At 42.5% G+C, this 72,089-nt stretch overlaps 3 protein-coding genes across 6 annotated transcripts; all 3 read right to left on the reverse strand.

Moving 5' to 3' along the window:
- Window positions 1-538: 538 nt before the first annotated feature.
- arpp19a (cAMP-regulated phosphoprotein 19a) lies at window positions 539-3,836 on the reverse strand. Of its 4 annotated transcripts, none has more exons than XM_029497917.1 (3): window positions 3,666-3,836; window positions 2,756-2,878; window positions 539-2,049 (listed from the first exon to the last, which is right to left on the reverse strand). In XM_029497917.1, exons 1-3 carry the CDS (start codon window positions 3,720-3,722, stop codon window positions 1,879-1,881), a joined length of 351 nt encoding a protein of 116 aa, XP_029353777.1. In that variant the 5' UTR covers window positions 3,723-3,836; the 3' UTR covers window positions 539-1,878. The 4 variants fall into 4 exon arrangements, with proteins under 4 accessions (XP_029353777.1, XP_029353776.1, XP_029353775.1 ...); XM_029497916.1 differs by having other exon boundaries at window positions 2,756-2,875; window positions 3,660-3,836; XM_029497915.1 differs by having other exon boundaries at window positions 3,660-3,829.
- A 2,189-nt stretch (window positions 3,837-6,025) lies between these two features.
- On the reverse strand, window positions 6,026-33,012 carry atosa (atos homolog A). The gene is made up of 12 exons (XM_029498974.1): window positions 32,894-33,012; window positions 14,387-14,571; window positions 13,419-13,615; window positions 12,508-12,633; window positions 10,308-12,240; window positions 9,758-9,883; window positions 8,949-9,037; window positions 7,838-7,934; window positions 7,363-7,521; window positions 7,199-7,267; window positions 6,662-6,861; window positions 6,026-6,562 (listed from the first exon to the last, which is right to left on the reverse strand). Exons 1-12 carry the CDS (start codon window positions 32,922-32,924, stop codon window positions 6,409-6,411), a joined length of 3,366 nt encoding a protein of 1,121 aa, XP_029354834.1. The 5' UTR covers window positions 32,925-33,012; the 3' UTR covers window positions 6,026-6,408.
- Window positions 33,013-43,022: 10,010 nt separating this feature from the next.
- On the reverse strand, window positions 43,023-47,700 carry onecut1 (one cut homeobox 1). The gene is made up of 2 exons (XM_029498816.1): window positions 46,644-47,700; window positions 43,023-43,312 (listed from the first exon to the last, which is right to left on the reverse strand). The coding sequence occupies exons 1-2, from the start codon at window positions 47,698-47,700 to the stop codon at window positions 43,023-43,025; spliced, it is 1,347 nt and encodes a 448-aa protein (XP_029354676.1).
- Between the last annotated feature and the right edge of the window lie 24,389 nt (window positions 47,701-72,089).

Consider the following 72,089-nt stretch of genomic DNA (forward strand, 5'->3'; position numbering starts at 1 on the left):
ACGTGCCTCAGAGTAGTTGTAGATGTGACTGTTTACATGAATAACGTGTGAAATTCTGTGCTAAGTATTTTATTGCACAAGGTCACAACAACCTTCATCATTTACAACCAAACCCTGATCAGTTCATACTTTGCACCAAGGGGACAAATCCTTTAACGAGTTACTGGGCAGTCACATTCACAGGACCAAAACTTTTGTTGTGTGTCTGTTTTGTGAGGTCACTATGAGTTTAATGTTTCTACCGGCGGCTGGCTGGACAGAGAGCTCAGCCTGTCACAGGCAGAGGCACGAAAAAGACACAGATGAAGATGAGCAGGTACTGTCAGACCTTTTCTGAGACATTTTCACCTTAAACACGCAATTTTTCAACACAACCGGTAAACATTTGTGCAAAACTATTTTATTTACAAAACAAAATGGCACAAAGTGACAGCAGGGCAGCCACATACATGCACAGCTCAGACAGATGTAGTGCTAGCTTAGATTTACCACATTGCAGGTAAACTTCATCCAGTCAGCAAGGACCCTGCAAAAGCACTACACAGGGCCAAGGACAATTTAAAGATAAAACTACTTTAACTTATGAGTATAGTTTTTTTTTTCCAGATCTGAACACGATTCATTACACTCTTTGTTCCCAGTGTCAACTTCTGCTCCAAGTACATTTTGAACAATAGCTTTCTACTCACACAGCACAAAGAATGGTCCCTTCTGACAAGTTAAGCTTTCAGGTCCCACATACTCCACCACGCTCTTCCTGCATGGTAATACTTCATTCATGACAACTTGGAACTAGAAGTTTTGACCAAGGGAAAGGACTGTAACGTCCCTGGAGGCTGAAACGAATGGCACACCATAAAAACAATGCAAACTTAACACCACACTTCAGAACAAGGGCAACGGTGTCCCCACTGTTCCTCACTTCAAGGAAGTTCTTTGTTTCAAGATGTCTTCAATAAACGATCTAACATTTTCAAACCAGAGCTTTCTTTTTTTTTTTTTTGCAGATGATGTTTTCAGCATCTGTTTGGATGTTGGTTCAGTTCACCTTAATTTATTCAAATGGAACTCAGTGAGGTTTGCCTTGGGAAGCCCTGCGTCACACATGCAGTTCCTTATCTCACTATAGGCTTAAATGTGTGGTCCTTTAGTATGGCTTCCCCTCGTGTTTCCACGTTTCACAATCAAAGCATTAAGAAAACTGAGCATGGCCTCTGGATTACTATATTCAGTCCATTACTCAAGCATATTGACAGCAAAATTTAGAATAAGGACATACAGTGAATTATACAAATCAGCTGTTTAACTTTCTAAAAGGTTGATGTCTGCCCCTGTGCCGAACAAAAGCATGCGTATTACACACATACACCCACACACACACATACACACAAAAGGTGGTATCCTGATGTCTTTACCAAAGCCCTTCAACTACAGAAGACGCAGCTCTAGCCTCTTGCCAGTAAACACTGTGGTATCCATCGTCCATCCGTCATACAGAGGACAGTCCGCTCATCAAACTCACATTAGATGTCCTGTCTTTCAGTGTATCTTACATTGAAGTAATGAGAAAATAGAGGAAACGTGAAAAGGTAAGGGGACAGTGACAGAAGGAACATAAACAAGGACAAGAGGCAGTAGAAATGGTACCAAGTTGGGTGAAACTAAAACGAAAATGACTTGAAGGTATCAGCTAGCCAGTTCACTGAGGGCTAGGTGGAGGTTCTTGCTCGGTGGGGTCCAGGCTGTTGGGGAGGGGGCAGAAACTGGGGACAGGTGGTACTGTACGGGGGGATGGGAGAGGTTAAGTTACAGCTCTGAGACTTGAGTGGAGAGGGTTAGGGCTGGGAAGTGCTGCAGAGGATATAGAGGCTGTGTCCATCAGCCTGCCAGTTTACTGGCCACCAGAGAGGGTTTCCTCTGGGGCAGGTCCTGGGGGGTGGGGATGTGGTCCCCTGTGATCTCGGTCTTCTCTGGTGCTGCTGTTGGCAACTGTTTGTTCTTGATCTTCGCTTTAGCCATGTTGTAGTCACCTGAGTCAAAGTACTTTTGCTGTAGAGAGACGTGACATTTGAAGTTTAAACAATGACAAATGCACCTCTGAGCAATGGATTTGGAACAGTCATATTCTAATAACTTTGTACATAGAAATAGTAATAATTGTATCTTCAATAAGAAAAATACATTCTTCTGGCTAACTGTGCTCTGAAAGAAAGTTTTTATGAGTGGCCCTTGTTTTTTTTGCATCATGTGCAAACACATGGACACAGACAATGTGCTTCACCAGTTTCCCACCAGAGTTAGCAGATTTTCACAGATGTGAATAAAAACCAACTGTTCAAATACCCTTTAAAAGTATAAATGTGTTTATGACACCTCACTTGAGGCAAAACGCTTCACATAGACATCTGTTTGTTCACATTCGATTGTTTGTTGATTGTCTACTAATCTTCGAGCAATGTACTGCTCATTCCAGCGTCAGCTCACTCTTGGTTGCACACTGAGATAAACCTCTAGCAATTTAAAGCCATGCACATGAAATGAATAAATGTTGTCCTGATGGTGTGCAATGCGATTTATCGAAAGGCATTTCCAAAAACATAGTCTCTTATCGATTAAAGTGAAAAAGTCAAGTAATCGTACATTAAATCGTTTAATCAGACAGCTTCAGTTTATTCATACATAGCCACCACAGAGACGGGAGCGATCCTCATGTGATGTCTGACTGACTAGCAGACAAACAGAAAAGATAACTCACCCCCTTTTGGAGGCGTTTGCGAAGCAGATCAGAGCCTCCGGGTTTATTTCCTAAATTTGGATATCTGGCCTTAAGCTTGGCCTCCTCTGCCTTCTCAGGACTGATCACCTTGTCCTGAACCTCCTGAGAGAAAGAAAAAATAAGAAGAAAAGCAGAAGCATGACAGTGAGATTACAGTGAGACCCTCTTGCTCAAAAAGCAATGCTGCTTGCACAACAACAGACTGTATAAACCAGATGCCTCCAGGCCCACAGTGAAATATCAGCCAGCAGCGTCAAAACTTATTATCTACCTATAAAATGTGGTTGGCATTTCTGAAAATATGGCTACAGTGATTTCCTGTCAGTGTTTATGAGAGCCGGTCAGAACAACACGGGTGTTTAAATATGCAGCCAGCAGCCAGCAGCCTCAGATTACCGGGCAGGGCATCCGGTCCGGATTAACGCACATTAACCGTCGCTGTTAGCCGTGGATGTGTTGAACATGTCGGATGCTGAACCCCCCCACAGCCGCTCGGTGTCAGTCGGAGATAATATCGGATGTCATTTGTCTTCAGGGAATAAGACGGCTGTGCTAACGTTAGCAGCGCAGCTAACTGTTGCCGCTGAGTGAATGTCATGACAGTTAGCTGCTAACCTTAGCATCCGACATTCACACACACAAAAAAAACAAAAACAGCCGATGGGTTTCGTTTTGTTAGCAGCTTTAACCCTCAGAAGGGCAGCTGGTAACGCGATATCGTGCCACAATTTGACAAATAAGCACAGACTTTGTGCTCGTTTTGGGTGGATGTGTCAACAATAAGCGCGGGGGGCCACGGAGCTAACGCTAAGTAGGTTAGCTATGACAAAGTCAGCGTCGCTTCCTCTGCGGCCAAAAACAACACAAAAAAAACAAAACACACAGGTGCCTTCTCGTCCAACGTGGTCTCATCCGCCGTCTGCGTGTCTTCGTTGTCCCCCGACATGTCTGGATGATCGCGGTGCTGGCCCCGGAGAACAGCTCTCTTGTCGGACTGATCCTCGGCTCCTCCGCTCCGGCTCTCCGCTCCCACACGACGCCGCCGCGCAGCGCTCGCTCCCGCACCAGAAGTACGACGTCACATGCGGAGACACCGCGCGCGCTCACGTGCGGGAGCTACTCCCGTTCTCGTGCACTCGCAGTTGGGGGGGCTTTTTTTTGGGGGGGGGGGGTCGGATTTAGGTTGCGTAATGCACCGATCAGCTGTTAGATCCATGTGCTGCAACACAAATCCAGCTTCCTGCTGAATAATCCTCAGATCTGCACGCAGGCGGATGTTTGCGCTGATTAAGTTCTTTCCTCGTTGTTTTTTTATTTTTATTTTTTTTATAAACGTGTTTCTTCGTGCAGTCTTCTGAACACTGCGGTTGGTTTCTTTGCTCTCGCTGTGCCAAATGAAAGGGAAGGAGCATCAGAGCCTCATGATGCATACGAACGGGCCGCAGGCTGCTCAGAGAGGACCAACACTTATTTTCAGTGTTGTGAGTTGCTGTGCGGTTGCCTGTTGCAGGTGTTACACCCTGTAGCTGCTGTCAAACTGCACCGCCCAGCATCAAGAGCCGGAGAACAAGTCAGAGCGTTTCTGTGTGAGCTCACAAATTCATGACTGATTGTTCGTGCAGTTTTTCCACATAACTTAATGCTTTATCACATTTGGGATTAGTATCTGTAGCAGTCATACCATGACATTATTAATCTAAGGAAAATATGTTTGAGAAATAAAATTGTCCGAGAGTCAAATGTTTGGGCTTTCCCCACTATTTATCCTCTGTAGTGTAAACGACAGCAATAAAAACAAAACTACTCTAAACCATTACGTTTTATTTGAAATAGGACTAGAGGTTAAATTATTATTGCTGCTTTCATAAAACGCTCAGTGAATTATATTCGTCATTATCGTTTCCTCAGTCAAACCAGAATGATTCAAGTTTATTTAGGTTTGGCCATCGTTTTGTACCATCTTTCAGTTTCCTACTGTACCAGTCTTTGAGATGTTAAAGAAACAGAAATCTGACAGATTAATCCCCTCTTTTCAAAACTGGGCAAACTTTTTGGGGCAGTTTTTGTTTAAATGGTGTGCACTTTTTATTTCCTTTTATAATTAAAACACATAATAGATAGTTTCTTTAACAGTCTACTTGTAGTTTTTGATCACATTGTGCTTGATTTGTATAAAAACACCTGAAACAGTGAATAGACCTGAATGTCTGCATGCACTCATGGTGGACCAGTATACAGTTAGAGACAACAGACCAGCTCGTTTATAAACAAAACCATTCCTCGTTTGCACTTCTGACTTTTTTAACTGAGCTTAAAATCAGGGGACACTTTTGTTTTCACAGAGTGGGTGTGACATTTAGATGTTTAATTTCTGAATAACAGCAGAAGTCCCTTGTGTTCTGTTCTCCTCACCCCACCCTACAGTATTTCTCCCCAACCCAGGGTCTTTCTGTACGGAGATGAAGTGGTAGAACATGAAGCATGCTGGGAAAAAAAATAAAACAGAGACAGAGAAGAACTCAAGTTTGCTTTAGAAGATATATAGATATATTTTTTTCCAGATTTGAATATTAATGTCAAAAATACATACTATGATATACAGTTTGCACTACATCATCTTAGCATGACAGACGTCACAAGTAGTAACTGAAATATTAATTTAAATATTAAATAAACTGATGATAAGTAAACTGAAAGTGAATGTGTAAACACTAACTAAATTATTTTTTCTATTGCGACACTTCCAATAAAGTGGTTCTGTAACAGTACAAAAGTATTAGAATATTACTATTTTCTGTTTCATTTCCAGTTACAATGAGAAAAAAAATCCACAGTGCACTTCTGATGTTCTGCTGTGATGCTTTCAGTTGAATCGAGCTTGATTGCTTGTTCGACTTTGTTAGTGGTCCATGCTATGTGTTTTTCTTTTGGACAGGGGAACGATGTTGTAGCACAGCCTGCTACCCCAGTTCACCCTCTGCTCCAGGCTCAGGAAACACAGGGTCAAAGCTGAGTTCACCGTCAGTTCGATCAATCTAACATTTAAAGATTTAAAACAAAACCTTTTACCGTTAAAAGGGTCTTGTATTTATATAGAAATTAATTTAGCTATTCAAATGTTCAATGAGTCGAGTAAAAGTCCAATCAACATTTGGTTCGAGTAAACTTTTTTTTTTTTTTTTTTTAGATAAATTAGCAGTATAACTGCTTCTGTAAAAAAAAAAAACAAAAAAAAAAAAAAAAAAAAACTGTTCTCTAAACTCTCCTGTTGCACACAACACGGGGAACAATAATCTGACAAGAGAACAGGATCTGAAGTATTCCTCATAAATATCACCTTTGACCCCTATCTGATCAAAAACCGTGCACTTAAAGAACAATGTTTCATTTCCGACCAGGCCCCCCAGGCTGCTAATGTCCCTTTATCAGCTCTGTGCGACAGAAGGGATGAAACTGAAGATTTTGGGCACATGCCAGGTGACTCTTCTTGGATGCTCTCCCAAAATCTCTTCTCTTTTCAAATTCTAGCCACAGCCTAATAGGCTGAGTAAGAGTCTACCGCTGGCATTGAGGTGATTGAAGCTTCGGTAGTGTGCCTGCCTGGAGGAAAGGAGGAGGGAAGGAGTCCGGCCTCAGCAGCGGGGAGAGAACGGAGGGTCGATTGGGGACTCTGTGAAGGACTGGAGCTCATAGGCAGCACCACTGTCCACCTCCATGGACTTCCTGGAAAACAGCAGACGGATGTCCCTATGGAGGTAGATCTTCCCAGACTTAGAGCTCTGGAACCTTTGTTGGAATAGAAGGCAGAGACAAAAAAAGACGATGAATAAGGGGACATGGGGATTGTCTATGTTGATGGATAGAAACAAAATGACAAAATGAAACCTCAGATGTACGAGGTAGCGCAAGGTCCGTCCCTGGCCCAGGGTGAGGGGCTTCCTGCTGGTCTGATTGTTGGTGTCACGGCGGACGGGAACAGAGAAGGTCCTCTGGCGTAAGAAGGTCTGGTGTCCAGCTGGCATGGCTCGTAGGTCGTACATCACAACAAACATCTTTACCACCGTCTTGTTGGGGTTGAATAAGGTCTGGGTGATACATGACAGGTATAACAAAAAACAAAACAAAACATGACATCAGTTTAGATATGTGAAATGAACATCACACTGTATGTAAGATCTGAATGACGTTATTAAAGTATATGAAGGAAAGCACCGATGAAATTCATATGTATAATCACAACAAAAACATTCAAGACTGCAACACAATCAAGCTTCTCTGTAGAACTGTAAGCATCCCTCTATAACCACTAGGGGTCTCTCAGTCTTTTGGCCACTGGGGGTAATCTACTCTTTGTTCTCAGTCTTTTGTTCACCATAATCCAAATAGTCTATCGCAATTCAACATAAAAAGAAGTTTCCTCACCACTTGAATGGTTCCTGATGGAGGTACACGGTAGCCCCTTTTCCCCAGGGACTCCAGGTTGATCACACCCTGTGAGAAAACGTATAACCAGTTAAATGATGTGTTGGCTAGAAAAAGAACGAGATAGAGCAGGTAAAAAAAAAAACAACAAAAAAACATCTCACCATATATGGTGATGGAGCATTGTCATCGGAGACGCTGTAGAATGACACGTCCACAGGTAAGGTCAGGTGACTGGGGCAGAAGGACCCACTGGCTCCCACCTCCGCTGTGAAACCTTCCACTGTCCCTAAAGGCTCCAGGCGGTAATTCAGCACACACTCCTGAAGAAACAGGGTTCAGTTTTACACAGAAATCCTTTTTATTCCTCTCTCAGACAACACATTTATGATTTTTACATTGACCTCTGATTTATCTCCATCAAGGACAATTGATGAAAATGGCAGAAACTCAGTTTTTATTCTATGAGCAAAGCTCTTAGGTAAGACGGTAAAAAAAAAATTAATAAATAAATAAAGCTTTCTGTTTTCCACTTTAATGAAGAAGGGCGGACAGCTTCTTCGCTTTGTGAGTACTATGTCTGTTTAGTGAGCTAAGATGGAAAAAGACTAAGGTTGTCAGGGTGTTTGCTCATTTTACCTCAAAGTTTCCCAGCAGACTGAGACTGGCAGGTGGAGCGCTGGCACTGAACAGCTGCTGTGACTCATCTTGGTACCCCTCTCTCTTTGGACACACCCTGAAGCGATAAATGACACAGACCTGATCAGCTTGCTCTCAGGATGGGGTGTGCACCAGCATCCTGAGGTGATTGCCTGACAAAGATTCCTAGTATGTCGGTAAAGGCCGGTGCCCTGGGTGAGACTGAAGTTTATGTCTAAACAAAAGCGTCATCAGCCATCTTAAGGGTTTATAATCCTGACATCTTTCAGATTAAATAGATAACAAAAGTGAAAACCATGTTTGGAAGCTTTAGAGAAAAATGACCAGAATTCGTTCTGTGGTTGAAATGAAACTTTGAACCCTGAATGTTAAACTTAGATAAACATCTGCTTTTTCAAAAGCAGCACTGAGCTGCCACCCACATCTGCTTGGTGTAGGCAGACCCATGGAGCTCTGTGGATGTACAGCCAGCTCACTCATGTCTGCCATTTTAAGCTGAAAGCGTGTGATTCTGAATGCAGTCATGGTACAGCAGAGCTTCAGCAGGTGGCAGCGTGAGAAGAACAGGAGTGACCTAACATTACCACACAGAACAACACTCCTATTGTCTGATCTTTGCACACACAAACAGTTCTTCTACATTCTATTGTTCTGTATCCTATTGCATGTAACTGCCTCAAAAGTTCTGTCTAATAAAGATCTCTGATAATTCTGGCAGTTAAGTAAAAAAAAAAACTCTTATGGTAATGCTTTATCTTGAAACGTGATAGAACACTATCAAGTATTTATGTTAGATGAGTTTCCCTTGCTTTCAGTTGCATATAGTAACAGCTGAAATGTTGCAAAGTGAGAAGAACAAGCAGGTTTTAAAATGGCGTTGAACAGTATGAGTAACTTGATCCAGATGGTACGATACTCAACAGATGATGTGGGAGGTAAGTGAAGAAGAAAAAAATCTTTTGTCCTTTAACAGTGATTAAATAAAACTGTATTTAACCTGTCAAACTGCTCTGACCTCCTTCTTGTGGACAAACTGAGCAGCACTCTGTGTAACTACAGTAACAGATATCCCAAGTGAGGAAATGCGTACCTTTTCCCAGAGGCCCAGGGCAAACCTTTACAGCCAGCCAGAGAGGTGTTCAGGTCAAAGTAGCCTGTTTGAGCTTTCCTCTGAGGAACCTGCACCACACACACAATACATGATAAACTAACCAAGAAAAAACTGAATCACTATCACAGACTAAATCAGGAACTTTGTTTTTTTTTCTGTCAGAATGTCAAATTGAGAGGATTATGACCACATGACAGACATTTAAAAGCAGAAGCTGTGCAAATAGTTTTCAATGAATGGAGAAACACGTTTAAAATATCAAATTCATTCATAGTATCAACATGTGATCATATTCTACGTGAATGTGAACTTGTGTGCTAGTGAGAAACCACAGAGTTTCCATGAGTGTGTGAACACATGTTAGTGTTTTCATATGTGAGTGAGACAGATCAGAGGACAGGAAACTGTAAGATTACTTCACGTCTTGATCAACACAAAGTCAGTACAACAACTTTCTTTGGCCAATGAGGCACAGATGAGTCACTTGCCTTTGCCTGTCTGTGTTGGTGTGTGTGTTTCTGTGTGGACATTAACCTCTGCAAATACTCAGTAGCACAGCAGCAATAAAAGCTGCTGCCAGATATTCTGAGTGTTTCACAAGCCTGATGAAAGTATTGTGTGAGTAATGCTTCATATGGCAAGAAATAAAGGGTTGTGAGCGTGGTGTTATGACGAACAAAACCGCATGGACACTGACCATTAATCATGACTGAGTGTGTATTTAAGCCTGTATCTCAATATAAGAATGTGGTAATGAGTGTGAGGTTGTGTGTGTCCTTGTGTCTTACAGGGCTGGAGAGCAGTGGCAGGCCGGTGCAGGGATGGAAGGCCTTGGTTGCTGTGGCGTCTAGTGAGTGGCGATTTTGTTTCTTCCAGCTGTTGCAGGGACGCAGAGGGGAGGGGCTGTGTGCACGCTGGGGCACAAAGACGGAGAGAGACTGAGCCACAAGTAAATCATCTGTATTTATTACATCATATTCTGTTGGATCATATGCCCTTTTTATGATCACTGCAGCACCACATATAACTGTTTCATTTAAAAAAAGGTCTACCAATTAAATTAAGAAGTAGTTTGATACTCATGTCTGTTTTTAAATGAACTCACTATTAACAAATCATATTTTGTTTGTTTAACCCATCAAAAAAAATTGTGGAAGTAACAACTTGCAGATTTTTAAGAAGTTACAGACATTTCTTGGGATCACTTGATTATGTAGTTAAAACAAATATCCTCTTGGGAGTGACAAAGCATGGCAACTGGGATAGGTGTAGACTTTATTGGTGACCACTTAAAACCATATGGATGATCAATACCTGCTAAGATGAGAAGTCCCTTACCAGTACAGCAGGAGGCGGGGTCATGTCGGGACTGGAGGTACGGGAACATCCAGACTCCGAAGGTGCCTGGTTCTCATCCTGGAGCGATGAGGCCTGGGCTTGCAAGCAGTTTTGCATCTGCATCTGGGACTGAGGGTGAGGGTGAGGCTGAGGCTGAGGCTTGCTGTGGTTGTGGCTAAAGTTACAGTTCATGGCTGGGCTGGCATCATTGCCAATCCAACTAAAAATCTGGGCATTCCTTGGGCTATTTTCGAGGATGGGGGAGGCAGAGGGAATTTCATGGCTGCTGGATGTCCTGACTCCTAGCGTTTCCTGTGGGGGAGTTCGTAAACGCTGACCAGCCTGTGTGTAGGACTGGCCTTTGAATGAGGATTCATCAAGTGTGAAGTGAGCACCATTTTGGGCCCGGGGAGAATGGCATTCGGTCCCCAGATCGGCTCGGGGTTTGTCTGTGCAAACAGGCGCATGCGGGGCAGCAGTGTGTGTGCTGCCTCTGTGAGGTTCGTGGCTGGGTATATGGCCATTCGTATAGCCGTTGGTGGCAGTGTGTGAGGCTTGGGGGATGTGTGTAGTGTGCGAGTATGTGCGGACCGTGTGTGTGACTGTTGTTGTGTGTGTATGGTGCAGAGGGCTGCTGCTTCTACTGTGCCTGGGGGACAAGGATGGGACAGACAGTCTCTCCTGGATGAGTCTAGTGATGTCTTGTACTGCTTGGGCGATGAGGGAGCTGTCTCTCTCCCTCTCCCTCTCCCTGTCTCTCTCTCTCTCCCTCTCCCTGTCTCTCTCCCTCTCCCTGTCTCTCTCCTTCTCTCTCTCCCTCTCCTTCTCTCCATTCCTCTCCTCCTCTCTGTCTCTTGTTTCAGTCATTTTCAGCTTCCTGCAGGCAGCAGGTTTAGGAGAGGTGCTCTCCCGTTTGCTGAAAGACGTGTCAGTCACAGGTGTGTTGAAGGGACTAGGCCATACACGCCCCACAGACTCATAGGGCGGTCCCTCGGGCTCTTTGGTCTTATTGGCAGTTATGTCATCGTGGTTACTGCCCCACATGGCTTTGGGAGGGTTGTCAGAAGCAAAAAGGCCAGGAGGGATTGGCGGTGCTGTGGGGTCGCAGAAGTTGAGCCTCTGTGCGATGCGGGCAATAACTTCCTGCCTCTCCTGCAGCAGGGATCCAATCAGGGGGTTTGTTTCATTTACATTCGGCCTTGGGGAAGGGCAGCAGGGTGGCTCAGCCAAGGAAAAATTCTTAAAGGCTCTCAGTGGCTCAGGGATTGGTCCCTTTGACCGCTCATTGCTGTTAGTGCCAGAACCATAGTCCTCCACTTGCATGGGATCGGGTGAACCGTTGAGAGCAGAGTAAAGCCACTTCCCTGTTTTACTTGTGGGAAGGGGAGAGGGGGAACGAGACGGTGTGGGGGAGTGGGAGGATTTGTGGAACAGTGGTGAACCTTGACGTTGGGGGATGTTGACCGGAGGAAGCTCTCCGTTCTGATACGCATGGTTTTCACTGGACTCCTGGCTCTTCTTGCTGTAGGGAGGTGGCACAGCTGTGTGAGGAAGGCTATTAATGGGGATATTGTTAATGGGAAGATTGGGAATGGGCAATCCATTGAGCAGAAGGCCAGACATGGAGTTGGAGCTCTTGCTGTATATGTTAGAGTTGTGAAGGAGGTTGTCCTTGCTGGGGTCCTGGTTCTTTTTTAGGGTGGGCAGGCCACCATGGCTGTTGAGGTTTGGGCTGAGGCTGTGGGTCTTGCTGTAAAGTGGAGGCAGACCAGTATGGATGCTGCAGGCTAGGGTGGGGTAGGTTGGTTGTCGTGGGAGTGACTGGACACGAACTTGCAGTGCAACACTCTGGGATACATTGGGGACGGGGAAAATGTGCTCTGAAGGCGGCTGGGAGAATTGCCACACCAAGTCCTCATCAGCAGCACTGATCCTGTTTGAAAAAGAGAAATTGAATAAACAGAAAATTGTTTCATCTTAATCTTAAAATATCAAGGCATTATCAGAGTCCCTGGATATTCAGCTTCTCTTCCTGTAATTCAGTTATTAAACCACATTGCACATATATTTACACCTACCTCTAAAACTTTAAAATAACCAAACTTTAGATCAAGTTTCCTGCAGTTTTAATAATCTGTTCCAACAGCCTGAATAAAAAGCCTTCCACCCACCAGTGTCTTGAGTGAGTGCTATGTCTGACCTGTACAGGATGTTTCTGGGGACAATGCCATGGGAGGCGCTGAGCCAGGCGCTGAGCTGGGAAAAGAAGACGTAGGAGCGAACAGCCAACAGCAGGGTCTTCTCTTCAATGAAACGATCACCGCTTCTATTAAAAACACGGTTAAAAGAGGTGGAAATGTGCCAGTATGTTAGTTTAATGAGAACACAGTTCAGGAATATCTGTGTGTGTGTGTGTGTGTGTGTGTTTTTCTCAAGCAGTCTTCCCTGTTGCTACACATGTGAGTAGGAAACTGGGCCAAAATCAGGCTAATTAACCCTCCGAGTGCCAAGTCTATTGTTTCGCTTTTTCAGTTTAATTTCCTCATGGTTCTTCCAAATAGTTTTTTTAGGCTTGATCTTATTGTATGCTTTGTAAACATTTCTGTTTATTAATGATCTGAATTTTGCACCTTTGTAACAATAAAAGCATGTATCAACTATCAATTATGGTGCATGCTCAGACCTGCTGGTGGAACCTGTACCAGATTGTACATTTGCTCATCTCCACACTGTTTAAGCACGATTTTAGCTTTTACTCATGCAACCCATCCGTGCCTTGATGTGGCATTGGTGTCTCTTCTGTTTTAGAAACTTGGTACCCCCTTCCCTTTCCAGAATTTTTTGTTGAATGAGGTAACTATGAAAGAATCTAAATGTACTGATGGTCTTTATCTGTACTTGACAATGAGACCCAGGCTGTCTGTTTTTAATAACACATTGAAAACGTAAACTGAAGACAGTAATGGATGAATGGAAGCTGCAGCAGCTTGAAACACTGTGCAACATACTGTATTTCTTATAAACTTCAAACTTTAAACAATATGTTGGCCAGAATAGAATTTTGTATAAATATGAAATGTCACCATGATTGAAATAACGAGTGTGTCTTACTGTCTTGGAACTGGCTGCAGGATCCATCTCTCTAATAGCAGAGCATCTTGTTTAATGACTGGGTCACTGATGGGGTCACTTGGGGGGCACTCATCGCCATAGCAACAGTCTGGCAGGAGCATGACCTCGATCATGATGGGGATGCTGTTCCTCCAAAGCAGGATCACCTCTGAACGGGTTCGCCTTGCCTGCCGACACTGGACACACACCAGCAGACAAAGGTGGAAGGTTAGCGGTCCTTAGCAAACACAACATCTTGAAATTTTGGGGAAGAGCAGATGGGACTAAATTGACCCTCACATCAGCCCAATGTAAGGATTACTCATAAGCTCAAAACGATAAAGTTAGCCTTCGATATAACTTGACAAATAGCTAGTGAATGAATTAGTCTTCCCTCAGTCATTAACAACCACACACATACGATGTTAACAGGCGTGTGTGCTCGCCAAAATTATTATACATTGAATGATTGAGCACATGCCCCTTCTCTTCTTCCAGTTTTATACTAACTACATGTTGGATGGAGTCAGGCACTGCCAAAATGGAGAGGGTGGAGCAGCCAACACCAAATTTCAAAACTCTTTTTTAGAGATGTGCGGGTGACATCATTGAGGCTTCATCCATCTTTATTCTAGTGTATGGTTAAAAAGTTTAAGTGATGTGGATTCAACTTTTTGGTCTTTTCAGAAGCTGTAGTGTTGCTGAATTGCATTTTACACAGTGAGGGGTGGACACTTTGTTCAAGCTGAGTAAGTAATACTGAAAAAATGCCATCACTAAAAAAAAATATTACCAATTTGTACTGTTTGGTATGTAAGCCCCAGTTCATGAGTTGAATGACTCAAATGAAAGAGCAACAACCTCAAGTAAAATGAACAGAACTGACTGGCTTTTTTAAAAATTTTTTACATTTACAGAGGAAAAGACAATAAGGAATGTGTAAACAAATGTGTGTTCACATGTGCTACCTGAGGCAGTTTGTCACTGCATTCGTGCTTGTGAAGAGGTGGCATGGCCGACTGGGCTGGTGGACAGTGCAGCCCCTCAGTCCTGCCCTTCACAGAATATTCTGGTGTCCTTCCCTCTGTGATGAGTAAGGTCAGGAACACCAGGAACTCCTCTGCATCGTATTCGAAAAACTCCTCCGTTGCATCTGGGGAAGGCAAACAAATAGAAGTCCAGTGTCTGCTTTTTGCTTTTCACTTAAAGAAGTGACAAACTAGACTAAAAGTATTTAAACTGCTATTTTTTTTTCTGTGCTGTGAACATTGATGGGGAAATAAAACTTGTGTTGTGTGTGGTAATCCTTATGTTTGTGCTTGACGTGGATGCTGCTATTAACTTTGGCTAGAAAAGCCTGTTTGGAGAAGGGGTGTGGGGGAAGGCAGTGGATGACACAAATTTTCTAGTTTGACTGCTTCAAAGGAATATATTTAGACCTTGCCCATCAGCTGATCTCAGGGGTGAAGCCACACACAGTCTGCTCTCTCTTAAACCACTCTAACAAAAACACATTCCGATATTAACATCATTCATACTGACTCACAGAGTATTCATAAACAAAAACTCATCTAGATATGAGGACAATACAGGACAGAAATAGGGAAGCTTTGTTGCACCACCCAGTGCTCAAACAGTTTGTGTTAGGGTGGGGCTGAACTGGGTATCAGGACAGAGTCAGGTTGAATCAAACATTGACCCCTGAAAAACAGACTATACCATAATGAGATTTACAGTTATATTGAAGTGGAAAGACGCATTTGAACTACAGTTCATACTCAACCACTGTCTTTCAATATTATTCACTAGGCAAATGTTCCTCAGCTGTAGTTGTGACTTATCAGTATGTCTCCTATCTCAGCAACATTAACCAACCCTGCTCTGTTTGTGTCATAATTGATGCTAAGAACAAAAGTGGGGTATTTTTAGCAGAAGGCTGAGGAGCCTGTCTTGGCTGTCTATCTCCTGTGCTCCTCCAGAGAAAACTCCCAAAATCCCGTAGGAGGTCAGCTGATACACAGCAGCACTGACAATTGTAGCTTTCTTTTTTGACAGGCCACAAGCAAAAAATTCAGCTGTACTGAAGATAAGTGAATTACAATGGAAGGCTCACCCCGCCTGCCTTCATCTAGATAGGAGTCACAACTATGTGCATTTTTTTAACGTTTTGATCTTTTGATGCTGTCAGGTCCTCAGGTCCCTAAACACACACAGAGACACACTGTCCTCCTCCCTTCAGGGCAGGCCTGGCAAGAACAAAGTCCCTCTAAGCTGGCTCTGCAGAAGTGTGAGCTGTGTGTGTGTGTGTGTGTGTGTGTACGTATTGCTGCCAGCCAGCCAGTCACGCACATTCCTCTCAGGGAACTCCTCCTACATGCCTTTGAGCTGCTGCTGCACGTGGAGAAAGGTGCACTCCAACACAAAACATGACGAAGGAGGGAGGGGAAGAAGGAGGTCTGTTAGCCAGCTGTAGGCTGAATACGTTCAGAGTCAAAGAGATGGAGAGGGAAGCTATATTAAGGGACAACCTCCTTTTCTTTGTGGGCTTGAATCAGAAACAAAGGGAGAAAAAGACCAACAGCAAGAGAGCATTAGGGGCCTGAGGGAGGGAGTAATATATGACAAAGGTCAAGATTCAAGGTCATAAGGTTTAATTCCTGAGCCTTTGAATGTAGTGGACATACAGCTGTGAGCTGTGGTTAAGGAATACACCCTGACGACTGGGGTAACTGGGAAAGGATGATGCCCTCAGGGGACTTGGACGGAAGGTACACATTGTGAAGGAGGCAAGAAGCAGGGATAGGTGAAGGGAGGGAAGCAAAACTGTGATTAATGGAGCAAGGGGAAAAGAGCCTCGGAGAAAGGCTGTTCTACCCACACCCCCTCCAGAGACACACACGCAGAGCCCCAATCATGTGAACACAGAGGGTGTCACATTGCTGCTTTCTAGGAAAACCAACTCCAGGAATACTTACGTTTAAAAGGAAACACTATACATAACTAAAACACAAAGGAACACAAAAAAACAAGAGCTATGATAAACAAATTCACCATCCACAAAATATACAAAGCCACTGAAAACATACAAAGCACACAGACACACACAGGAACATATACGCACATGTGCAGTGCAGAACAAAGGACTAGTGATGGCCGATTTAGTCAAGGGGCCCACCTCGTGTACATATAGATGAGAGCTGTCATTCTTTAGGCTGCCATATTAGAAAAGGACATTCCTATAAAGCCTGCAAGTGCGCGCACGCACATACACACTTTCACACGCATACAAATCAAAGAAATATAGCCTAAATGGAAGTTTGAAGGAGACCAGAATGCAGTAGAACTGATAAAAGCCAGAAAAGGATGTAACCTTCACACAGATATAAGGCAAGGCAAGTTTATTTATATAGTGGACATCATGCACTAAACCACTTCAACGTGCTTTATATACAAGCAGAGAATATACAGAGAAAAGTAAGAACAGTAACACGCATAAAATCTGTCATAAAATCCTAAAAATTAAATTAAAATGATTGAATATGCTGCAGTTTGGATATGTTAAGAGAAGTACAGTTCAGGTTTCCTGCATAAGCACATGAGAAAAGAAATATTCTTAACCTGGATTTAAAAGTATCAACATTTGGTGCTGATTCAACCTCAACTGGCAGTTTGTGCCACTTATTTGCAGCATTAAAGCTAAATGCTGCTTCTCCATGTTCAGTCAGTCCATGGATCTAAGAGTCCTGCCAGGTTTATATTCTCTAAACATATCAAAAATGGATTCTGGTCGCAAACTGTTCTGTGATTTGTAAACTAGCAGCAGGGTTTTAAAATCTTTTAAAATCTATTCTGTGAGTGACTGGCAGCCAGTGTAAAGATTTTAAAACTGGGGTTTTGTGCTCTGATCTCTTTGTCCTGGTTAAAACTCTAGCAGCAACGTTCTGGATGAACTGCAGCTGTAGCTCCTTATGGGAAGTCCGGTCAGAAAACCATCACAGTAATCAAATCTACTGGAGATGAACGCATGGATGAACTTCGCCTGTACTATTGGGATGATAAAACTTTTAATTCTGTTGATGTTCTTGAGTTGGTAAAATGCTGTCCTCAAAAGGAGCGAACTCTACCATGTAAATGTCAATGATAACACAAAATGATACTAAAGAAGAAAAAAAAAAAAAAGAAAGAGGAGTTGCCGTTTCAGATAGGGAAAAATCATTAAATGCAGATCACCACCCTCTAATCCTGCCTTTGGTACAAATTTGTGAATTTCTGTAACAATCCACTTTGTTTGCCAATCATTAAGCCTTACAAGCGGGGTTCAATGTTCAACCCCCACCCCCACCTCCCACTGGACCGTTACTGATTCATTTCTGCCCCTCCGCCCTTTAAAATGTGAAATCCATCTCCCAACAATTTATATTTGCGTGACTGAATTAATTTAGGTTTGTCACTTCCTTGCTTGCCTTCTTCTCTCCTTGTCCGATTGCATTCACAGCTTAAGAAACACAAAAAGAAAACATTACAATCAAGGAAAGCATAATCAGGTTTAAGTCCAGTTTGGAAATAAGAGGCTTTGGTGATGCAATCTCCACTTCACAGATCCAAACCTAAAAACATGACATATAATGGAGCACTGGTCTTTCTCTTTTCAACATGCGTGTGACCCCTCCTCCATCCCCCAATAATGTGCGATGTGAATTATGTAACAGGTCGGATTTGGATTCAGGCGTCTTATTATTAGACCTGTGACCGCCTGCCACCGGGTGCAGCTGGATTCACGCCTACAGATCAGCTGGTTCGGCCTGTATGTGAGCGCGCACACAAAAACACACACACACACACCTCTCAGCTGTCTTCGTGTCCTCTGGCCAACAGATCAGTATAGAATCATGTGGGATGGAAAAAGTCCCCCAGGACAGCAGTAGAGGGGTCAGCCTTGATAGCTAAAATTGTGTTACACACTGACACACAGCATAGTGTGATTCATCATTACCTAAAATCTATCAGAGAGGCAAATGAACAGTTTTGTGCCGCTTATCTGATGCTTTTCTACGTTTTGAGTAACACAAAGCCACACTTTTGTGTGGTAGCAGTAACATTGCTGAAGCCTGTAATGCCAGTATGCGTTTCTGGGATCAATGCTTCTATTGTGTATGCAGTGGTTTGTTTTAACAACAAAGGTGCAAAGACAGACAGAGGGAGAGGGAGAAAAAGAGAGACAAGCACACATACAGAAAAGATGACCAATTAATCCAGGAACTGCAGCCTCACAATCCCTGCATGACTGACTCTGTCCCTGTAGCAGAAGCTGTGTTGCTCTCTTCAAATACACATTTAAACACGCGCGCACACACACACACACACATAAACTCACAGTTAATTTGAATGCTGTGGAAGTAGCCAAAGTGGCAAAAACCACTCCCATCCTCTTTGGCTCAGATGGTGCTGCACTCCACATGTGTCATTTGTTTGTGGCCAAATGAAGTAAAGAGCCCTGCTAGAGTCTTTCTAGCCCTTCCTCATACCTCAGTCATGTGTCTGTGTTGGGGAGATAATACTGCAGCGTAACAGCCAGGGAGACATGAGACATAATTCAAAGAGGGAGAGACGGTGAGATGGTCTACAGGCAGATTTTTGATGAAACAACAGCGTATTAAAAAGGGAAGTCATTGTAACAGTGTTTCCAGTTGACATGGATTTCTTGGAAATCTTTGAAATCTTGCAGGAAAAAACAAACAAACAGGCAAATTAAATGAGATCTGCATCAGCTGATTGTCATTTTTAGAATTTCTGCTTCTGCTTTTTTGGGGGGGCAGGAGAAGTTTCACAGTCAGCAGAGAGCAAAGGGAAAAGCAGGGACAGATATCGGATGAGAAACAGAAACAGGTCCCAGAGAAGTCTGACTGAGATAGCTACAGTTAACATTGTACTTTTTAATGTGTTGCATCATCTGAGTTGAAGTTCAACAAAATACACCTATCTGTCAATTTATTATCTATACAGCTTATCTGTTTGGGTGTTAAGTGGGCTGAAACCAATCCCAGTTGACATTCATGATGGGGTTCACCCTGGTCAGGTCACCAGTCCATCACAGGGCTGACATACAGGGACAACCATTTACGCTCACAACAATGCTCAACAATTAGCATTAGACCCAGGCACAGAAGCTTGTACAGGGAGCACATTGAAACATGGCACAGAAAGGCCCCAGGGCTTTGCAGCAAGGGTGAGACAGCACTAACCACCATGCCACCTTCAAAACACACCCCTCAAGCAAAAACTGCCAGTTACACAATAGGAAGTTATTAGTCTTTTTGTGAGACAGGTCTTCAATACAAGAGAGACTATGGTCGACAGATGTGTCAGACAGAATTTTACAATACCAGATTTCCATGTCTAATATTCAAACTAAATGAGATGAGAAACACTGATAAAACAAAAACATAATGAAAGCTACAAGGCAACAGTAACTGCTTTGCTGCAGTTTAAACGTTCAGACTGGTTGTGGAGGTAAATAAATAACTCTCCAGCTGTCCACAGCTCCTGTTGACTTTCCCCTGTGCAACTCACTAAAAACCTTAAGTGCTCCAGTGGGGACGAGTCACTTTTCTCAAGATGAATAAGTAATAAAACTAAGGGAGGAAAGGTCTGTATTACTGGACCCATTTCTGATGAAAAAGCAGCAGACAGGATATCAGAGGGTATTTAAGATTCTGAGGAATCAGGAGATTTTTTATTTTTTATTTTTTTTTCATTAATTTGAATTTATTTTTCAAGGACCTGCAGACTCTTGATAATCAGTGTTCCAGGAGCAAGCGAGTGTGTATGTGTCTGTGTGTGTCTGTGTGTGCCAGTGTGTGAAGGGCAATTCCATGCAGCTCCTGTGCAGCTGTGCAGCCTGTGCTGAGGTCACTGAGGTGTGTCAGCTTAACACACAATGATATCTAGCTGCAACTCAGTGGGTCATAACGGTGAAGGTTCTGTGTGCTCTGCTGGAAGAAGAAGAGATTTTGTCGAAGGAAATTTTTTTTTTTCTGCATTTGTACGTTTTTAGTCACTGCTTCACTAAAAATGCTGAACACATAAAAATTTAAGATAAGATTTTACTGCAAGGGAAAAAAGTAATGTTGTAATGGCATGACCTTGAAATGTGAACAAATTCAAATATGGTTAGGCCAAAGCAAACATGCAAATACAAATACACATCAAGGCCATGTGATATCCCAAATGTCATCTTATGTATACCTTTATGCAGTGGTATCATCATTCATACACAACATCCCTTCTGCAAAGCATGCCTTGACTAGTAGAGTAAAACACAGCACTTCATATTACAACTGTGCATAGGTAAGAGGGAAGGAAAAGGAAACAAATCTAAATTTAACAGAACTTCTGCTGTGCTTGTACTGAAAAATTAGGTCATTCTCCTTTGATGTACTCGAAGAGGATAGTCAAAAAAACATTCAAACAATTCATACTGCTCTGTCATATTTCCACAGCAACAACTGAACTGTCACCACAGAACACGATATGATGGACTGCTGCTGCACCGAATTAAGCAGTGCATCACAGCACTTGTCAAATTTCCATGTGCTCTAAAAGATTGGAGACATTTCTTTTATTCATGAGAGACAAACATTCAATTCTGAGTAACGGAAATGTGATTCTAAATCACCAAGAACTGTGCAGTTGTGAACACAGAGAAAACTGCATTTCTATAATGTCTATATGGAGGCAGGAAGAGAGATTACACAGTTCCTCCATGCTAAATCTCCTTACTGCAGCCCCCGGTGAGATAAATATAGATGCAACTTGGTAGCTCTCATTTTCTATTTTTCTCTCTCTGATTTCAAAGTGTAAGTTCCCACAATCAAGTATCTGATGACTTTGTGACGGTGTCTGCCAGCAGCACCCATCTTAAAAAGGGCTTCTGCAGCAGCCGCCTGTGGTCATACACTATGGAGTGATAAAAGTAATTGCAAGATCACGAGAAAAGTTCCAGCAGGCACAAGTTAGTCGCTTAAATGCTGACTTTGATTGATACACACTATAGCCAGTTAACTAATCTAACCCTTCCCAAAACATCACGCTCATAGATTATCTAACAACTACAAAGAGGGCTCTCTTAAAATCCACCACTGGGGTGGGCTTTTGAAGGTTGGCTGATGCCCACTATGTGGATAACCCAAGACTAATAAAGAACATAGCGAAGTATTTCAAATACTCAAATGTACTGTTAGCAAAGCAGGTGGCGGATCTGAAGTGTCAGCAGCTCTGGCAACTGCATTTCTACCACCATGGGAATTGTTTGCGATGCCGTCTTCTCTGTTCCATGGCCTGCTCTGCAGTCTCACTTTATTTGGAGACCAGCTGGTCTGAAAGACCAGTTAAAGTACATCATCTTTCCCTATACATCTGAAGGGTTATGAGTGCTTGCTTGCAGTCCTCCATACACATTTTCTATTGCCATGAGTGCCTCACAAGACTGTGGGTCCAAATATATACAAGAGCAAAACATAAAGGCCAGTACAAAAGCTTGTAATCGGCATGTATGAATATGTAATAACATGGGTTAGGGTTACAATAAAGCAGACGCAGAGCACTCAACTGTCACATTCAAACTTTCCATTGCCATGACATCATCAGCTATTCCGGACCTGCAGTGATTATGTAACATTTCTAGAAGGGATTGTAACATTTCACCAGTTTGTTACCAAAAATGTTTCACTTTAAATACAATCCAAGCAATTTTTTGATTTACTGTGCTAAATATAAAAGGATGGCCAACCACAAAGAACTGGAGCCAATCAAATCTAGACAATTTATTGCTGCTGTCTAAACATCCAACAGAGCCAGTGTCATGGCATCAATATTTTGTGATTGAATAACTGAACAATGAAGTAAAATCAGGTCACACAGTTACTGCAGAGTCCCATAATTTACACACAACCAATGAGTTGCTACAACTGGTCTCGCAATTTCTATGTTGAAAATATGTGAACAGGTATATGAGGACAATAGGTTTGGACAACTAAATTAATACTAATAGAGCTAATCCATTCTTGTACAAGCTAGCACATTTGAGTTATCTTGCAGCAATTTTGATTTACTGATGTAAAACAGACTGACATTGATACAGTCAAACAAAACATCCATTTATCCAACACACCTGTGGGGAATTTAAATGTTTTCAATAAAGCAAAATTTTCTGTGAAAGCAAAAACTGAGCTACAGTTTAAGACACAATTAATTGAGCAGCCCTGCAGAAAATCCAAGAACTATCTGTTTTCCTTTTTACGCTAAAAAATGAAAGGCTGTGTCAGAGGAGGAAGGACACATAGCCTCACTGATTTCTCCCCTGGCTGAGTGTCCTGGGAGGTGCTCAACAGTGATCAACGATCACAACTGTTGTCCAGGGAAGAAAGGCTCAGAAAAATTAAGGGATAAGAGTTGCCAAGGCAACAGAGACATTTGGTTAAAATTTCCTGTCACAGTGATTGAGGAACGTCTGTGTGTAGGCTTGAGCTGCATATCCGTCTTTTATGTGACAGTCAGCTGCAGTTACACATCAGTCTCTGTAGCCAGTTAATTCTCCTGTTGTGCTCTGCCAGTGCAGTGTTGTGCGCTAACTCCATTTGACTTTTTGTTGGTGGGTCTGCTGTGGTAGGACTGTAATACCATTTCCATGTATTGTGCGTTGAGAGTGACGCTGCTCTGCATGTTAAGCTGTTAATGTGATCAAATGCTCTCTTGTGCTAGTGTAGATGTGTATGTTTCCCTGATTGTGTCTATGAGTATTTACGTCACTCCCTTACTTTTGTTGCATGGTAAAGTAGCAGAGGGCTCCTTGTTGAACTTCAATGATAATAACAGAGCCAGCTGTGTTTCCATAGTGTTTTATAACATGACTTGCATGTCACTGCCAACTCACCTTTCCTGTTTTTGTACAATTTATGAGATTAAAAAACAGTGGAAGTGGAACCTGAGTCTGCCAAGAGGCTGCCATGTTTTTGCTGAGAGGATCATCTGGGTTTAACTTCATGTGTTGGATTGAAACATTTCAAATATTTTAAATATCTAACAAATAAACTACAGCCATTGTCAAGTTGAACGTGGTTACTTAGACTCACTGTGCCTTTCTCAATACTTGTCCACATTCTTCCCACTTGATTTAGTGAGATGTGCCTTCAAGACTGTGCTTGGGCTCTATGACATGTGTGTGAGTGTCCCTCTCTCCCACTCTGGAACACAAAGGGGCAGATTCAGAGCAGACATAGCAACAAGTCCTGATTGGCTGAGGGGCGTCAGTACAGCTCCAGCTGAGGAGAACCCTTCCTCTGTTTAGTGAATTCAGCTGCTATTATTCTCCCACGGCGAACAAACATACACACACTCAGACTCGCCCAGACTTACAAACCACCTTGCCCCCTCTCTAACACCCATTATTGTCAACCACAAACAGAGCTGTTGTTCAGAGGCTGAACAACTTGCAGACTCATTAAGTCACATGGTAAACAAGCTCTGAGCCACTGGGAAAAAAGTTTTCATCATGACGCAGAAGTGCTTTACAGACAAAACTTAGCCAATGTGGAGGCTATGTGCAAGTTGCATGTGGAAAAAGCCATTAAAGGCTGATGATGCATCATGTCTGCTAATTAAAACATCTTCCACGTTATCATGCCTCTATTCCTGTCTGTACACCATGCCAGTAGGTGAAAATGTGCCAAAAGCCCATTACTCCTGTCAGTCTTACCAAGGTGTAGTCAAGCTGGTGGCTGAAAGTATGAAAAGTGAATATGAATTTATTAAAAAACAGGACATAATTTTCTTACATCTTATGCTATCTATATGCAGCTCTATGGTTGTATGTGTAACATTAACAGGCCATTCAGCTGAAATATACAATAGCTGACTTGTTGCTGTGAACTGTTGTTGAGTCCATGCAGACAAATCCCTCTAAAATCACCCTTGCTGTTCATACCTTCTTACAATATTAGGTCAGGATGTATGATGAAAGCTCTGGTTACAATAGAGGCCAATCAGGGTTAGGTAATGGTGGATGAAGGAGTGCAGAGTCTGCAGGACACCAGTCAATTTCACACCCAGTTAGAATGAGTAAAATGAGCTGGTCTTGGCTTTGAATCTGACTGAATATATTTATTTATTTATTTATTTATAGTGTGAATATCTCTACATCCCCTTGGATGGACCTACTGCAACATTTTAGACAAGCAAAGAAATACAGTACACCCTCTGCCTGTTCAACAACTTAAGAAACACTTACGTAAATCCCCATTATTTAGATGAGTTGCTGAGATGCAGACTGGAATGAGCAGCTACCAGGTATAAATGCATTAAGCTAAAATAAATTTCAAGTATACTGTTGGTGAAAAAATATTATACCTTGTAAACTTTTTTGAGATTAAAAAATATAACCATTGGGTTAGGGTTAGGGTTAGGGACCATTTCCTCACATTACATTCCTCGTTCTCATCTGTCCTGATTTCACAAAAATGATCATCTAACTCACCTAAGCTTTCCAGTGTCCTCCATATTGCCCTTTTTTACCTTGCTTGCATATATTGTAGCTGGCCTCTAAGCTCCCTTTTTTCAGGCTAGAGCAGCCCTTTGGAAATCTATTGTCCAACTAATGCCTGTTATGTAAGTGGAGCGGAGCAGGTACAGCAATACTGGACAAGGTGGTCAAAGTGGGACTTACTAAGCCCCAGCCAAGCCAGCAGTCATTCAGAGCTGCCTAATCTAGCATCCACAATGCACACTTGGTCTACACACTTTTATTGTAAAACCAGCTGTCAGGTTTTGTACTTTATAAAAATTAAAAAAAATTTCAGGTTCATTGGCAAGAAGGGGAAGACCATTTTAACTACTAGTTGGAATTTGGTGACACATCCATGTCCTCTCCATTGGTAACATTTGAGCTGAATGCTGGGGTGTGTGTGTGTGTCGGGGGGGGGGGGGTTAGTAGGGCAGTAGGGCAGACCAGCCAGACCAGCCTCTCTCTCTTTGTAACACGAGCCACCCTGTCCAACATGAATGCAGAGGCTTCTGACCTCTCCATGTTGTCAATGCCAATTCAGCAAAGGGAAGTCCAAATGGAACAACCAAAGCAGCTTAGCTCCAAGGACCATGTGAAAAGTGTGTCAGTTGTGGTACAAGCAGATTGAGGTGGTTGGAGGCTGGAAATAACCGCATGAGACAGGAAAGTCAAGGTCAAAGTCTTGACATGACTGGAAAAAAACCCTCACCATATTCTTGGTAAAGATGTACTGGATCTCTAATCTGCCCTCAATGGCCAGGCTTTTGACTGTTTGTTACCTTTCATTGTTCTGCTTCATGTAGGCCTATTTGTCAATTAGAGGCTGCTTTTGTCAGCAAACACAAAGATCTACCCTCTTAAAGTCAAGTTTAGTTACATAGGCTGACGGTCAACCTGAAAGAGATGAGATGAGGCAATGGAGGACAAGAAAGAGGATAAATACGATGAGTCTTAAATTAACTTAATCTCACATTGTTTTTAATAAACAATGTGCTTAACGCCTCCACAATGAGCCCCCAAGGTGCTCTCTGTTAATGGATACTGGTTGTGTAGGCATTTGTGTATCTGTGATTCCATTACGTAAAAAGATTAGGTCACATGAGGGATAGATCAATTATCCCATCAGAATCGGTATTAGATTCCCTCTGATAAATTAGTATCAGTGATAGCTCTGAGCCTGAATTCACAAAGGAATGTTTTTCCAACCTAACTTCTAGTTGGCTTGTTCTTGCTTCATGTTAGTATTAGATATTTCAGTTCTGAAACATCTCCGATGGGCCCCTTTGGGCCAAAAAAAGCACACTGTCATCATGAGAACAACAGATGAGAGGTAAGTGGTACCTGAAACTGATTAAAGTGTTGCTTATGCAACGCTCTTTGCAACCAAAGATGTGTGGTGTCTGGTAACAGAACCTAAAACCTGACAAGGGCTCCAGCCTCTCCAGTCAATCTAGGCAGTCAATATCAGCGTTAAACGACTGAAATAAATCAGGGATATCTGACAAAAAAAATGTGGTTCTTTATTTCTGTATGGTGAGGATTTGTAATATTTTAATACAATGTCTGGTATAAGCAAACTTTATCATGTTCATCAAAAATATCTATCTGGATATTTAGCTTTAAAAGGGACTGACTCAAGAAATATAAATCAAAGCTGATCAAATCTTTATTTGTATAGCACTAAATCATAACAAAGTTATATCAAGGCACTTTACATATAGAGCAGGTCTGGATCAAGCTCTTTATAAAATTATTTAAAGAGACCCCACATATCCTCCCATGAGCCAGCACTTGGCGACAGCGGCAAGTATATAAAAAATATAAAAAAAAATAAATAAATCGAAGCATAGTTATTTCTCATTACAGATTACTAAAAACACATAATTTGTAGGGGTGTTCCAAAGAATTATTCATATAAGAGTCGCAATTCTCATTAACTACGATTCAGAATCGATTTAAAATGTCCCAAAATCGATTTGAAAAAATAAATAAAACAAATCCACAGGCTGTCTGCCTCCATTTTGGATGCGGGACATCCTGACGTCACCAGAGAGCCAGTTCTAGAAGATACACATGCACGGTAAGCACCAAAACAATGAGGAAACTACAATAATGGAGGAAAGAGAGATTCAACCGGCCCCGTACTCGTTGAAGGCAAAGATTTAGAGTACCCCAATTACTCAAACTCCATTAAAAATTTTCCCACATATATATTTTTTTCTTTTTTTTCCCAGTTCTTCTATGGAAGGGTGGCTCGTCTAGGCTTGTCTAGTCTCTAGTCTCGGAGGGGTCCGGTCTCTGGTCTGGTCTCTTCTCTCTGCAGGTGTCTGGCCTCTGGTCTGGTCTGGTCTGGTCTCTGGAGAGGTCTGGTGTCTGGTCTGGTCTGGTCTCTAGTCTCTGCAGAGGTCTGGTGTCTGGTCTGGTCTGGTCTGGTCTGGTCTCTAGTCTGTGGAGGGGTCCAGTCTCTGGTCTGGTCTGGTCTGGTCTGGTCTGGTCTAGGAGCTGGGTGGGAGGGGCCGCAATTCCTTGCTGTAGCCCAATCGTCACCAATTAGCCTAGACATGTTCTATCGTGAGACAGTCAAAGATTCCCACATGTAATAATTTGACTCATTTGCTTGCGATATATCTTTAGTGAGCATCAACTTTCTGGTAATTCTGTCAGGCCCTTCTATGATGTATTTCCTTTTACTATTTTGGACAGATCTAGGTTTGTTTTCAATATTATCAGGTGTTACAATAGTTGGGCTTTTTGTGATGCGAACTCAGAGAGAGATCAAGAGATGAAGAGAGATGACAGGGGAGTGAAATAAAACGGGTATGACCAGCATAGTGATGGGAAGGAAAGTTGATTCAACATCAAAGACAGGCAGAGTTACCTGTACAGGGTTTTCCCTGCTCATGGAGGTCACAGAATAGAAGACATACACCTATGCAAATATCATTGGCTCAGTGGTAGCAATAACATGAACCATAGGCCTACTGCTTCTGTCAGTAGAGCACTAAGTCTGGATGGTGCATCAATTGTGTATTTATATGGCACAGAGTTAGAGGCTATACATGTACATGCTTTTAAGAAACTTAAAGAAACTCATTAATTTCTGTTATTTTCAGTATTGTGTGGTTTCTGTAACAAGCATTTAAAGCTCAACACAGATCTACGGTGGATATTTCACATCAAAGATTTTGATGACAGTGGAGACAAGGACGCAAAATGGAAGACACCTTGAATTAGGTCATGGTCATTGAGATAATATAATGTTATTTAAATCGTTTGCTGACACAACCAAATATATACTGTACGAATCCTGTTCAGTAGCCCTTTCGCCTTTAATTTTAGCTAATTCATTCAGAGTTTGATGAGACCTAAAGACACCATAAGAAACAATACTAGTCATTTACAGGTAATACAGGCGAGGACAAACTTGATGCATGAAGGACAGACAGAAATAGAGAATCACAAATTGTTATAGAGAAGGAAGAAAGATAGATCATCCCCACAAAAATACCACCCCCACCAAGAAAAAAACAACAGGTCCAGATGGCTCTTCCTGTTCCTACAGTGCTGGGTGCTGGTTGGCTCTGAGGAACGACGGGGGCAGGCGGATGTGACGAACACAAAGACAATGACATCACTGGCTCAGTGGCACCTTGGCAGCAGAAACGTGACCCATGCTGCTTCAGCTAGTCCAGTTCTAAGTCTGGGTGGTGTATTTTTGTGTCCATACACCTTGTTGACGCCATGCCTTAATACGGAGAAGATGCTATAAATATGTACACTTGTTTTATGTCTGAGTGTGCAAGTGAGGAAACAGCTAACTGTGACTTCAGTGACCTTAAGCAAACTATACATAATATATAGTATATCCATATAGTCTAACTCTGTAAATGTGTCCTGATTAAAGGCTGGTGTGCTAAATAAAATGTTCCAGCGTTATGTAAGAGCGTTAGTAGACTGGGAGAACTGGGTGCACAATCCCATACAGCGACTAGGCTACTTAAAGTCCAACCTGTCACAACAGCATTGATTTAGGCTGATTACTCTGGGGGCCAGTATAGCCGAATGCAAAGTATCGGTATTCATTGCAAAAGGCAGCTATGAATCTCGCTGTACAATGGAGAGTCCAATATCCATGTTGAGGGGAGATGGGTCAGTAAATGGTTGTGGTGTTGTGTTGAAAAAGTAATACAGAAAAGCACTTATGTCAACTTAAACTAGTTCATGGAATCAATTCCAACTGTACAACTGTGTGCCTAGACATAAAATTTTTAAGTGAGGAAAAAAAACATGGTTCAATTATTAGAATGTGGAAATCAACGTTGATTCACTGTATTTTACGATATACAATCAACATTAGTTTAAAATTTCTATGCAAAGAAGTGATGGAAAGTGATGGGATGTATAAAAACAGTCTTTTCAATCAGTATTGGTTGATATGTTCCCAAAAAACATGCCAATAGGATACAGATGGAGTTCAACTCTGTGAGGGGAGTAAAACACAAGAGAGCACCTGTTGTGGAGACCTCCTGCTACAACATGGGGTAAATCACTGCCAACAAGAGGCAAAGACAACACAGGGCCAAGCAGGTGCTGTACAGGACAGTGTATGTCACTCTGCATTATCTGGGTCTCTCATCAGTGAGAGTGTATACTCTGATCCGCCGCCATGTGTCTGGGACATCTCAGGGCAGCTGTAATCTTACTGAGCACAGGGCAGAAGGCAGGCAGTGAGTAAGTTGTGTGTGTGTGTGTGTGTGTGTCGGGGTGGGGGTGGACATTATTCAACTCTTCCTCCAGGGACTAATGTCTCCAAACAGGAAGCACTGCCATACTAGCACACCAAATAACATTACAGGGAGCAAGAACACAGCTCTGAGCCGTGCCAGCTGAATAAGCCCCTCCAACATTACTAGCTCTGAAGTCATCACTATGTATATTGTTTAAAATGTGTCCAAGAGAGGGAGAAACTGAGAGCTGCGGTTGAGGACATTACAGAGCAAGCACTACGTCAGACCATTGTCAGAGTTTTACTCTGACACCATATGACCTCATATGGCCAACTTATGTAAAGTCTTCTTGTTCACTGATCTGGTTATTAAAAAAGGGCCACAGTTGAGCCAAAGCAACCTGTTTTTAGGTGAAACCAATCCCAGTGTCATCTTGGATCAAGGATATAAGGACAATGACATATTATAAAAATGATGTCTTTTGGGATAAAAAAAAAAAAAAAAACTAAACAAAAACACAACTCCAGAACAACCACGCGTCATTTGAAACAGTTTGAAACCTGATGCAGCAGGCTCTGTTTTAGCCAACTGGTGTAAACAGGTCCTCAGTTTTCCATAGCTGCTCTTTATGAGACCTGTTAAACGCTGTCAGTTGAGCCACATGGTTCAACGGCACAGCGCTTATTAAGGCCAACAGCAATCTGTTGTGTACTCTCTGTAACACTCACTCACTCACTCTCTCCTCACACCCGCACACACACCATCCTGACTCACAGAACTCAGAAAAACAACAGGTCAGATAACTCTACTTAGGCCCCTGAGCGTAACATAAATGCTCTTTTTCTAGCATTATAACAAAAACATGGATGCTGCATGTATTTCTGAGAACATTCCCCTGGTTGAAACACAGAACCCATTGAAGACACAGACTAATGCGGTTTACTTCCTCTTGATACAAACTCTGAGACCTGAACTTTGATTTATAGCTGATGTAGGGCTCCAAACTGATTCCAGCTCCTTTTGTTTTTCAATTTTCAATTTCTCTCCATCATCGTGTTGAATGACTTATGAGCATTCTTCCTGGTGGAAGGAAAAAGGGCGATAAAAAAAGCCATCACTTTCCCAGCGTCTGTGAGAAAATTCATCCACAAATATTCTTATCATTATAATAAACTATTACATGTCTTCAAAAAATACTGTTGTAGGCGACTTAGAGAATTTGTTTTTTTACAGCAGTGACTAAGAGACTGTGCTTATATGGGATCTGATTATTAAGGTCAACATCAGTACAAACACTGATCTGATCTGATGATTTCAATATCATATATCATAATAAGTGCACATAGTGTCCCCTTAATATGCAAAAAGTGTCACTTTTGCCAAGATATGGGCGGCCAGGTCGTGATTATACTGCCTCATCACCGCCCCTCCCCCAAAAGCCTTAGCTTGACTTTTCACACCAATCTGATCAGGAGGTCACTGCCTGTGAGACCTGACACAGGAGTGTTAGTTTTAGATGCATATGTCTGGACTTGTTCAAATCTTTTGCTTGAACGTACTCTAGTTAGGGTCTCCTAAGAAGTCTCAACCTAGAGGGTGAAGAGCACTGCAAGTAGATCATCTATGCTTAGCTCAGCCTTGATATGGTCCAGGCTACTAAAAACACAGCTGCTTTCGCCACTGCAGTCCTGCTCCCTGAGAGCAAAGACAAGAGAGAGGCAGGAGAAGGAAGGCATCTGGCCTATAAGCAATCTGGTATCTCCACCACAGGAATGGTACAGCATGTTCCAAATAACAATAGCACCGCAGTATCTGCCAGTCAAAGAGGGAGCTACTGCTGTGGAGCAGCCTCTACTGGCACAAGCTCTCACAATTGGAACATGACAGCGGGCAAGCCAACCTGACATGGTGACAATCCATGAAGGGTGAAGAACAGATGCACTGCACTCATGTGCATCAGCCAAACAGCTATGTTTTTTTGTTCATAAAAGGCAGGGACACATGAAGAGTGTCTGTTTCTAAAACATTTCAATATTGCCCAATTTGAGGGGTATTGTCTCAACCAGTATCAGATATGCAGATGCAGCATTTTAAGCTTCATTATTTGGCTATAATTACACTGTAGTGTCAATGTGCCCTGTACTCAGACAAGCCACATAACATACAAGTCTGGGGCCAATGCTTCTATATAAAGGATCATGAAAGCAAGGCAAGGCTAGGGTTAAAAGTCTAGGCCCATATAGGGCACGTGTTTACTGTGTGTTGAGGAGTTCCATTACCAGAATATTGTGCTCTAAGGAGGATCCTACCTACACCAGCCAGCAACCTCACTGCTGTTTCATAACCTATACAAACAAATAGACTATCCCTGATTGACTGCAGCTGATCTCATCATGTCTGAGAACAGAGGTTCTTCACACCTTCAAGTATGCTACCATTGTTTTCTTGGAAACAAATGAAAGCCTAATATACCTTGAATCACAAACAACCATGTCCATTCAATTATTGAGTGAATCGTTTAGCTTTTGAGCGTATGCAATGCTTAATGACGTATCACAGCAGAGAGATAGGTATCAACAGACTCTTTCAGAATAAATTAATAGGATAGTAATATTATTATAATCACATAAACAAACAAGGGTGTCCCCTCCGCCTCCGATTTACCCTTTGCTGCAGCCACAGCGACATGTAAACAGGTTGCAGAGCATAAGGCAGGATCCTTATTTCCACAACAGGGTGGGTGTCAAGAGCATTTTGCAGCATCCCTATGCAAGGGACTGTCAAAGATAAGCAAATGAAAACAGAATGATGTCTTTGGCGTGAGAAGAGCGTGTAGGCTAAACATTAAGGCAAAGGGGGAAAAAGGTGTGTGGTGCGTGTGTGTGGGGGGGGGGGCGACAGAATCATCTGATGTTTGTGTTAACATTCAAAATTAGAGCAGCAAATGTATGTTGTATGTAAGTGTCCTCATTTACTTGGGTCAGGCTTTGTTAATTCACATAACCAGTGACCAGGATGACCAGCTGTTACATAACTCCCTGGCCTGATTCTTCCCTCAGGGGTAATGAGTACAGTCAGTCCACTTAAAAGCTGAAAATGCATATTTTGCCCCACTCACTGACCATCGAGCCCCCCCCTCAAAGATCCGTGTGTGTGTGTGTGTGTTGTGTTGTTTCTGGTTCGCCACGTACCTCGCTCGGGCTTCATGTTGTCCAGTGTCATCAGGTGGCCTTCAGGGTCTTCTCTTGTTCTATCACACACAGCAACACCACGGTGTTCACTCCCCCCCCCACTCTCCAACCCCCCACCTCCTCCTCCTCCTCCTCGGTGACTGAGACCTGCTGTATTAACGAAGCAGTAATATCAGCTGTGAAGCCCGTGTGTCGGTGCCAGCGGCCCCTATCCAACAACAAAGCATTGCTTTGTTAGCATGCTACTGTACGCGTCCATCGAGTCGCACTGTATTGTCCAACTGACCAACACAAAGACAGCTGATCGCAGTCGGTACCGGAGTTGACAATCCGCTTGCTGGCGAGCCGAACCGATCTGACTACCAGTAATGTGACGAGCAAGCCGTCGACTCTCGCCAGTCTTCAGATTACAGCACCTGAAATCGTGGTTACATGGCGATGCATTAGAGAGTCCCTCCTGCCTGCTAACTCGGCAGCGTTAGCTCGGTCGCAAACTGAACCAACTAACCCGGTGGCTCCGCGGAGCTCAGGCGTCTGCGGGCGACGACAGCCACGCAAACATCCCGCAGGTAGCCCCCAGCTCAGCTGCAAACACCGACCCCGACGACTGCCTGACGGTCTCGGCTTTTTTCCCCCTTTCTTGTTGTTGCTGTTGTTGTTGTTGTTGTTGTTGTTGTTGTTAAGACGCGAGCATAATTCAGCGTATCACCGAACAGTTTTCCGGACGGTCTCAGGCGGATATGCTCCGCTTTCTGCCCGTCTTCGGCTCTCCAACAGTCGCCATCTACTTATCGACAGACGCCGCCACCTGTGCCGACTTCCTTTTTGTGGTCGTCATTAAAACTTTTTTGTCCCCCCCTCCTCCTCCCCCCTCTTTGCCAAAAGTCTCTTCGCTGACCTTTGTTTTTCTTTTTTTGTTTGTTTGTTTGTTTGTCCTTCTCCTTTTTTTGCTTTCCGCGAGCGCTAGCTAAAATTGCCAGTAGCCGTTTAGCCGTTGGCACCGCGGTCCCCGATCTACCGAGGCTGTCGGGTCGACATTACTGAGGCGAAACGCAGATGGAGGGGTGCTCCCGGTGGGTGCTCCTGGTGGGTGCTCCCGGTCGTGATGCTCTCGGTCGGCCGGCCCTCCTCTCTTCCTCTCCGCCGCTTGTCAAAACAGATCAGCGCAGCTCCAGTCACGTGTCCCAACAACAGCCGCGCTCGTCACTTCCCTCTTCAGCCTCGCATGAACTCGCAGCCATAGCAACCGCCAACTTCAAGAGCCGCCAGCGAAACTTCACGTCCTGTCTGGGTGATGCACTTTACTAACGCAGCAAACAGACAAAGTAACAAACTAACAAACAGAAAAACGACAACAGCCGGTCACTGCGTTCGTCCCACGCCGTTGGCTGTCGTTGACGGCAGCGGCGGCCCGGAGCACTTACTCTCCGCGAGCTCGTCGCTCATTGGTCAGCGGAATTCGGAGCGCGTTCACGTGCGCACGTGAGCGTTCGTCTTTTTCCGTAGTGAACATTTTGTTCTGTCTTAGCTGGTTAGTGTGTGTGTGTGTGTGTGTGTGTGTGTGTGTGTGTGTGTGTGTGTGTGTGTGTGTGTTACACGTTGGATCACACAGTCCTGACTGGATGGAATATAGTGTGTGTGTGTGTGTGTGTGTGTGTTCCTTCCTGGATGGAATAAACTGAATCTGGAGAAATGCACCACATGGTCACTGTAGTGTTTTGTCTTGTGAGACACTTTTTACAACATTAAATGGCCGTCACTGTCATGAAGAGTTAAACATTTCATTAAAAGATAAATTAAGTCAAAGATAAACTCAATATTTTGTACCCATATGTTATTTTTACTTGATGCTTACATTTGCTAATGTACGTATAGTGGTACCAGCTATTAATCCTCTTTACTTGTGTATGTTTTCCGTCTGCTGTGGAGGCAGATGGCTGCCCATCCTGAACTCGGTTCTTCCTCTTAAAGGAGGTTGCTCCTCGTCACCGTTCTTCTCCATCATCAAGACGAGTGACTTCTCCTGGACCACTCCGTTCCACAGAGAGTTTAGTTTGGACATATTCTGTATTTAAAGTGGCTTGAATTGACATTTTTGTGATTTGGCACTACATAAATACGTTTGATGTGTTTTAAGTCTCATATAAAATATGACCTGCATCAATATTATAATGTTTTGCATCGACTCAAGAAAATGATTACTTTTATTTTATTTTATTTTTTTCCTTCATGGTCAACGATATATAGTGCAATAAGTGCCTGGCTCATGTGTACCAATGCTGTCATGTGTTGAATCATAAAGTCCTGGCTGGGCCTCAGAAATAAATAGTACTTGACAAACACACCATAACAAAGACTGTGGCCTTGGATATGGTCTTATAATTGTCAGGTACACGGCAATAACAACCCCACTATGGATAGTCACTGTAACAGAGAATTTAAAGCAAATTAAGTCAAAAATGAACCTTAAGGTGAATACTTAGATCTAAGTCTGCTCTAATGAGCACAGGCAGCCACTTTGGAACAAATAAACAGGATACAATGAGAGTTGTTCTTGGTTTAAACCTCTTTAACCTTAAACCTGGAACAAAGGCAAAGGCCAAATTGATGGCACTAGAAATGACACACCACACTTTGTGTATTATTGTTTGCTGCACACCAGAAAAAGTTCCAGCTAATGGTATTGAGTTTGATCTAAAAAATTATCATCATCAGTATTATTATAGTTTGGATTGATTCTTAAGAAGTTAAAAGAAAAAATAAGTAGGCAACAGTGTTGACAAGTAATTATTTTGTTGGATCATGTATGTCCACGCTGTCACATGTTTTAACACACAGTCTTGACTGGACCACAGAAATGAAACCTGGCAAATGCCTCAAACAAAGATTGCTTTTAGATATTCATTTTATTGCACCATGACTTGTGAGTCATGCTACAACTTTACATTAAAAATAAAAATCCCCCAGCTACTGCCCAGTTTTGGCCGGCCACTGTAATGAACAAACTGGCCAAATAAAAAGGAGAGGGCTTTGAACAAAGCTAAAAGCCAAAATGATGAAACGAGAAATTACTTCATAAATCTATTCGACAGCTGCACTTTGTGTGTTATTGTTTGCAGCACACAGAAAAGCTCCACAGAGTGGAGTTGAGTTGGATATAAAATGTTTTTATCACCAATGTTGTTACATTTTGAATTGATCCTGAAAAATATATAACAAAACAGCATTGTTGACATTTTTCTTAAAGAAAAATAAATGCCTGTCCAATTATTTTCTCTATGGCTATTGGATTTTCTTTCCGATTCTAACACCAGAGACAAGCCACTCAGAGATTTTACGGTTATAAAGTCCATAATAATACAAACATCCTTTATCTGAAAACATTTTTACAAAGGTTGCTCTCATACCAAAGTACTTTTGGAAATCAATTGTTTTTTAAAAACAAAATCAGCTGTTGGTTACACACTACACTTTGCAACAGGTCATCTGAAAGCTTATCAGCCACTCTGGCTCAGCATGAGATAACACTGACTCACGTTAAAACGCATGTGTCCAGGCCCAATGGGTGGCTGTTACCGGCAGCCAAAGATGTTAAAGATAGTGTATAGTAGACTGAAATAGTGTTCAGTTGCAGTTCTACATGCCAGAGTAATATTCTCCAAAAAAGTCCCAATCTACAAAAAGAGCAGTAATTGTCATTTTGAGATAAGATGCAGAGATGTGGGTGGTTTTAATGAATACAGACTTATTTCTAAGGAATCTGGCCTCATTGACTTTAATTCCAGTTATTAAAATGTTGTGCTTGGTGTAGAGCGTCTTTGCAAAGATTCACTGCCGTTTGAATTGTGCACAATTCTTTTTGATTGGTTGCACAGTTTACCACAGCCATAATTCTCTGGTTTTATTGAGCTGACACAGTACTTAGTGGAATGATCAATTACAGATAAAATCTGAACCTGACAGTGGCAACTCCCATACCTGTCACCATCATTTTCCTGTTGATGTTAGAGCAGCATGGGGATTTTTTTTAGGAAGATCTACATTCATTATAAATGTGGATTTAAACGTCAAGCAGTCTGTATAATAACACATATATCAATCACAACTTGCTAAATCATCGAAAAATATTTTTAGTGCGAAATTTTCCTTTAAAAAGTAAACAAAACGCTGCAATACAGAGGACTCCTTGTTTGGGAAAAACCAGGCCACAGCTCCATCTAGTGACATAAAACAAGTAATGCAGCAAATAATACATTGCTTATCTATCTTTCTTTCTTTTAGATATGTAATTTCATAAATACACAGTAAATCCTTAACAGAGACACATGGACATGCACACACACACACAGTCAGAAGTATTATTACTTTACATTTGTGCCTAAGGCCTGAAATTAAAAGATTGCATCTTAACTGCTTCATCTTTCATCAGTCTTCACTTGGTGGACCATGAGCTGACGCGTCTTATGTTCCTCCAGGTGTTTTCATGTTCGACAAACCTTTGGCCCGACCACAGGCCCGAGTAGAGCTGAGATCTGCACCTCAGTGACTCACTGAGGCTGAAAGGAAATAATTTGCATTCAACTTGCCTCCCGACACAGACTCATGTGCCTGCCCGTCTCGTCCTCTACTTCCTTATCTGATTTGATGTTTCATTGATTTAATTTTCCTGACTGAGGAAGAGAAGACAAAATATACACGCGCTTCTACACACACCCACACAAGTATATCAATGCAATAAGAAGAGCCAGGATCCGGAAATTGGAAATACCAACAGTTTATTTTCTACTTTTTGTGACTACAGAAATGTTGAAACATCTGAACACTGAAAAAAGCTGGATGACATCATCACTTGCTTCTCAATTTTCTTTCTTTTTTCATTTGCTTAGCAATCACAACAGATGATATTGCACGGCACTGAGAAAGCAGTAGCAAAGCCTGGGAAACAGCAATGACAAATCAAGTCATGAGACATGGAGTTATACATTTGAGAGTAACACTGACAGTATTGCCTCTCTGGCATTCACACACACACACGTGCACAATTGTACTCACACACTTTTGCAAACACACGTGCACACACACGAACAAACACACACACACAGAAAACAGAGGAAGTATTGTGAGTCATGAAGGAGGTCTAAAGAAAAAGGTTAAGGTTGACAAGAGCACAAGGCTGACAAGAGCAAAATGAGATTTCATTTTGAAATGCAAGTGCAAGATGAACTACCACTGTAATCTGTTCCTGTTCCTAGATGTCCATGACAACAACTATGCTTGTTTATCAAAACCCTTCAAGCATCTTTGTATATGAGTAGCCGGAGGACACCCCTCTGTGGGTGAGAAACTAGTTCCCCAGCGTAAGAGATCCAGATGATTGTCTTAGGCGCCGCAGTATTGTTATGAGACTTGTAGCTAAACTACCCATCATATGGGAACTCCTTATGGACAAAATAAATAACAGAAAATAAGAAAACAGGTCCAAACCGCATCATTCATTCCTCTTTAACACCAGCCTGTACAGCTATTATGTATGTAAGTATGTAAGCACCTTCACTTTCTCTGAAAAACATTCACGTTCTTAATTCTGTGGCTGCATAACACGCTGATGTAATCTGGGCATTTTGCTGATAGCCCTCAGTCCCTGAAGACTCTGTGCTGTCTGAGCATGACTGAGAGGAAACAGCATCAACAGCCAGGCCTCTGACAACTGCAGGAAGTCCGTTGTACTGTTGACTTACGCACCACTCAGCCACACACATGTATACACACTAGATATAAGAAGCAGGACAAACACACAATAAAGAAATCCATGAAGATGACACCACACACACAATCATCCACTGACAGAGAAAGAGATGAGCAGTCCAGATGATCGTCCCCATACACACTCACACACTGATTCCTTTGTAAGGTTCTTTGCAGTTTTATTAGACTTTGCTCATAGTCATTACACGAGTACGTACCAAAAGAACAGATACTAGATGGAGCGAGGCGGCAGTGCCACGGCAATAAAAACAGACCCAGCTCCGTGGCACAGCCCCTGGCAGACCGGCTGCCCAGCCTGCACTCCACCTCACTCTGTGTATGAGACAGCAAAGTGAGTGGGACTTGCAGCCCTCGTTTTCAGATGCTTCAGATTGTACATTGAACAGGAGATTCCCCACATGGTAGAGTAAGCTTGTCTACACAGCCCTACGCCTTCTACATTCTATACCCGTGCGAATGGCAAATCAAAAATCAACAAGTCTACCTCACAAATGCCAGTGCTTTTCAACATTATACATATTTTTTTTTCCAATTTTTGGTTTGTTTTAAAAATCTTTGGATGTGCAGTAATACCCATAAAATAACTGTTTTAAAAAGTCAAAAGAATAGAAAACACACAAACACATACACGCACACACACATGCACGCACGCATGCACGTACACACACGCACACACATACACACTGCTTTTTGCCAGCTGATCAACAAAGTAGCTCCTGTATAACTTTGTCTGCATTGGCAAATCAACTGTCTGGGTTTCTGGCAGTGTTTAAAACACACATTGAAATGCCGGCTAGGATTTAGCTGAAGAGGAATACAAACTACTCCTGTTATCTAAGCGTGGGAAATAAGGCTGTAACATAAAACTGTCCTTTTTGTTTGTTTTTTTTCTCCAAAAACCTACTATATACAAATCTAGAATTTCTACAAATGCATAAATTAAAGCAGTGGTTAACCAATACAAAAATGCAATTAAATTAAAATCACAACACAGAAGTAGAGAAAAGGGAAAATATGAACACAATATCACAGCAGTTGGTTTTACCCTGTAAAAGCAATAGTCTACCATCATAATATTGGCATAACCCAATGTCTGATAAAAAATACGCTTCTCCCTCCATCCGTTAAGTTTCATACATCAACCCTGAAACTTGTTGTCCATGACTTGAAACAGAGCACTTCTGCCAAGAAAAAAAAAATGAACAAAAAAACCCCTTCAAAATAGATAATCATACAGCTTTTTGAAGTAACAATAACAATTACCACACAACTGGAGTTCTGCCTTACTCACAGATAGACGCCTCAATGCAGAACTCAAAGGAATCATTACTATGAGGTATTCAGAGACATTGGTAAAGACATGCACGGCCAGAGTGCTGGACCTTCCCACACACAGTAGAGAGACGAGGAAGGTTGGGGTTGGGGGTGGGGGTGGGGTGGGGTGGGGGAGGGGGGTAAGAGGGAGGCAGGAAGGAGGGGAGGAGGGAGAAACAAAGACCTTTGGTTTCATCTGTAGAAGTGGACAACAGAAATTCCTTTGGTATGTTTTCATTGCATGGTTGCGCTGGCGAAAGCACCACGGTGTGATTAATAAAAATAAAAAATAAAAAAAAAAAGAAATAAAAATTTTTCCTTGTTTCTTCAGTTGTGGCCTTTCTACAGGCTGAGGTATTCACAGAGTCAAAGGTGAGAGGTCAACAGCGGTTTAACACTTTGGTTCAAGCAAGGCACTCGTCCTGGGAGTTTTAGAAAGATTGCAACATGTCTGCTTCTACTTTCAGGAACATGTCTGCCTATAGTTGAGTCAACAGTTCTGCCCATGGCTATGTCAGCTTGTCTGCCTACTGTCACATGAAGATGTCTGACCTTTCTGATCTACATTATCAGGCTATAGATTCACACCACGGAGGCCAAGCTCCAGAATGAAACGGCACTCCGGTGGGGTACTCCACACAGTGTATTGTTAAAACTTCAATCATTAGTTGCTCTCAACGCCAGCATTTACATTTTCTGCCAAAAAAGTGATAGAAATGGATATTTGTTCAGAGACTGATCAGACTGTGTGTGTGTTGGCTGTACCCCACGGCCAGCAGCATGGCCAGCTGCTGTGTGTATCTATGGCTAGATCAGTATGTCTGCCTATAGCTACATCAGCATGACTATCTATGGAGCTGTAATCAGAGCACAGATGAAGCAAGAGCTAGCATAGCAGGGGGTTGCATGGGGTTGAGTGCAGGTGGGAGAGGGAGAGGGAAACAAAGGAGATGGGGTGGGGGGGTGGGGATGTTGGAGGGAGACATACAACATCTTTTAACACCACTCATAGAGGCCGTGCAATGAGAAAAAATCTTTGGTTATCTTTGGTATCATCAAAGTGATAGAAATCACGTATGGAACTTGAGTGAGGTAGCATCTTTGGTTCACACTATAAAACATCAGCAGGTCTTGACACATTTTTTTTTTGTTTGTTTTTTGTTTTTTTTTGTTTCTTGTCATCTTTTTTGGTTTTTCTCTCAGAGATGAAGAAGCAGCTCTCTCTCTCTCTCTCTCTTTCTCTCTCTCGCGCCTCTCCTTCAGTGCTTGAGCTGATGAATGTAGAGCTGCTAACCCTGGCCATGAGGAGGATGATGGCAAGGGGCCAGCTTAATACTTCTCATGCTACGCTGCTCTGGGCCAGCCCTGTGTAGTGCTTTCCTCCTAGTGCTGAAATGCATAGCTTACCAGGAGAGCGGAGGCAGGATAGGGGGTGGGGTGGGTGGGGCCCAGGGATTGGCAACAGGCAGGGTTGGGGTGCTTTCGTATTCAGGTGACGAGCTGACATTGCTGTGTAAGCACCTGAAATTGATTTGATCATTGATATCATCCCCTACACCTGGCATCTCTGATGAGGACATAAAATCAAATACATGTGAAGTGCAAACGGGGGGTGACCGGGGGCGATGCTGAATGCTTATTATTAGAGTGGTGATACAGTTTGTCCTCAAATTAAAGAAGAAGAAGAAGAAGAAGAAAAAAAAAATCCAAGGCCATCTGCCTACCTCATAGTGTCAAGTCCACACACAGAGCCAGCACTTTGTATTTTCACCCTAGCAGAGAAAATGTTCTACAGAAAGGACTGAACTTGGGTTGCCAGCTGCTGGCATTTGCACATATAAACTGGAGCTAAACCTGTAGAAGCAGATTTACAGAAAATGTTGCGTCTGTAATGATCAACCATCACAAACAGCATTTACAGTAACATTCACATAGACTGATTGTGAAGATAAAGCTGGAATATTTTGTTTGATTCAAAAAGGCATCTATAAGGCAAATGTCAACAGGTCATTTTCAGGGTTATGTTATATACTATTTCCATATAGAGAGAGTAGAAACTTAAATATGACTCAAAATGTTGGATGGACCATAATCAGTAACATTGTCTTCTTTGGCGCCAAACTAACAGTCAGTGAGGTAAAGAAGGGAATGAGGTAAAAATACTCTTAAGATTATCAACTACAAAATATATTCTTTGGTCAATTTACTTCATGGCATATTTTGTGGTTTTATTTCTAAGCTGCATGAGAGGCTTCAGGGTGTAGCAGGCTTCGGTTTCTCTCTCTTTTTTTTAATTATTCAATGCTTCAGCATGTTGGAAGAAAGCACTACCATGTGGGTTTGAGATTAGGGGATCTTGGTTTTGGTTGAGGGTTCAGATTCTGGTTTCTGGGTTAGCAGTCTACACATGGGCATTCCCTTGTCTGCCTGGGATGCTTGATATAAAGACAGACAGCTGGAGAGACAGACAGACAGACAGACAGATAGTCCACCGATCCAAACAAGGTCGTACAACAATCCGGTCGCTCCTGTAGGATTTTTTTTTTTTTTTTCTTTAAACTTGATTGGCCAATCCCACCGGAGCTCCACATTCTGGCTGTTCTTCAAAAGTGTGGACAGCTGCAGATCAGACTGCCAAAAGGCTGATTAAACCTCCATTTGGGGACCCATCATTAAAACCAACCAGTCAGATTAAAGATAAGGATGGTGAATGACAGATTGATACTTGGCTGGGAGGTGAGAAGGGGTATAGTAAAGCTAGAGACCAGTGACTGTGTGTATGTGAGGGGGGGGGGGTGTTCAAAATTAGAGTCTTTTTGCAGTATGTTACACATAAATGTGTTGCTGAAACAAACATTTCAAAGCAGGTCAAACAAGAAGTCTTTGGTTTGTTTTTTCATCTTTGGATACTATAAATATCAATATAGTACAGGTTTAAGGGCAAAACGTTGCTTCAAGGTCTTTTTAAGTTTATCTTTGTTTCTCTTAAGTTTTAAAGCTTTTCCACCGAGGTTGAGTCAGTCCATGAGTTGGTCAAATCAGTCCATCTTTAGGCTTTGGTGCAGGCGTTAGGACCAGAGTTGGCTGAGTGACTGGAGCCATCATCCACCCACTTGTCTAGGCTCCGGCGGCGTGCGTTCATAAAGAAGTTGCTGACTGTGGCCAGCTCCAGGCCCAGCTGCTGAGCGATGGTGAGCTGAAGCTCTTTGGACGGACGCTTGTTCTCCTTGAAGATGGCGTGGAGCGTCCGCCGCTGCACATCTGTGAACACCAGCCGGGGCTTCTTGGTGACGTTCCCTCGCTCGCTCCTGCCGTGGTCCTGTTCCTTACGTTTACATGCTGTGGAGAGTTCAGGACAAAGACACACAGAGAAAAGGAGGTTTTGCATGAGAGAACAAAGTCTGCTTGTGTGGAAGCTGGATTTGTGGCATGAGCAGCAAAACTGGTATGAGAATCTTCCAAACCCTGGAATAAACGAGCATTATTGCAACTGACCGGAGAATTATTATTCTCCACCTCACCTGAGCTGAGGGGTCTGTCTTTATCTTTCCTTTCTATTGTTGTCAAAAGTCAATACCACTATCTGACCTTTTCAAAATCAGCTCACCACTGCTGATTCCCCACAAAAACATTTCTACGTTTCCTTTCACAGATGTTTGCAACATTGCCTCAATGTTTTCGGAGATTCTTGAGAATTGCATCAAATGAAACGACCCTAACCTGGACGGTTCTTCCACAATCCTCCAAATATCATCGATAAAAAGTTGTACAACATGAAGAGCTAATATGGAAACAGATATTTCACAGGAGGGTTGGCTGATTAATGTGTCTTGCACACGGCCACAAACCTGAAGGAATCAGGTGAGCTGTCCGCGGTGCTGAAAGCGACGGATCGCCTCGGAGGACAAACTGAACCGCAGAGACTGATCTTCAATGCAGACAGTTTGAGACCGAGTCCAACCTCCCCAGGGCGGCATTGTTTTCTTTATAGACCGATCGGTGGGACGAGGCCAGGAGGGGGCAGACGCGCGCTGCTGGAGAAAGGCCCAGTTTGGACTCTGGGGGGGTTCCCAACCACAAAGCAATTCTTAAACCAGAACGGGTCCGTTCTTCTACATGCCACCAGCGAATTAAACGTTTCACTTAAAACGTTTTGAGCCGATAAAACTCAATTATCTACAGCTATCGAATCCAATTTTGCCTTAATAGCTCTTGTTTTAGTGCTCCTTTGAAATTGTATTCATTTTCTATGTACCTGTGCCATCGCCTTCCAAATTTAGCTAAAAAATGTGCAGAAATTAACATAAACACAATTAGAAAAGCAAACAGTTGAAAAGTGCCGTGTGTGGAGTCCACTTTATGACCTAATTTGTACGCAGACTCTCGGCCGTGTCGCCTGCTTCAGCACGGTGCAGTCCTGTCCGTATACAGCCATAAACTGGAGTGTAATGGTGAGTATGAGCAGCTCGGTGTCTCCAGCGCTGGTAAATATTAACAGAGAGCCAGAGCTCCTCGTGTAAAGACCGCTATAAATCAGTAAAGAAGTGAAGGCCACTCAGACAGCAGGAGCCAGCACACAGTCACACAGCGGCCCGGCCCCGGCACAGGAGGCCCGGCCAGAGAGGCAGCTTTCCCAGGATCATGGGGGGACAGAACAACGGCCTCGTTATCGGGATAATCACACACACACACACACACACACACGCTGCTGCTGCTGCTGCTCCCTGCTAATGATTACAAACACACAGATAACTCCACACACTAACACACTGAGACGACAGTCCCGCATTTCATAACCTCACAGGGAGCACAAGAGAACAACAAACAGACCTCTGTACGACTAATGCTGCAAATATTCAACTGGAAACACCGAGCTGTCCTCCTGATCTAACAGAGGATGGCTGAACACCCCACCGATTTATTCAAAGCCAGAGAAAAACTGAAAACACATCTACACCTGATTTACCGACGTAAACAGACACTTCTGAATGAGTCCTGTTTTATTTTATTCAGGAAAATTCAGATAGGTAATTGAATACGTGGGAAAAGGAGAAGAGGCCGAAGATTAATTTCAGATGCCTGAAATCAATAAGTGTATCACATCTAGTTCACATAGGAACGAACGGATCAATAAAATGGCGTTCAGCCTATTCTCTTCAAATTAATTCTCTGTTTAACTGTATTTTTTTTTATATTCCTCTCTCAACTTAGTTTCGGACAGTTTTTTTTAAAAAGCTTTATTTATATGTGTATTAAAAGTTGATTTCTAAACAGAGAATTTGTGACGTTTACCTATGGCGTTTTTTTTTTCCAAAAAGGTGAAGTAACAGAAGAAAACGAAAAAGAAAAATCAGGCTTGAGATGCTTATTTTCTCTGAATAGCAACAAATTAAAATTCATCCCCAAAGTTAAGTAAATGATCATGGATATTTATTAACAGCCATTTGATCTGGCTGTTATTTCGACTGTCGTTTGATCACACTGATGATTTAAATGTCAAAATCCAAATCCAGCCTGCAAATGTTTTTCTTTCTAACCATTTACCAAAGCCTGTCATAAACTCTCACACACTCACACACACTCAGCAGCAGCAGCAGCAGATGGGAAAACTGAAACGCAATCAATTGCGATTATGCTCGTGCACGAGCATGCGCGCGCACACGCAAATCCACGCACTTTCCAAGTTGAAGCCACAGCCTCACTTTTTATAAAATAAAAAAAAGTACATTTGTGGTTCAGTGATTACGGACAGAAGCATTAAAACCTCCAGCGTCTGTTTGTGTGTGTGTGTGTGTGTGTGTGATCGTGCACGTGTGACTTGGGCCTTATTTCGCGCCTTAATTGACTCGGGTGAGTAATTGAAGATTAGGATTCTCACCTGAGACAAAGTCAGAGTTAAATTATGACCAAAACATAAACAGGCTGTTCTATTCTATTCTAATTTTTATTTTTACAATTTCATCCTCCACTGACTCCAGATTCATTTTACATTTAAATGAAGTCGAGCACAGCTGAACGCACACACACACGCACGCTGTCTGTTTACACCAAGGGCAACACCAAAAAGGCTGATCAGCTGCATCTTCACCAAAATAAACACATTCCTAACGATTTTCTGGGCGAAGGATCAGCTTACCCTCACAGTCCAGGCGGTCGATACTTTGAGGTAAAATGACATGAGCACTTGTTTCACACAAACCCGAAAATCAGTATGGAAACACAAAAAGGGGGGATTAATATCAGACAACTCTTTTGAACAACTTGATGAAGCAATTTTCAGGTTTAGCGAGTTGCCACATTATTTCCACGCGGAATAAAAGCCTTCTGTTGAACTGACAGACCTTCTATCTAAAATCCGTCCTTATCCAGACAGACAAGAGTTCATCAAACTTTCAAGCATGTCCTGGTTCATTTGACTTTCAGCATCTTGCACAAAGTCGAGCTGCATGTTATTTAGATAAAGAGCTATAAGTCTGGAGGGGGGGGGGGGCTGTCCTGAATGCTGCCCTGATGAGATTTCACATGTTTACAGTTTGAATTCTCAGCTAAAGCTAAAAGCTCAGGTCACTTCAAGCCCAGTGTTCCCCCTTTAAAGCGTCAACTCGAGCACACTGACCACATTCAGAAGATGAAGCAGAAAGAAAAGGAGCTTTACCGAGGCTTCGCTCACCTGCGAGCCTGAGTGCGCTCATGCGTTGGAACTCAGGCTCCTGCAGCCACTTCCACATGCGGCGGAAGGTCTCTCTGCCGGACTTGAGCTTGGACCAGGGCTTGGGGTTTCTCAGCAGGTCGGACAGGGTCCCCTGGGACCTGCACAGGACCCGCTGGGCAAAGATGGCCTGAGGGATGCTGTAGCGCTTTAGCTCCGTGGTGATCCTCTGCGCCACCTCTTTGGTATTCACCTCCTCCATCTGTCCCCCAGAAACACCACCCCCTCCACCGCCGGCCCCTTGCTGCCCGGGCCCGGAGGCCTGCTCCCGGCTGTTCCCCAGCCCCTGGCCGTGCCCCTGCGCGCCGAGGTGGGCGTGCGGGTGGTGGTGGAGGCCGTTGATTTGTACCATGCCCGCCGAGGAGCTCATGTGCTGCTCCGTGTGTCTGCCGAGCATGGCCGGGTGGTGAGCCTCGAACCCGCTGGGGGTGAGCATCTTCTCCCCAGGCATGGCGGCACCGGGGTGAGCGTAGGGAGGGATGCCGGCCTGGGACGTGTGTATGCTGGCCAGACCGGAGCCAGACAACGGGGACAGGCTCTGGCCCATGCAGGGATCCTTGTGATGATATGCGGGATACAGACTGTTCATAGGCGCCAGACTCCGGTCCTCCCGCATCAATGTGAAGCTGCCGCTGACGTTTCCGGGGATCCTCTGGTGCGGATGGGGGTGAGGATGATGCGGATGGTGGTGGTGATGATGGGGGGGAAACTTGTCGGAGACGGTGGAGATGGGGGGTAAGGGCTGCAGAGGGGTTAGGGTGGTGTAGGTGCTGCTCGCACTCATGCCGGGGGGGGCTTCGCACATGCTGATGGCTGGATGCAGGTGTCCGGGGTGGCTGGGGTGATAGTCTCCGCTGTCTAGCAGGGTCGCCATGCCCATAGCTCGGTGGCCGAGACCCCGGGGGCTCGGACGGGAATGCGGACTGTGGCCACTCAGCAGCTCTCCGTGACCGGCCACGGACTCATGGCTCACTCCGTGCAGGTCGCCAATATTCTCCATCGACAGCTGTGCGTTCATGATCCGGGCAGCGCTGTGGACAAACCATCTATCTGACCTACCGGAGTTAGCTGATGTCCAGAAGTCCCCTCGTCCGGTAAAGTTCAATTTTCTTTCGTGTTTTCTTATTTCTCCTCCTCGCAGCAGCCTCCTTATTCTCACCTATCTGATTATTCTCCTACCTCTGATGCTGTTTTGGAGAATGGAAACTTCCTTTTCCCTATCGCCCGTTTTTTCCTGATATTTCTGGCTCTTTGATATATAAACATAAATATATATTATTTTTTTTCTGATTCTCTTTACAATTCAAGCCCCCCCACCGCCAACCAGCTGTCCTCGCGCTCCGGTCGGGTGCCGCGCCATCTCTCTAGTTGTGAGTCTCCGGCTCTTCCACCGCAGCACAGATCACTGTCCGCACATGCGCAGTGCGGTCGCCCATCTCCTCCCATGCTCTCTCTCTCTTTCTCTCTCGGACACACGCACGGACACGCGCCGCCCCCTTGCCGTGACGTCAGGTACCTTATTAAGGAAGGGAGGCATCAAACCACCTGCTAAAAGCGTCTGCTCCTCCATCACTAACATTCAGCCTGTGGATTAAACATCTTCTCTGAATACTCGGATCTCTGGTTAAATCCCACGGAGCCAAAGTTCACACCGCACAGTTGAATGTTATTTGGAAAATGCTGAGTCCATTAGCTGTAATGAGCCTTTATCTTCAGTCCTCCTTAAATGATTAAGTGCAAATGAAGTAAACTTCCGGGTTCATTTAGAGTTGATTTTTAACTAGTGAGGTCTGGGATGAAAAGAAAAAACAAAACAAAACAAAAACCTCCAACAGATTCAGGAAGAGAAAAGAGGAACAAAGCGATTGATTTAAGTTATTTATGTTATAACTAATATATTTCATAATATTTAATTATTATGAAGTCACTTCAGCTCCCCCCCCCCACTTAAAAAAAGGACAAATATGTGGCGGTTTAACCAAACGAGGAAGATTGTAGTACCTTCTCTTTTGATAGAAAAAGATGAGCAGATGTGGCTATTGTTCAACCATTAGGCTTAACGAACCAAGCCCAACAGTGTGTGTGTGTGTGTGTGTGTTTGTGTTTGTGTGGACACACGCTTGTCCTATTTGAACACATGCACATATAATCCTGAAGTTTAGGATTCAATTAGACCGAGTATTAAAATGTGAACACAAGAGAAAAAAAAATATACAAACAAACAATTTCTTCAAACACAGTTTTATTTTGGTCCAAATAAAACAAATTCACATCGAAAATATTCACAGCATCAATAAAAGCCTGAAGGCCAGACAGGACACGACATGCTGACACATAAGATGTGTCAAAGTCCCCCAAACCTGCAGCCTCATAAAAGCCCAACTCCTACTCACATGTCAGGGGCCGTTTAGCCTAATAGAGCGGTAGCTCAGGGCGTCCTCAGCCGGCCGAGGTGACAGCTTGCAGCGGTCAGTGTCCTGCTGGACCCCCTGCTGAATGAGGGACATGTCAAAGGTGACGCTTCAAGACTCCCAAAGCCAACATCTGCGGGGGGACAGATTAACCTTTCAGACTTTTCCCTGTCCTGGACGTGCTAGGGGCCCCGCATCTGTCAGGGCACCCCCACAATGGAGCCAACGCTCGACTGAACGAGTTAAATAAAAGAAAAGAGAGAGAGAGACAGAGAGAGAGAAGTTAAACTGTCTCTGATGTGAAGTCAATGTCAACGGCGTGTGTGTGACGTGTGTCGAGACAAAAGGACACTAATTCCTCGAAGTGTGGCTGTCCAACCGTGTCGTCCTGTGGACATAATGGACTTTAAGAGACGGACGACATGTCTGTCAACAGGGAAACAAAAGCACTGGGAATATAATCATTCATTTCAAGTCAGCATCACTAAGATCAACGCTGGGATGCCTGCACAGATAAAATAAGACACACACACACAAAAAAAAAAAAAAAAAATAATAATAAAAAAAATATATCAGGAATCACGCTATTATCCTCATTAAAGTTTCACATGATTACATTTATTTTTGCAGGCCAGTTTGGCGTGCTTTTAATCTGCCCTGCAGACACAGACTAACGACACGTAGAAATACAGACTGATATGAAAACAAAAAGGTTTGGACTTACATGGCAGCAAAACCTCATCTGCACATTCTCAGAGGGATCGATATCCTGCCATGTCTGTGTGTGTCTGTGTGCGCCGGTCAGTGAGCACAGGCTGACTTAGCCTGAAGAGCCGGTGACATTTGCTTTGCAGAGAATATGAGGCAGTGTGAGGGCTTTTCCGAGCATCTAAAAGATGATGTGATACATTTCAACTGGAGTTCAATTCAGGGAACCACCGACCACGGATATACAGAAATTCCCTGTATATATAGATACAGATATATTTATTTATTTACATCTATGTAAATAAAACGCAGGCCCATGTGCCACGCAGTAGTCACCTGGAGGTTGTGTGTCTATGGCTGATTATTTATCAGGCTCATCGTTCCCGTGAAACCCACCGCAGCACATCCGAGCAGAAACAATAAAAAGCCTCGCAGAGAAGGACCGTGGATCAATATTTCTGCAGCTCTGCAAAGTGACACAGCGTTGCGAGCGTTATAGATGTTGAAAATGACAATTACATCTTGTTTAAGAATAAGCCTGTGCTAAATGGCGTTTGGAGAAACTAAACTTTTACAAATGAGCCTTCTTGAGTTTTGGTCGTTTATGATATGAGGGCGCATACATCCGGAAATTGAATTAGCCTTTTGAAAATAAATCACATTGCTCTTGTTTTATCCTTTTGCACCAGTAAACTAATTTACTGGTTCACATTTTAGCTCCAGAGTCCCATAAATATTGCTTCTTCGCAAAATTATTCTGTGATTTATCCTCAAATCATCCTCAAAGTAAAAGACCAGGGAGATCAGAGAGAAACACACAAAGCCTAAATGTTAAAATACTTGAGGAGATGATGAAATGATTCCTCTCTGGGCTCGTCATAAAAATGTGCATTGCAGTGTTGGTGACTGGCCTTTACAGCATATTTGAAGGAGGCTATAGGCCTTGAAAACACACCACTCCACACAGCGCCGATCAATACTGAATAAAATTATAGTTCCTAAAAGAAATCAGGCTCAGGCATTTGATTTGTCAGAATAAAGAGATGTTTTTAAATTTATTTTACTTGCACACATATAAATTTATCTTACCAATTAATTTATTTGTATAAGATGATTATTTAAATTTGCTATAGCCTGTATAGAGGAAAAGAAATTTAAGATTAAAATAGTTTCAATTAGTTATTCTAATATGTCTTAATTTATTTTTAAGGTAAAGTAAAAAAAAAAAAAACAAAAAAAATAACCCGCCTTCACTGAAATAGTTAGCAGATGACAAACCAAGATCACATTAGGAACTAAAAGGGGATCATCTCCTCTCAGAGCTTCTAATCCCGCATTACAGCATTTAAGAACCGGTCTGAGTTTTCCCACTAAAATCACAACTGCACCTAAAGAGGAACGAATAAGATACACCTCCACCAACAACACCAATAATAATAATAATAACAACAACAATAATAATAAGGCTTAAACGTCCTTCCCTTCGATTAAGGAATTTTCCTTTTTATTTTTCCATAATTAATAAAAATGCCATCATGGCCGAGCAGCAGATGCCGGCCCTGCTGCCTTGCTCAGGGGTAAATCAACTGCCTCTTCTCTTGTGTTATTCCGCGTCACTTGCTCTGATTCGTGCACTCATGTGAAATTAATAAGGCATCACCTTACATTAAGGTGTCCATATGCCGCCCAATTACTCCCTGTAACTTTGGTGAGACTCCAATTATGACAACAAAACCGTGTCAACGATAGCCAAACCAGCCCCACTGAGCTGCTCCAAATGTGTGCTTCAAATCAAAAAGATGACTTACTGCACCAGACTGCGGCTCAATCAGCGTTAAAAAACTCTTTGGAGAAATTTTAATCTTAAAATAACTAATACATTTAAACGCCCTTTAACATTTCTGGTGATAATTAAAATGTGGCATCATATTTTTAATGTTTGTTTTTTGTGCCAACATTTATCAGCTATTTATACACTTATTATATTTATTCTACTTTTATCCCAAGTCATGTTTTAATTTATTTATTTTTTTATATGGGATAATTAGGAGACTATCCTCAGAAATACAGATATGTTAATTCCAGTGTAAATATTTTCTAATTTAAACTGGACATTACTCGCGAGATTTGAGCTAAATCATAATGATAATATAATATTATTATATATATTTTACAATTCAAACGAGATACAAATTTCCCACCTGATAAACATCAGGGTGGGGCTGCTTTCCAACACAACAACACGTTTTCTGGCACAGTCTTTGCGCGTAAATCGACCTCAGGCTCACAGAAGAAACTCATCTATTTCAGATATATGAATTTAAACTGAGTTCATTTTTATCAATTCAGCAGCTCAGCCTGAGCCTGAGGTCGTGCGCGCCTACGTGCACAACTGCAGTTGACCAAGATTTTATTAATTAATCAGTCAAATCAGGTTATAATCAGGGATGTCTGTGTCTTGGTATATCAATCCCGGGTGATAAAATGCCGCAGTTGGACTCTGCACGTCCACAGAGCTGCATCACGCAGAGCAGCAGTCCTAATGTCGCTCACTGCGGACTCGGATCTGCATTATTATGACAAGATGTAAAGACTCTTTGATTAGGAAGTGTCCTCTGGGCCATAAACTGGAATTACAGGTTGAAAAGTGTCGCAGCTGCTGTAAGTTTGTTTGCACATGTATCAGTGAGCTGCTGTGCGTCACACTTGGACTGCACTCTTTTGTCCACTTCTCCTTTCTCCACGGGGTGCCAGGGTGCGAAATGTCTGCATTTAAACTCCTCTTCTTCGGAGCACATTTGCACACACACGCACACGCACGGACGCGCCGCACACACTGTGGTCCTCGGACTTTACCGCAGGATCCGACTGTGTCACGCAGCTCTCACAGCTCACTCCCAAACAGCGCAGCCCAAAGCGACAGATCTCCGCCAACCATTTACATAAACTCTTTAACTCCGACACATCCGACCCGCAAACGGCCGAGGATGCCCTCGCTTCCTCCGCGTCTCGTCTCCCCCGTCCCGCCCTCTCCCTCAACCTCCTCCTCCGGCGTCCAGCTTTCCTCCATAGCTGCAGGAGTCCGTCCCAAATCCTGACCAGGTAAAGATCCTCAGCCACCGCACGCGTCTCTCCCGTCTCCAAATCAAAGGGAAATGATCCTCCTGGCTAAGAAAGAATAAAACGAAACAAAATAAAATAATAAGCCTGTGTTTTCCTGCTCCGGCGCCGCCGCTTCTCTCTGCGCTTTTCTCTTTGCAGGCGCATTTGAATAGCCGGCCAGTGTTGTTATGGATCCGTGCGCACTGAAAGAGAATCAGTATGCAAATTGTTTCAGTATCAATCGAAAGGTTCGATCCGCTGAGCGTCAGCCCCTTTGGCACGAGAGGCTCCTTTACTGCATAAATGTTTATAATGATCCCATGTATTAACGCACACGCACACGCTGCGCACGCACAGACGAGGATAAAACTAGATTTTTATCAAGACGCCACGAAAATACTGTTTTGGCAGGATGAATAAGATGTAAATGCGAGGATGTGGATGGAGCATTGCTTTGCTTAAACAGCTTTTTATTAGTGAGAGAAACCCGCAGCACAGTCACAGAAGCGGGATTGTTAATGTATTAATATTTAATCTTTTATTGATTTCATTTTCCTAACGACTGAAATCACGTTACACCAGAAATGACGTGTTTTGTAGACTGAGGACAAGTGTCACCACTTGTCTTGCTCTGAAATGAATAACGTGGGGCTCAATAATGGCCTGAGATAACTGTCCCTTCATGAAAACTGTCATTTTAATTGAAGAAAGTAGCTCATAGTCAGAGGCTGCGATATTTTCCAGCACAGTCAATCCGATATTAAAGTGCAACAGAGCTGTGACAAACACACTCCAGAGGTGAAACACCTGAGCATAGACAGATGGAAATGGCAAAATATGCGAAGGGGGGTGTAAGAGTGGTAGACGAGGGGAGGAGTGAAGGGGGGAGGAAAAGGTGAAACACAGAAAGTGAGCACATAGGTGGCGACAGGAGTTTAAGCAATCAAGAGCAGGATGGGGAAGATGAAGGAAAAAGAGAGGAAGGGTAACAAGAGGTGAAAGGAAAGGCTACGGCAAGGGCAAGGAGAAAGAGAGCGTGGTCAGAACGAGATAAAGCATAGAGTCCGTTATCCATCTGTCCCGGGGTTAGAGTTTGACCAGCTGACAGGGTCAGGGGTGAGAGGTCGGCAACCCTACGGCCCAAGGGCTTGGTGGTCAGTGGGCTGGCTGATACCAGCGGGGCAGGATTAAAAAGGTAAATAATAAGAAAAAGGTGCAGTCTTTGTTTTACCCAGATAGACCCTTTCAGTTCTTGGACAGATTTTATTGTTGCACAAAACGAATCAGGATTAACTGATTAAATTTATGAAGTCGACTGAAATGGAGTTCTTCATTTTCGCAAGACGAGCTGTCACCATTAAGGTTCACATCTTTATTTAGAATGCACTTGATGTACAGCATTATGCAAACTTGGATGTACATAATTAGCATTATTTATTTTGTTGGCAAACAATGTTTTAGATCTAAGTACCTGCGTTTTATATATTAATTATATTAATATGGAAATGCACTGAAATTCTACTTTACTTTATTTCACTAGTATGACAAGTCATTTATTAACAATATCTTTATGTGTATTTGTTCACTATTACAGTAGATTTAACATGAAGTGATACATTTACTCACATCTATATTAAATAAAAACGGGCCTGAGTCTGTATTTTTTATAGCTGTTTTTAAACGTTTACATGACTCAAATGACGAAGGCAGTGAGGTTTAATAAAAGCTAATTCTAAAATAAATAAAAAGTAGCTGCTCTGACTTTACACAAGTATAAATCCAGTGTACAGTTTACCATGAAACAGCAAAGCTCAGTAGTGGATAGGTCTGTTTAAACTTTAATAATGCAGCAGTGTCCCTCTTGATCAGTTAACATCCTTTCAGCAGGAAGCGTCATATTGAATAACAAGCTTCCACCTGTTAAAAGTGATGTGTGCGCAGTACACAGTGTGTGCAGATTTAACAAGGCGCTCAGTGGTTAGGTCAAGAATTGCTGTCCTTTACTTGTGCCTGAAAATCTATATCTCAGAAAGGGGAAGGATTATATATTTTATGTCAACAAGAGACTGTACTCTTCTTTTGTGCGTGTGTGTGTATGTGTGTGTGGTTTCGAGGGGCTTACCATTGTGCGCCACAAGTCTCAGCTGGAAGGTTCGTGAAACTTTGACCGTAGTTGTGTATTTCTGTGTTTGAAAGACAGAAAGACTTCATTGATGGGGCCATAAGGTGTGTGGTGTCAGTGTTTCTTAAACCTGAAATTCCTCACGCAAACCACAGCTGTATCTCACAACTTCAACGTTCCCTTCACGAGGCTGAGGTGGCTACTACAGCGTGAAAGAAAGTGAAAACAGTCCCAGATACATGAATTCTGCGAGCAAATAGAAATAACCTTCACTAAAATAAACCATCAATCAAAATTGTTGCTAGAAAAGAAGGAACACTGACATTTTTGTTTATACATGAAGTTTTATTTGATAAAAATATTATTTATACATTTTTCATGATGAAATAGGGAGCCAACCTTTCAGATGCCAGCAGTATCTCTTATTGTATTAGTTTTTCCTCCTCCAGCTGTCCAATCTGTCATTTAACATTGCCCTTATGTCTCTTTGCCTGAGAGGGAAGTTTGTCCAGGATTTGGCCATATACTATTAAATGTGCCTCTTTTTCATCACTTCAACTTTAACAAGCAGTTTATGAAGAAATATCGTTTCAGGTTATATCATTTAGCTAGATCATAAAACTCCACTTCTGTTTTTGATGCCAGTTCTTTCATTTGACGGCAAAGCTGAAAACATACATGTTGCTGTTAATCATGATTAACTATGCATGGCGTGATGAGCAGAGCATATACTCTGTGTCTCTGTGTTTGTTTCAGGGAGGAGGGGGTGAAGTGGAGGGATTAGTAGGGAAAGTGGCTGCGGTAAGGACAATGATAGCTGCATCTCAAAGAGGATTACATGGGTTCCCCCTGACATCATGTACCTGCCATTATGGGATTACGGACGCCACTTCCACCTTCTCCGTTAAACGCTGCAGTGCAGGGGCAGAAATACCTCCACACATGTACAGACTCAACAAGAGAGGGGACGAGGGCAGCGCTGTTAGGTCAACAGGAAGAGTTCAGTACTGAAGCTGCCAGTTGGAGTTTGAGGTTATTATATTATTTATGTCTCTGGATCCCGTTGTGTTAATCCAGGATGAGACTATATGTGCTCGTGGTGTGTGGATATAAATGTTCCCCATGCAGCACGTTTGCTGATCTTATAGATGAGACACTCAGAAAGCAAAGTTTAAACCCGCTGTGCAGCCAAAGATACACACTTAAGTGCCCTTTAAACAACACTGTATTTGCTGACTAGTTCAATCAAAGAGCTGGTACACAACTAGAACCACATAAATGTGTATGTGAGACATACATTCCTGACACACACACATTTTACGAGAGAAAAAAAAAATAATGGAAATATGATTGCCTCTGTAGCTCTTTCATTCATTCATTCATTCATTCACACACACACACAGTCTCACTAACAGTGAACACTGATTTGGCACAGTCTCTCATGATATCTATTGTTCATTAGTCATTGTTATCCTGCTTTGATGTAGCTGTAATGGGCTTTAGATGTGTGGACTGGCTCCATAAAGATCCCTGTTTAGTAATGTCCAGAGTTTAAATGCTCTTAATGTGCTGCCGAGGTGTGAGGAGGGGCAAGGAGCTGTAAATCATGGGGAGGTGAAGAAAGGGGTGATTGGAGAGGAGAGGAGAAGGGAAACCAACGGGGGGGGGGGGGGGCACAGAGGAGGTTCAGGGACAAGGGAATGGAATCTGTGTGTCTGCATCCTGATGAGGCTGAGAGCCGCCCTCCGAAACTGCAGATGTGTTTACACAGCGCAGGTTCACACAGTCACCTGGACGAGCGCGCACACACACGCACACACAGAGCAGAGCTCCTGTGTCCTGTGTATGCGTACACGGTTAAGTATTTAGCTTGGCGACAGGGGATTATACTAATGTAACTATGTGTGTGTGTGTGTGATCTGTTCTGTTCCCAGTAGAGACTGAACAAACAGACAGAGGCAGCTATCAGCTCCTCCATTGTATTCGTCTGATCACTAATCTTCAATGGTTAAATCATTATCCATACACCATCTTTGGAAAGGGCCAGGCAAACACTACTGGGCTGTCACCACGCAGCACTGGTCCTTAATATGTTACTGCTGACACACACACACACACACACACACACACACACACACAGACAAAAATATATTCAACATTCAAATCCAAATGTGCATCTAACAACACACAATACATACATGTACATATGTATGGATATACACACACACACACACACACACACACAAGTTGTTGCCATCTCAGTGTCTGAGGGGCCTCCATCACTCCCAGCAGGATACTCAGGCAAATCTAATTGCAGGTAAATGTACAGAGCTGCTCTCTGCGGCTCCTGTGTGGAAAAGATGGGAGGAGAGGCCCAGCGACATGGTTAGTATTGGTCGGGATGACTGATCGGTCCTGCCCTAACCACATTAGACTGTGGAGAAGTGCTTAGCCCCCCCCACCCCATCCTACCCTACACTACACTACCTCCCAGCCCCTCTGTGCCTTCAGAGATGGCAGAGGTAGTTGGCGGGGATTTGGTGGGGCGGCTACGTGGGGGGCGCTGGGCGTGACCCTTCTCTTCCATGGATCCCTGTGTATCAACCTCCAATGGAGAAGCCCACGGTTGATTGGAGCGTATTAGCAGGCTGCAGGACTGGAGGTAGTCCAGGCCCAGTGGACGGCTCTGCCATCTAAGATCTGATCAGAGGTTATTAGCAGTAAAGAGCCACTGTGGATGAGTGGAGGGGAGACATCATTTACAGGGTCAGAGCCTGGACGCACAGAGCCAGCTAGGCATTGCATGCACGCACGCACACACACACACACACACACACACACGCACACAGATGAAACACACACAACCCTACACGCGCACACACTGGACAGTAAAGGGCGGCTCATTACTCAGTGAGAGCTCAGGTTTCCAGCGTAGACCTCTCCATTAGACCCCCAGTTAGGGAGAAATGAATGGCTGGAGCTTCTCCGCACTCATAAACCATCCACAGCAGGAGAAAATGAGATACAAGTAAGAGGAGGGTGGGGAACTTAGAGGAGCCGTGTGTGTGTGTGTGTGTGTGTGTGTGTGTGTGTGAGCTGAGGGGTCCTCGGGGTCTTTGAGATGGAAATGTCCAGCTGGCTGGCCGTCTGCTGCCTGACCCCTGAGCTCAAGGTCAGAAGCCAGGACCCCCAACCAACCGGCCACTGACCAACACACATACAGTATAAACACACACACACACACACACACACACACACACAACATCCACACTTGTCCACAGCCTGCTTGTGTCTATATGCACAGAGATAGCATGTATTCTGCTGTGTGTGTGTGTGTGTGTGTGTGTGTAATTGATCATTTAATCTGTCTGACATCATAATCCCCGACGCGTGTTTAACAAACTGGCTGATCAACGGAGGAGCAGACGGGCTGAGTAATTATCTCATCTGGATACATTAATAACGAAGCATCACTCACCGCTACCTCGGCTCCATCGGTCCAGAATCAATCACAGCACGCAGCCGAGTGTGTTTGCATGTGATAGAGAGAGAGAGAGAGAGAGAGAGAGAGAGAGAGAGAGAGAGGGAGAAAAGAGAGAAAATGTGCATTTAACCTTGTGTGTTAACGTGTGTTTGCACGAGCTGCATCGATGTGTTGCACCTCGAAGAACAGCGTCGGCCATCACACAGCCCAACCTGCAGCCGGAGTGAGCTAAGATGGAGACTGGTGCATGTGTGTGTCGGCGTCTGTACATTTGCAGTATTACCTCTGTATATGGAATAGTAGGAAAACCAAAATGCTCAGAAAAAAAAAGAACCACAAATCAAGAATATTGGAGGGGAAACGATCAATAAATTTAATCGAGAGACCAGAATATGAGAGGGATATGCGGTGCGAGTCAAGGAATGGGCATATTGTTTTGTTTCAAACTGAAGCACACATTCAAAGCTAATTGCTAAAAGGACAGAGATCCACACAAATGGCTATCAAATTAAATGGAGGCAGAAAGAAAGAGAAATAGACCTATGCATGTGTCCTTGTGTCTCTGAGTGAGTGAGTGAGTGTGTGTGTGTGTGTGTGTGTGTGTGTGTGTGTGTGTGTGCTTGCACACAAGGGTCTTAGCAAAATTATTGCTATTGATTTAAGGCGGAGAAACGTGGAAATGTTACCAGATGGGACATTTAGCTGTGAGTGGCTTCTGATGAGACGAGTCATCCTCGAAAGGCCAGGGCAGCGAGATGCAGCGAATGCACGACAACATCCAGACCTTCCCGCAGGGATGGATGCGCAAACCAAAATCTGAGGTACATTAATTCATGTTCATGGAGCTTATAGTATGTAAACTAAGGTTCATGGAATTAGCTGAGACTTGTAACAGATATAACAGTATGTCTGGTGACAGCATTCATTCTCTTATTGTCGACAAATCACATGGAAGCTGATCCTACTAACCAGTACTGCATGTGCAGCTGAAGGCTGACACAGGAAACTATTCAAAACAATGAGCCACATCATCGCACAGGATGACATGCTCCTTCTTGATCCCATAGACTGATCCTGCTGGACTAAATAATCATGTTGATCCCTGCAGCCGGATCAATGCCTACCAAAAATACCGTGTTTAGTTTTAGGAAATAACTGTGAGTGGGCCACAGAAAAGGTATGTAGGTTAAAACTAGTGGTTATAACTACTAGTTTAACATGCCATGCTGTCTCAGCGTCCCTGGCTCCAAGATGGGCTAACCCATGTTGTTGTTAATCTTTCAGGTTTGGGACATGAGATCTGTTTATTACATTTTTATATTTTGAGTAGCGACAATTTGCTAACAGCAAATCATTATGTGAACAATGTGAAAAATGTGTGTGAACAATTGTGTTTACAGACACCACCATAGAGCAGAGGTCTGGACCAAAATGCACAAAACTATGTGGACTATTTGTACGAATAAAAGCAGGAATGAGAATACAGAATAAGGTGCACATGATTCTGCTCAATAAATCTCACAAATTGAGCGCGCACAAGGCTCTTTTACACTGCCACAATGAACTATTAAGGAATGAAGACATTGCCATCAGCCAACTAAAACGCTGTTTGTGCCAAAAGTTATTAGGCATAGATGAAAAAAGAGCCACATAAAAGAAATCCAACTTCACTGATTGTTGGTCGGCTGACAAACTGTACCACAATGAAATAACACTGAATCTGTTAAAAGACTCTCAATTAATGAGAAATATTAAACAATGCTGGAGGGAACACTGATGCCCGAACCCTAACCCTGCTTATGAATTGTCCAATATTTTTTCTCAAAATACTAATGAATGAAGATTTGGTTTAGTGTCAAGTCCTGTCTCCTCTTTGTTTTGCATTTACACTTCACTAACTTCACTAAGTTGGCTCACTCTGTTTTGCTTTTTGATTAATGAGATCACAGTTCTTCTGAGGAAATGAAAGCTTTGACGTGCTCCACGTTTCTCAGAAATGCTGTGTTTTTTCAAATCTCAAACTCTCTCATATTGAGCTCATTTCAGACCTAGCACTCCTGTAAATTCAGACATTAAGACTCCTCCTGCAGTCATCGCTGAGCATGTAACGGAGGCTCATCTGCATACACATCCTGGAGGAATAAGCCCTCAGTCCTGCTTCCAGGACACTTGCAGGGTGAGTTTTACATTTTTAGAGCAGATTGTCCCTTTAACTGTCTGTCCTCACTGACCACTGACCACTCTCCGCCTGTTCTGGTTCGGGTTAGATGCCTCTCACAAGAGCTGTTCAGATTTCACCAACAGCTCAATAGTGATAAACTCAGAAGGCTGCAGCAGATGTGCACACACAGAGCCAGTGACAGACAGACAGACACACACATACACACACACACACACAGACAGCACTACTGAAGTAAACTGTATATCTGAAGACACACATGCCTGCACACAGACGTTAATTTCATTTAATGGCAGCAAAACACATCTGGAAACATACACACACATACACAAATACAAATACACACAGACACGCTCAAAGAAAGCCTGGCAGTCTGTTGTTCTTCAAGTTAATTTGACACAGAATCGATTTGATCCCTCGTCATCTCAATAATGATAGAAAAGATGCTAAATGCAATAGAATCTCTGAAATCTAATACTTTGGGGTCAAATCGTTTAATGAAGAGCAATCTGACTCTGGACTTTCACTGTTTGTACTGCATGCTATCTATTAGGATGATATTTTTCCAGATGCAGGAAGTTTGGAATAATACTACGAAATCATCCCTAAATGGAATGAAACTGTCCTCAATGTAAAATTTACATTTCCGACATGGGGTGGAGGGAGCTTTCACTTGTTAAAGGAACAATTAAAACTTGGTAATGTTAAAGGAAAAACAGAAGATCAACGCTGGCATGTCTTCCAAATTCATTGACACATCTTTGACAGTAACACAAGAGAAACAGCTGATAACTAAATCTCCTTGATTCATATTTTTTCAAACTGTCAGTCACACCATTTCTGCTCCTGAATGCATCAAAAGAAAAGGCCTATATTTTCAGTTACGACCAAATGAAAAACATAAAATAAAGATTTTCTAGCAATAAGACTAATTATTGCACAATTAGATTCCACAGGAGAGAAAAATATTTGTAGATTTAGACTTTAAACCGGCATATTATTATGATAAAACTCCAAAAACATTATGAGCCACTTTAGTATTTAGTGTGACTTTCCATCAAATGTTATCCTAATTGATTCACTAACAGGCAATAAGAAATGCTAAACTTCTGCAGGTACCATAGAGGAAGCCACATTACCGACCCCCCCCCCCAAAAAAAAAAAAAAAAGATTTTATGATAAATAATAAGATCTTTGCACCAACAAACACCAGATATATGCATCTGTATAACTGTGACACAAGAAACAACCCTACAACTGACATCTGTTCCTCAAGTGGTTGATAATAGCTGTGATTGTGTGTCTGAGCCACAGCTTAGTGAAAACGGACCTTTGAGTTGTTTATTTTCACAATCATGTGCAGCAATCATACCTTAACCTTATATGTGAGTGCTTTGTCGTACCTTACATGTGTGTATGTCTATGTGTATTTCTGTAAGTGTGTGTGTGTGTGTGTGTGGTGGGGGTGTCGGGAGGAGCTGGGGTGGTGGGATTACCCATGCTGTTATCAGCGGCAAGCCGCCATTCACTCCAGCTGAAATGAAAGGTTTTCCTCTGTCACAAAGCAGTTTCTTTGTTTCCATGGTGCTATTATTATGTCAAAATCCCAGAGAAAACAGAGGGGGGAGAGAAAAAAAAAATCAATGTCCCCCATCACCAACAGCAGTCTCAGCCTAGCAGGCAGCCACTATACAAGCACACACGCCAACACATCCATACACAGAAACTGGAAGACACAAAAGCCAAAGAAAAATTTTTCGCTCACAACTTAAATCTGTTTATTTGATTTTTTTTTTCTCCACTGAAAGAAGTGGACATCAACAGCCTATATTTTGGATGTTTTTGATAATAGTGGGAGTATGCTCAAAAAAAGGTAATGATTCTGGGGTTAAAATGAAGAAGTTTTCTGCCTTTGTGCAACTCTCGTACAACCAGCAGATTAAGGACTCACTGACAGTATTTCCAGTTGTTGCCTGCGGTGACTGAGAAGAGCAGACTGTAATCTATTCTCACTATCTCACATCTCCCAGAAGATTTTTGTCATTACTGGACTTGTGTTACACTCAAAACAGGTCAACAAGATGTAATGAAGGAAAGTGAGGCTTTCAGTGCAGATGAATGGTGAATATACAGCATACTGGCTGGAAGGAATTAGGATAAGAGTCATCCTGAGTTCAATTATGTTGATCCCAGTTGCCAAAGATATATAAAAATATAGCATCTTGTTTAAATGTGCTGTTGTTAGAAGAAGGCTTGTTCAGACAGCAAGCAATGTGAATTTATTGCTTCGTGTCAATTGCACAAAGAGAGACCATTAGACTGTTTGTGTTTATTCGGCCCAAAAACAAACATCCAATCTACCAAGTGTATGTACTAGCGATGGATGTTCAGACAATATCTGGGATTATGTTTGTGGTCAGCTCAGCTGCTGAACTCATAACTCGCCAGAGACTCCACTTCTTTTTGGTATTTTCCTCCTGTCTCTCTGTCTTTATTCCTGCTATCTCTGTATGCTTATGAAACATTGCTAAAGGCCTTCGGTTTGGGCAATTTTTTCATTTCTTGGCCACTTCATGCCTACATTATTTATGACTAAAGAAACAGAAAAAGGAACAAATGGAAGGAATGATAATCAGAAAACAGTCCAGCAGGCCTAGAAGCGAACTAGGGGCTCGCAAATTCAGGGTATATACTGCGCACACTAACAGCTTGGCAATCGTGTTGTTCAGAGGCAAACTTAATTAAAGTTAAAACCCACAATGAGTTTGAGGACACAATGAACATGCACATTCACATACATGTGGATGATGCAAAGAACAGTTTGATCAGTGGTTTTGTACTGATTCACAACTAGCAATGAACCAAAAAAAAAAAAAAAACACCTGCCACCTGAAATATAATTAAAATTGCATTACAGCAAAGTGCAATGTTCAAAGTGCAGAAGCTGCAATTTCTAAAAAAAAAAAAAAAAAAAAAGATGTATATCACCATATTGCGGTTCACTGTTACCACCATAAGCACTGCAGGGCTACAGAGACAGCCCAGCCAACAAACCACACCTAAAAGAACATGTTTGTTTGGTACAAGGCTCAGCAACAATTTAAAAAGCAACAACAACCAACAACTTAAGTGCTGCCTGGGAAGCTCAGAGTATAACAAAAACAACAACAACAACAACAACAACAACAACAAAAAGCAAACCCTCTACATCAAGTATAAAACTCATCAGTGGGGTCTGCTCCTGAATATTCATAAAACAGTGGCCCATTCTTAACACAGCTGTAACTGCAGGGGTACAGCATGGTGTGTAAATTGCCTCATGAAAATAATATGGCCAGGGGCTCTTTGTACCAAAATGTTGGAACCATGATGTGAAACAGGTGCGGCTAGATATATTCCGTGGAATAAGGCTAGAATATAAGAATATGAGACTTGACTTGTACAAACAACCTCCACTGACTTAGTTAAGCTGTTGTTAAACTTTTTACTATCTGATTCATGTCGGTCTTTTTACCACATGGGGGCCAATTTTGAAATATGTGTTCTCAGTTGAAAAGGAAAGTTCTAGTTAATTTTGAGTTGGTGTATCGCAAACAGTGGGTTAGTGTTGTTCTACAGTATGCAAGTTGTGCTAACTTTGCATTTTCTAATAGGGATTCAGAGCACTTGCACTAAACATGATATGAGAATGCAGCCATAGCCTAAGATTGTGAGTTTCCTGCAGCTCTAATATATATATATATATATATATATATATATATATATATATATATATATATATAACGGCCTTAAAGCGTCATATATATATATATATATATATATATACATATACATATACATATACATATATACACATACACACACACACACACTCGCTTCTGATTCTGCCTGAAAGGAAAATCTAATTGTTGATGAACTTACATTAGACAATCTACATTTGGGAAAACTTGCTGAGACTTGAAACTGAAGAAAAAAAATAAAAATAAAAATCAGCCTATTTTTTCATTCATTGCTTCCACTTCAGTTTATGTTTCCGGTGAAATGCAAAACACCTTTTGTACCGTAAATTGTGCTATTGTGTATTTATGGCCTACCGCGTATGAAAACAGTCGAATCCTGCTCGGTTTGTCCTCCTTCGTTTTCCGTTTTAGGAGTCTTAACATATCCCAAGATTCATTGCGCGTAAAATGGCGGCAAGAGCCCCAAACATAAAGCCCGAGGATTAAACAGTAAAATTTAACGGTCAGGTTTTTGCATCAAACTGCATAGTCTTTAAAACCAACGGCCTTAAAGCGTCAAATTTTGTGAAAGAAAAAAACAACAACAACAACAACAACAACAAAGTTCTGCGTTATGACGGTTTCTAGGCAACAGGAGCGGCACGTCGTGACGCAACGGTAAGGGCAGAAACAGCTGACGCAAAAACGAAAAGTAAAAACAAACAAACAACATCCACAAAACAAATTCCCATTTCGTTTCTAAACAGCTATTTTTTTCTTTTTAAATCAAAGATAGCAACACGTTTAGCAGCCTCACAACAGAATTGGTGCGGGTCCTTTTACAGGAACATAAATCTCCGATTAAAAAGCGTCACTAAACAGCCAAACCTCTTACCTTTGTAGCACCTGAAGCCGGAAGTCAGCCTGTCCGCGCCTCCATTTTGTCTGTTTTATTCATCCACGAAGCCACACATGTACAAATGCTTAGCAGAAATATTCCACGTCCTGAATATTGAATCTATTGTTGCATTCTCGTTAATTCCATTAAAGTCAGTGAGCGAACTTGTTCTAAATTTTCTTCCTCTTTGGTGGTGTTTGAGATCTAAACGGCCGCATTACTGCCACCTATTGGTCTCAGGCAGCTGCTACATTTTCCGGTGCACTTTGGAAGTCCCAGGCTTTGTTTAAAAACAGGAATAATGAAAAACAAAGACATTTCTGGGACCAGCTCCAGGCGGGCACAGGCCACCAAACACATGTGCTGTGTCCAATGTCGTTCATGCCTCCTTAGACACTGTCCAGGGACTTCTGAGTTCAGTGATCTCATCAATAATATTGAAAAACATTTTTCTTTACCCTTTACCCTTTGTGGGTATTTATTTATTTATTTTTTGCTATGCTGTTTTGTGTTTCAGCAAGAGCACAAATGCATGATGGTATATATAGCTTAGTTAGTTACTATCCCTACTTTTCACGATGCATGGTTGGATATTACACCTTCACAATACCTTTGGACAGCTCTGCAAAATATCAAGCTCATTATACAGCAGAGATTTGAGGCCTCTGCCACAGATCAAGTTCAACATACCAAGGATTTTTTTTAATCTTATTTAACTTAACAGAACATTGTTCCAAAATTGCTATTCTGAACATGTGAACAATTTCAAGCTATCAGACTCTACTCTCAGAGCAGGGAGTAGCTCATGTCTAATGAGCCTAGTCTTTGTGAAATGTTCAATTATAATCATGGAAATGTTTAACAGTGAGTGGATCTTCTAGTCAGCGTCATCAGAGGGTTTAGTTTTTGTTTCCTGTTATCATCATAATATTTCCTCATGTGCTGCAGTGATGAAAAAGAGAGTAAAAGCATCATTACTGTTAGGAGTCCTGTCAGATTAAAGCATCTTTTCAGGACAAATGATGCTATTATAGTTACTGTGCAATTATTTATTGTGATAAACTGTCCTTGATGAGAAAGTCTGCTTTTTTTTTCCAGAGTGAACACATGAAAAACAAAATGAAATAAGTGATTTATATAAATGTCATCTGAGTGTCATTATTCATCACTTACCTGTGAACTCTTCTTTCCTTTCCTTCCGTTCCTTTTAGGCCCCTATAAATGATGATTCCAGTAGTTGGAAGAGGCTGTCGTCAGTTTTTAATCAGTTACACTGATCAGGCTACCATGAAGTTACCATGGTGATTTATCCTGGTAAGTAGGCAAGCACTGTCACAGAAAGACCAGTTAAACCTGACGTTACCTAGATAACCTAAAATCTGGTCTTATAATGCAAGCCTTTGATCACGCTACATCAAACAAGTGCAATATATTTTACTTTACCAGAATCAGTAGCGAATTCTGTGAAAATAAGCTGAAGGTTGTTCACTCTAGATATACAATATTAGCTTACCTGAATTAATATTTCGTTTGGAACTAAAACTGCATATTTTACGAAGAATGCCCAAGGGGGTGTTGGGGGAAGGGCTTGTAGTGCTTGGCACAGAATGTTACTTTTTCTGACCTTACTTAAGATAAGTCTTAAGCTACCAAAAAAAGTACTTCGGCTCGCTTGAAAAAGTATACAGAAGAAAGGACTCTGTGAAGTGTGTGTGTGTGTGTGTGTCTCCCCTGCCGCTGATGGATAATGTGAGGCCATTAGTGTCTGTATTTGTTTGTGTGTCCCTCTTAGAACCTCCTTCATGCTTTTAAAACACTCCTCAAGATTCTTCAAGGTTGCATATACACACAATGGACAGTCTGGGACATGGACATTGGGTGAGAGTTTGTGTATATGTGTTTTTTTGTGTGCTCAAGTGTGTCTACGAGGCTGTTTATTATACTATTTTTATGTGTTCTTGTGAAAGGCCACTTGCTAGTCTTTACGAAAGCTGTCTGAAGTTCGAGACAGGCAGCCAGGACATCAAAACTATTAATTAGAGAAGCTTTCTAATAAATAAAAGGGCATATGATGAAAATGATGATGTGGCATAATTAGAAGGAGATCAGAAAAAACAAATTCACAGCTTTTACAATGACCTAATTACCTCTTAAAGGATGAAGTAGAATCATAACAGTTTGGAACAAGCAAATATCTAAAAGAGTCTTTATTGAAGGTAACTAGACTTGGTTGTGGACACTAACATGTGTTCCACCTCTCATCCATGGCTGTTTTTCCATATAAACTCCAAACAATATCCTGAGAATCAAGTCTGGTCATTGACTTCACACAAGCAGCAGGATATTCCCTGTCAGAGGTCAGGGACAAGAGTCAGAGTTTTTGGAGCCATACAAAAGAAAAACAAAACACACACACAAACAAATGTTCAAACTTAGATTCAGACTCCGACTATTGCAATATGTGCACTAACAAAGTGCCCTCAATAATCTTGATAATGATATCACAGGTTAACTACCTGGAACACTTCATTTGTCAGTGAAAGCTAAAGAAGCCTTTTGAATGAGAAGTGTGTCATCCTCAGACATCTACAACTGTGATCAATAAGATCAGGGACCTTCACAGACATTATCAAGCAAGCAAATGAAAGAATAACATCAGATAGATAGATAGGAAGCAGACACTCAACATAGTCCAACTTCAGGACATAAGAGCAATCTCAGACAGTGAGATGTTGGTGTTCCTCCTATATTACATCACAGCTATAAATCTTGATTTCTCTCATTGATCACAAACAGGTTCTCCAAATACAATTTCAAATTTAAAAGCTAATGCACAAAAAGCTTAAAAAAAATCAATTTTTATTCCACTAAAGCAGGCCCATATTGCGAGAAAGTAGACAAAAATCAAAGCCGATATATACATTTTCTCGTGAAATCATTCCTTTCTGGCCCAGTGTAACGAAGTTCGGGGGAACATAAAGCACATAGTTTTTTTTTATTTTTTATTTATTTTTTTTGAGAAAGAGCAATGAGATATAGTAGAAGTTTAGCCCATTAGATTTATTACCCATGGGCCACAAAAAAAAAAAAAAAAAACAACCAAAAAACAAATGATGGGAAAGAGAGGCATCCCATTTAAAAGAGATTAGAGACAGGCAAACACACCTCAGTGGGTGAGGTCATGCCCAAAAACCATCATAGACACCTAACCACACATAATAGCCCCCCTGGCCCCCACCCCTACCCACACACAGACACACACCCCACACATTACACTTCGCTAGATGGTACCTTTCTTTCAGTGTCAGTTGAAAATAAATCACTGACATGCCTGATCTGATTAAAAGTCTTTAAAAAGTTTATGCTTCAATGAACAAAAGAGAAACATTAAATTATTAAACGCTACTGTAAGTGAATTTATTCATTTTAATTTTACCAGCAAAGATAATTGCAAAAGTGATACTAGGCACAATTAATAATAATGAATTATTAGTTACAGCATGTGCTGTCCAGTCAAACTAAGCAAACAAAAACAAGATGTCTTTATATGAACTACAAATAAATTTTGGCCACAGGATAAGCCTTTTTTCACCACCCATGAATGAGCTCTCTGATCTTATCCTCCACATGTTGTTAACTCCCATATTCCCTTCATGTTTTCCAATATCCTTGGCCTCCTTTCATCTGTCAGGGCTCTATTGAGGAAGCTGTTCTTGATCTCAATGGGACGACTTTCTTAAATAAAGACAGAAAGGCACATCACAGATACTTACATTAAAGACATGTAGATATGATTTGTGCCAAAAGGTGTAGAAAAGCTACAAAAGATACTTTCATCATTGTGTCGAGTGTTTCTCCCACTGAGCACCCAAGAAGAGTGGCTCTGTACAGAAGGTTTTTCACAACACAGTTGTTTTTGTGGGTGCCTCCTTCATGTTGCTCAGTGTGAAGAAAGACTAATTCAAATTTATTTTAGTTTGTTTATTTTCCAAGCACTTCAGTTGGGTTTTACTGTCAATAATATCATCTTTAATCGATTTACTCTGTGCTGCTCTGGCTCAGGTGGAAGAAGGCCTTGAGTGTGTTAAATACACACTCTGTCATTTGTGTGTGCGTGAAGGAGAGAGAGTGATGAAGCAGCAGGGAGAGTGAGTGATTAACGGTTAATGAGCTATGGAGGAGAGAGAGGGGCATTTTGGGTTTGGTCCAAAAAATATGAGAGGCCTCTGTGGCTAGTGTCAGGTTCACTTCATAGGGGCGTATAAGGTCAGTAGTCAGTGGGCAGTGATCGGAAATAAACACAGAGAGGTAAAGATTGAGGGGAAAGAAAGATGGGGGGAGAAGACAGGAGGGAAGAGAGGGAAAACGAGAGAGTGAGAGTCGGCATATTGATCGATCAGACCTGTCGGCAGCCAGACAGCCAAGGAGACGTCTGTCCTTGTGCTGCCACTCTCTGGCCTGCAGACACCTAACCCCCCTGCTCCTGCTGGGGTGGTGGCGTCAGACCGGGGGACTGTGCATGCATGCATGTGTGTGTGTGCAGCTACATGTGCATACATTTGTGCTACTCCCAATAGTTTCTGTTTGCCATTTAGTGTGTGTCCACACTGTCCGTGTGTGTGTATAGGTCGCCCTGCCCCTGTAGTCGGCCTGTCGGTGCCGTGTATCTTCCAGGGCCTCAGGTGTGGTGTGTCTTCTCCTCTGTGGAATTAACTAGGTTCCAGTCAGGAAACTAATCTCACGCTCCCTGTCGCGCACAGATGCATCTCAGGAGTATGGATTTTATCAATACAAAGACCACTGTGTGTTGAAGCAGTACCAGAGCTGTAGTCTTTTTCAACATCCCCCTCCGACTCAACCCTGTCATTCCCATTTGGGATTTTGCCGACATGAAGAATCATATCCGGCAAATCATCCCTGGCCACAGGAGTATGTCAAGACAGGTCTGGTAGTTGTGGAAGAGCTATTCAGGTCCTTGATCCGTGATATTATTGTTCTTTTAATTTTCTTTTTTACTTGTCCTAGTTTTTAATGGTATTTTATGAGCATGCATGTAAAATCTTTCTCTGTGGAGGACATGTAGCTGTCATAGCTCATAGTGAAGAAGAATGGTTATGTGCCAGGGCACTTAAGTCTTTAAAAAAGCATACATTTTCCAATTTTACCTTTAATAGCCATGTGCAGGAATTTGTTTGAACATGCTATTATTAATTTATGATCTCTTCAGTTTTTCAAGTAAAACTGTTAACCACAGGCTTCAGGAGTAACTCTGAGTAATGGGGACATTCTTGTGGCATATTGTTGTTGAAATTACAAGGTCAATTTGATCGAGGGTCCCGTTCTCTCTCATCCCTTTTCTCTTTGTCTGTCATTCCGCCTGTCCATCCATTACAGCTGATTACATTGTTCAAAAGCCAGAGAGCTGGGAGTTAACCCTGGAGGTCAGATAATCAGATGCTCTCCTCCGTACCCTTTACTAACCTGCAGTTCAGAGGATAGTGTGAATAAGCCCAGGCCCCTCTTCGGCCTAGAACACAAGCTGTCAAAAATAAATCCCTGCATTTTTTAGAATTTTTTTTCTGTGTCCTTGTCATTTGTCATTTACTGCTTATGTCCAGGGACTGGGCTTACGGACCAGACCCAAACATCCCTCCAACCCCCGACCCATCCCTTGGCTGATACCAGAAGATAAGTCCTGGGTTGAATTTCTTTCCCATCACACCCCTGCTGGGACTCTTTGTTGTTGTTGTTGTTGAATTATAGAATTTCTGGGATGCAACTGAACCTGACATTAAACAAAGATGTAATAAGACACCACAGGTACTTCTGTCACTGAAAAAGATATAAACATACATGGAGCAAAGAAAACTTTGTCTCAGAGAATTAAGAGCAGTTCAAAACTCAATCTTTCCAAGTCGATATCACTTTGGTGAATGCAGCTGTCAATAATTTAAGGGGGAATGGATGTTTTGAATTTTATTCATTTGCTCCCTGTCCTTCTCCTGAAGCCGATACCTGCAGCATCCACCAATCCATTAGTGGATATTAAGCAAAGTTGGAGTGTCACTATAGATTTTTTTTTACAGCAAAGTACAAGTTCAAACAACCAAATTAAATTCAAAAGATTCCTCGTTATGACTTAAAGATAAACTAATCAATTTGTGAGCACCTCTAGTTGTGTTTTGGCATTAAAACTCATATGTAGCAGCATCAGAGTGAAAATGGGGAAGCAGACAAGGTGGGCAAACAAAAACAAAAAACAGAAAAGACCTGAGAAAATGGAGGAGAAAGACAGCAAGGGAAAGAACGAGGGAGTGAGCGTAGGAGAAGGTGAATCTGATTTCTCTCTGTAAATTGGACTCCCCTGCTTTCTCTAATTCATGTTTCAGTGCTACTGCATCGATGGGGAGATTGAGAGGGTGAAGAGAGAGAGAGGGGAAGAAAGGAGGGGAAAGGGAAGACAAATCCATGCAGGGGAGAGCAGAGGGAGACTGCGGCCGCTCTCCCACAGGCAGACAGCAATCAATAAATCAATAGGAAACGGTGGTTGGCTGGAGAACGGCTGGGGCTGGGAGGATGGAGGATGGAAAAGAGAGAGACCTGAATCAAAGTAGCTCCAAGATGGATGGAGCGAGGAGAGGAAGGGAAAAGAGGAGGTGGGAGGGAGGGTTCAATGGAGGTGGAGGCGTTGAGAAGGATGCAGGAAAAGTGGGAGAGTGCCCAGAGGAAAGGTGGTTTTAGCAGGAGCTGTGAGGGGAAAATGGGTGGAGGTCCAGCAGGCTTC

Source organism: Echeneis naucrates, chromosome 3 (assembly GCF_900963305.1).
Source record: "Echeneis naucrates chromosome 3, fEcheNa1.1, whole genome shotgun sequence".
NCBI classification, from domain to species: Eukaryota; Metazoa; Chordata; class Actinopteri; order Carangiformes; family Echeneidae; genus Echeneis; species Echeneis naucrates.

Coding starts and splice junctions, on each gene's coding strand:
- arpp19a (XM_029497915.1), bottom strand. CDS start 3,722: ATGTCGGGGGACAACGAAGACACGCAGACGGCGGATGAGACCACGTTG. Junction 2,879..3,659: donor CGTTGGACGAGAAGGCACCT/GTGTGTTTTGTT, acceptor TCTTTCTCTCAG/GAGGTTCAGGACAAGGTGAT. Junction 2,050..2,755: donor GCAAACGCCTCCAAAAGGGG/GTGAGTTATCTT, acceptor GTCTCTCTACAG/CAAAAGTACTTTGACTCAGG.
- atosa (XM_029498974.1), bottom strand. CDS start 32,924: ATGACACTGGACAACATGAAGCCCGAGCGAG. Junction 13,616..14,386: donor GCAGTGACAAACTGCCTCAG/GTAGCACATGTG, acceptor GTGTGTGTCCAG/TGTCGGCAGGCAAGGCGAAC. Junction 12,241..12,507: donor CCCAGAAACATCCTGTACAG/GTCAGACATAGC, acceptor TTTTTCAAACAG/GATCAGTGCTGCTGATGAGG.
- onecut1 (XM_029498816.1), bottom strand. CDS start 47,700: ATGAACGCACAGCTGTCGATGGAGAATATTGGCGACCTGCACGGAGTG. Junction 43,313..46,643: donor GAGCGCACTCAGGCTCGCAG/GTGAGCGAAGCC, acceptor AACTCTCCACAG/CATGTAAACGTAAGGAACAG.